We start from the raw sequence: 72089 nt of genomic DNA, 5'->3' as shown, positions 1-72089 counted from the left end.
CCAACGATACTGCACCGGTCCCCCCTAGAGTGCCTCGTTGGCGAGATGCACGATGAGATGTAACATCGGAGTGAAGAAGCCTGGGGGGAATATAATCTCTAACTTGCATAGCATGTCCGGCACTTGCTCCTGCAGCTTCTCAATCACCTCGGTACATATCTGCTTAGCACAGACCGTGCGGAAAAAATGGCTCACCTCCGCAAGCACTCGCCAGACATGATCGGGGAGATACCCTCGAAGCATCACCGGCATCAGCCGCTCAATCCATATATGATAGTCGTGACTCTTGAGCCCGTTTATTTTTCCTGTAGCAAGATTGACTCCCTTACTCATATTCGAACAATAACCATCAGGGAACATCACGTCATATTTGAGCCACTTAAATGCCTCCTTCTTGTCGGCGCTATCAAGGAAGTACTTGGCATGCGGCTTTAACCAACCTTTTCGATTGCCCTCAGGAGGCTGCATGTGTAGAGCCACCCTGTCACATATCTCCTCAATATCGACTCTAGCTGAAACATTATCCCTTGACTTGCCTGGTATGTTGCAGCAGGTGTTAAGGAATGCCTCCCCGCAATTCTTTTCGGTGTGCATCATATCGATATTATGGGGAAGTTCAAGGTCCTTGTAATACTCGAGCTCTGTTATGCCTGCTTTGTGAGTCCAGTTGTGCGTTATACCATATCCCTCAAATTGGTGGCCGGGTTCCTTACTAGGCTGGAGAGCACGTAGCTCAGCATCAACAGTTGCACCATCGAACTCTGGTATTTGTTTATGTTCAAGCACAACTACGCCTTTCGTGAAGTTCTTCTTGTCAGATCTGAACCGATTCCCTGGTCTGAGGAACTTGCGGTGTTTGTCAAAGGCAACATATTTGTGTCCAGCTTTTAGGTGCCTGAATTCTAGTTCGTGCCTGCACACTGGGCATGGAAACTTACCAGCTGTACTATGCCCACAAAATAGGGCGTACCCGGGTAGGTCATGCATCGAATAGTGGAACCAAACTTTCATGATGAAGTTTCTATTTGATGCTCGGTCGTATGTCAATGTACCGTGATGCCACGAGTGGTGCAAATCATCCACAAGTGGTTGCATTAAGACACTCAATTTCTTCCATGGATATTCAGGCCCTGGAAGGATCATCGACAAGAATATGTTCTTCCTTTGCATTACGACTCCAGGAGGGAGATTGAGCGGAATAAGAAACACGGGCCAGCAGCTGTACGAGGCAGTCGACATACCATATGGGTTGAATCCATCGGTTGCTATCGCAATTCTAACATTCCGAGCCTCACTTGCCTCATTTGGGTGCTTTTCATCGAAGTGCTTCCATGATTGACCATCAGATGGATGTACCATGGGTACCCGTTTGAACTCGTCCTCCAATCTTTTCTCGGTCTTATGCCATGTCATCTGTTTGGCAGTCTCCTCGAACATGTAAAGCCGCTGGATTCTTTTGATGAATGGGAGATAATGAAGAATCTTTATGGCTACTTTTGTCTGCCTCTTCTGACCATTGCCTACATCTACCTCATGATACCTAGAGTGACCACACTTGGCATAGTACTTCTCATCCGCATAGTCTTTCCAAAACAAGAGGCAAAGTTTTGGACAGACATCATATGTTACATAATCCATTTTCAATGCTTTCAAGATTTTCTTCGTTTCGTACATGGTCTTGGGCAAGCAATGATCTTCAGGCAACATGTTACCTACTCGTGTTCGGAGTCTTTTCAAAGGATGCTCGAGTACTCTCAAACATGCACTTGTCGGCTAGCAACTGCGTGATGCCATCAAGTTGAGACATTTTTGCACCCGGGTATAGAGGCCTCCTAGCTGAGGCCATCATATCAATGAAGGCCCTCGTGGTTGGCTCAGGTTCCTCCTCTGGAAGTTCCTCCGGTTGTGGCGGTCCCTCCAGTTCAGGCGGTTCCTCCTGTTCAGGCGATTCCTCCGGTTCAGACTGTTCGTCCCATGGTAAATCTGGCATGTCAGCATCCCGAAGATCATCTAGCAAGTTCAAGATGCCATCGTTCTCATTGTGATCGATCCGCTGGCGCATCACCTCACCTCTATCACATTCGTGCCGAGAAAAGTCGACCGGCGGGTCGTAGTCACGCATATACCCATTCCACCAAAGGTGTTTAGTCATCTCTAGAATATCCTTAGGATGACGCCTCCTGCAGACACTGCAAGGGCAACGGGGACGAACGACCCCCTTCGAACCACGAGCTAACTCCTTCACTAACAAATCGGTCTTCCATTTCCATTCATCTGTCACTTGAGTCGAACTAACACGGCCACTGTACATCCACTCATTATCAGCCATCCTGCTTTATTGCGTGACAAACAACAAATAGTAGCATGAAATTGAATGCATCATATTTTTATTTTTCTACCGGCGAAAACGCGTGCATCAACCTACATCTCTACTAGGTGGGCTCCTAGCAGCCCCCGGACCCGTAGTTGGGTACGTTCTCCATGTTCGCTCGGGTGCGAGACAGAGTTCGGCAGCACCTCCCCGCTGCTCTCCCGATACACGTCTCGGCAAAAGCCGAGAGGATGTGCATCCGGAGAACAACAGGGAGGCGCTGACGAAATCATGTCTCGCACCCGAGCAGAACATGGAAAACGTACCCAACTACGGGTCCGGTGACTGTCCCGTAAATGCCACAAGCGTTACGGTTCAAAATATGCTGACCACTAATGCATATTTATCCGCGTAACGCTTGCGGACGGGAATTGACACCTAGGTTACGCGACTTGATGGAGAAATTAAATCTAGTGACATAAAAAATGCGGAGGGGGAGTCGGCAATACAGCTCACCCTCGGCTGTAGAGGAAGTAGTCGAACAACCGGCGATGTCGACAGCCGTAGAGATGCGCCGCAAGATCCGGGATCGTCACGCGGGATGTTCACTAAGGGACCTAGTTAAAATAATAATAAATTGTCAATGCAAATTCATCAATTGATAAAACAAATGCATTTGTAATTCAGTTTTCATTTCAATTTCATTAACATTTCAATTTTCATTTCAATTTCCATTTCAACTTCAATTAGCATTTCAATTTCACTTTCAATTTCACTTTACCCTAATTAGCTAACTAACTACTAACTACTTAATAACTATCTAACTAACTAACTAAATAGATACAAAAATAAAAAAGAAAAAAACTTACCGGCATATTGCAGGTCGGGCGGCGCGGTGGGCTGCGGCTGTCGGGGCTGCTGCGGGCAGGTGCGGCGGAGGAGAGGGGGGCCGGGGCAAGGCGGTTGCTGGCGCGGCAGAGAGGAGGGGGCCGGGGCGGGCCGGGTGCAGGCGCGGCGATGGGAGGGGCTACGGCGGCCGGGGCTGCTGCAGGCAGCGGCGGTGAAGGCGAGGGAGGCCGGGGCGAGGCGGCTGCCTGCGCGGCGGAGGCGAGGGGGGCCGGGGCGAGGCGGCTGCCGGCGTGGCGGAGGCGAGGGGGGCCGAGGCGGGGCGGGTGGCGGCGGGATCTGGCGCGGGTGCTGGCGGAGGAAGAGGATGGCGCGGCGGCGGGATTTGGCACGGGGCGGGTGCTGGCGGGCGCGGGGAGGGTGCGGCGGCGGGTGGCGGCCGGGAGGGATGGCGGCGGCGCGGGAGTGGGCGCGGGTGGGGTTGGGCGTGAGTGGATGGAGAGGCCGCGCGTGTGGGTGGGTCTGACCGTTATGGTCGACCCACCTGTGCCGACAGCTGCGGTTGTGCCGACGGTGACCGTCGGCACAAGTTTTTTTAATTTTTATTTTTTACTGCGAATAATAAGAATAGATTATCACACATGGCAATATTTTTTAAAGTTTCATATTCCCCCCCTTTCCCACTGACCCTTTCCCGCTACTTCACCTCCGAGGGAGTTCCCCCCTAAACATCTAGAATCTGCCTAAGTGTAGAACCCCATGTCCGAGAAGCCGGACACACCGGGGGGGGTAGCATTGGATATAGAACCATCTCAAATCACTTTTGTGCATGCCATGTGGACACACACAAGTTTTGGGGCCATTCCCTAGATCCGATGCTCGATTTCTGACGAAACCCTAGTTCTATTGACCGCGCCGTCTACCCCTTTGACTGCATCCCATCGGGGGTCCCCGGTGGGCATATGCCTCCATTTGAGCTTGGTTAGGTCATAGGTACATGTGGAAACAAGGATCATCCCATATGATCCCAAGGTTCTCTCCGGTTCACCTCCGAGGGAGTTCCCCCCTATACATGCAGAATCTGCCTAAGTGTAGGAACCCCCTGTCTGAAATGACCCAGCGTACCACTGCATGGTGTAGTACACAAGTCATTGACATAATACAAGTGAAACACCGTTCCACTCATATTACATCTCTCAGAGTGGTACAACAGAAACATATGCGAGTCCAAGGTATGTCTATAGAAGTACACACGAACTGTTTACATAAGATCAACACAGCCTCCTACTTTACAGTGAGGTAAAACTTCAAATAAAGCTCCAGAAGAACGACTCGTAGTCTATCTTATTGCTAACTCAAGTTTAAGAGCTACTTGGTTTGCTATAGAAATCTTGCTACTTAGGTGCTAGGATTAGGGAAAGGTTGCCTTCTATTACTAGTCTAGGTTTCCATTATAGCTGATGCAGAAGTTGACTCCATTGACTTCTTTGATTGGATTCTTCATATTGTTGCAGTTGACTCCTTTGTCTTCGAGTTCCACGGTAGTTTCTCCTTCGGTGCCTTGATCTAAGAAGGGGGTTCAAATGGGAGGGAATGAGCGAGCGTACTCAGCAAGTTCATATTAGGAAATAAGTGTATCATGCACTAGCTACAGCCATAGATCAGAAAGTCATAGGCGAATGCAAGTTTTCATAAACATTTCTTCAAAAAGTTTATTTTATTCTGAAAACTATGCCCGTCAGTCTTCACAGGTTGACCAGAACTTCATGAAGTTCCTTTCCTGCCGCGTTCGCAGTTCCCTTCCGGAACAGGGAGTGACAGATCACAATTCGGTATCCTCTCGCAGAGGTGCGTTACTTTTCCCATAAGAGAACTTATCCTTGATACCAACCGGGTGATCGTTCCCGTCCACACTTCCTTGGTGTGGGGCCAGGTGTAAGGTCCAAGCCAATCACTGCCTTCTCCGCGACCCTGCAAACCCACCCTTTTGTCCAACCGCACACCCCCAGTAGACATCTTCCGATAATACGGCTTTACTCACGGTGTACTTTGGACAATCCATCATAGACCGTAGAGCCCGACATCACACACGGATGGGGATTTAAAAGGCTATCCCAACCTACGGCAGTGCCTCCAACACCCCGCAGCTCTACCAGTCCGTTGGCGTGGAGAAGGGAAAAGATACAGCTGACTTCCCCAGAGCCATTATAGATCTTATGGTCAACGCGATATGTACGGTGCTAGAATCACTGGACGGCATTGGTACTTTGTCCTAGATGAGTAGTACCCATGCAATGGAACCTCCACCATATCAACACATACCATGGTTCCATTTCCCACCACATAGTCATATTCATAATTGTAAAATAATACTTTGCTTTTCAGTGCATGAGTGATAAGTATAGTACTTTGCATATAGTTTGATACAAATAATCAAATGACATGAGCAAGCGATGAACTTGCCTTTCTTGACTGCAAGAATATGCAGGCAAAAGCTTCGATACGTGGGAAGTCCAAATGCTGAAATACCATCATCGTCCAGTAAGGACAATGTTTAAAGAACTGGCAATAATGCTATAATGCATAGTATGAGATGCAATCGTCCCGAGCGTAACCTAACCTCAATGATTTAGGATGTATGAGTTGTAAAGATTTCTTTAGGATTGGTTGCACTTTTAGAATGGTTCCCAAACAAGGTTCTTATTAGGGTTTGGTTATATTAGCATCACAACCAAGTGATATAAGACATCATAACAATCATACTCATAAAGAATAGTGATGGAATAATATGTAAAGAACAATTGCCAATTTTAAGTTCTACAGAACATGGTTGATGATTACTTATACTATACTTCAAAAGAATAACTTTTGAAGAACATGTTGTTTATGAAATAATGAGTATTTCAAGGAAGGATTAGGCTTCTAAGGTTTGATTGACATTTGTACTTCAAAAGAATAACTTTTGAAGAACAAGTTAAATAGGAATATGAGCTACTATACATAGGAGCTAGGTAACTCTAGGGTTTACTATTGAATTCATCTAGTTCTCTAATAGGAACTAGTTGGGTTCTTTAAGTAGAATGGGTTTATATGTAGCAAGTATTGATAGGGTTATTACCATGGTTTCCTATATACATCATATTAAGGGATGGTTATTAAGATGGTTCCATAGGTTTGCTATTGGGTTTACTATGGCTTCATATTTGCTTTACCAAATAATCTCTAATGGCTTCTAAGCTAAGTGGCTTATCATTTCCTAAGTAGGGTTTAGTGGAATAGGAGCATATGATATGAATTGTTACACAAGGTTGGTACTAGGGTTTATCTTATGGTTCTACTAGGGTTTGATGGTTGAGGTTGATCCTAATGGTATGGTATATAGGAATAGTGATCAATGGTACTAGTTCAATTAACAAATTAGGGTTTTCTCCTAAGTGATACTAGTGAATCATATAGGTTTTAAATTAGAAATAGAGACATGAAATGATAATCTCATGTGACTTGGTTTATGCTAGTGGATCCTGAGCATGCATTCAATTGTTGCTTATTAGGGTTCTATATGTTAAGTAAATCTCACATGATTACATGTGACACAAAACTAGGGTTTTAGAGTTGCTTCTAAAGTGGAATGATCACATGGGTTAAATCTTTAGGGTTTTAGAATTGAAACAATTTGAGATGATCACATGAAATAATGGAATCAAGGTCTTACTCAATTGAAACTAGGGTTTCTAAATTATGGTACAACTCCTAAAATGATGATTGGTAATAGAGTTGTGGTTACTAATTACTTTGAATCAAAATTAGTAATGGTTTGCCATTTTATTAATTTTCACAAGATTTAATAATTAGAGTAACTCTTATTTAGGTTTAATTAAGAATCAGGGTTTAATAATTGTTATTAGGTTTAAAGTATTTAACTTGTTAACTGAAGAATGTTTAAGTAACTAATTGTTGAGCTACCAAAATGATATTGGCTTTTAATATTTTCTTGCTTTATTGTTATTTAAAGAAAATAGAAAATGGTAATTTGCAAATTAGGGTTTATGAATTATCACTAATATTTAAGGAAATGAAACATGATAATGAAACTAATCTTAATATTTTATTTAGTTACTGAATAGTTCAATTTTGGAACTTAATTATTTATTGAATTCAATTTGCATTTTAACAATTAGAAAGACATAATTAATAAAGATAAAAATAAGTGAATTTTTATTTTGACACAAATTTTTGTTTTATATTTTATTTGAATAGAGTTTATTTTTGTGAGCATTTTGATATATTATTCATAGTTTTCTGAGTTGAAATGAATTTTATATGGTTTTGCAAAGTTTCAGCTATTTTCTGGTTTTAAATTAAATCTAAAATACTAGATGTACGGGTTCACACCCTAGCCACCGCGACTGACGAGTGGGGCCGTTGACTAGGTCAGTTGCCACGATGGCAATGACCAGTCAACATGCACGTGTGACCCCACTGCCACGTTGGCAACGTCGACGGCAAGACGCCGGCGACCAGTAGACGACGGCGCCGCCGCTACAGGGCCTCCCCAAACCTCCCGTGAGTTGCGTTCGAACGAGAAGAGGATGAGGAACAATATGGTGGTGGCGGAATCAACTATTGGTGACCGGAACTTCATCGGAAATGATGTCCCGCGGCGGTGCTCTCCGGCGAACCCCCAATCGTGAGCTATAGATGATTCCAGGAAGCAAGAGCAGGCTCTAAATATGCGCAAGCTCACCGTGAATACTATGGTGTGGTCGGCGACGTCGATGGCCGCCGGAGTTGAGCTCGATTTCGCCATTGCCGATGATGTACTGAGAAAGGGAACCTTCGAATTCGCGATGCCTCGACCTCCCCTTGATGCTGGGCTCCTCCCAGATGGTCTACATGCCAAGGCGCACCTCCTCGACCATGCGCCGGAGGCTGAGGTGGCCTGTACCTCCGGATTCATCATCGACCCCGGCGATAGGTAGCGGATGATTGGGAACAACTGGGCAAGCTAGAGAGGGAATGGAGGCTTGGAGAAGATCAAGGAGAGAACAGAGGTTCTCCCCCTCTATTTATAGGCCCTGGCTAGGTCAGCATCGTCGGCATGTCGCCGGAGACGGTGCGGATATGGCGACGAGGATGAACTCGATCCGGGCGCGAATCTTGGCACGTTTGGGATAGGCTCGGACGCGAGAAGAGTTGGGGAAGGTTCTGGAATTTCTGACGACGTCGCGGCGTCCCTATCCATCCACGGTGAGGTGGCCGGCTCTTCCTCTGCGCCGTCGACGCCGGAGAAGAAGGAGAAGAGAGCTTCTCTCCTTTGCATTATTTTTAAAGCCCCCGAATCGGTATCTGGCTTGGGCTTAGTTGCTCTTGGTCCTTTGCTGGGCCTCGACGTGGGCTGGTCTGCTGGGCTGCTGTGGTCCACCAGGTAAGTCTCTCTCTTTTTCTTATTTCTGTTTTCTATTTATGTTTTTAATTTGTTATTTGAATCTGATTTAAATTCTGTTTTGTTTTGCAGGTTATAAAATATTTGAATATCCATATCACTTGATAATAGTGCTTACTGCATTGTTTTTGTTTTTAAAAAAACATTTAATATTTGATTAAATTTGTGTTTTAATGAGGTGCATTTTTAAAATAGATATGGCTTAAGGGTTTGTCTTAATTCCTTTTTATTTAGAAACCAAATCTATTTTAGATGATTTGAAATTTATATCCAGTGCATGGGGAACATATTATATTTTGCTAATGCTAAACAATAGTGATTATGCACATATAGTTTAATTATGGATAGGGTTTAACAAATGGTAAAGGTATGTGATTGGTTCAAGATTTTATGTGTATGATTGTTTCCAAGGTTTGAGAAAATGGTTGATTAAACTCTATAAGTACTAACCTTGCTTAGCAACTTCTATCTTGGATTATGCTTGTGATCCATGATACATAAGTTAGGACAATATTTTATGTGGAGTGGATCCTATGTGGAAGGATTTAGGGTTTTGGTGATGCTTCATTATTTGAAGTAACAATGGCATGAGGCATGGCAGGGTTCTACTTATAATCCCCAATGTGGTACTTGGATTGAAATTCAAATGTGGTCTAGGGTGTTAGTGGTGATCACCCATGTGATACACAACTAGCATTAGGATAGGAGCATAAGCTAGGGTTATGTTTAAATGGCTAGAGTTACTCCTCTACACAAGGCATGAGGATTGGCCTAAGTTTAATTGTTAGGGATCTATCATTTTATGTGGTGGATGATCTCTGATTATCACATAGGTTTAGCTTAACATATATATCTTCAAGGTATAATCATGCATTAGACAAGATCAACTTATTCTCACTAATTTTCTCTTTATTGTTCCTCTCATCACACTCATCCTAGATTCTTAGGGTTTATAATTAATACCAAGTTGTGATGATTTATGGAATTGGTTTCCTAAGGTATTGCTATTGGAATAAGGTTCTCACCTCCAAGATCAAATGTTGTCTTGAACAACTAGAATTAGTACTACTCTAGTATTCTTGTATGGGCATGATTATGATTAGTATTATAACTTCTCTCACTTCTCAAGGTATTGGAATATCCTAAAATCCTACTTAAGAGATGATGATATGATCCTCTAAATATATGGTTTTCCTATGAATTCTACCTTGGTATCTTCTGTAGCTTGTTCTTCATGAAATCTGATAAACCTGCATCTTGTGGTATGCCTCCACCTCCTAGCTTCTTCATCTTGATCCTAGCTAATGTATGGAGTGGCTCTATGTGTGTTTTTCCTTGTATCATGCTACAAGATGAGCAAATGGATGGAGGGTGTGGCTCTATTTATAGGCTTGGGCAAGCTCTAGTATCATGACACATAGGTGGTGACTCTTGTGTTGGTTTGATGAGTAAGGTGCTTGGGTGTCATGCCCTCATCCATAGCAATCCTTTGAGCATGAGGTGTCATAGCTTGGAAAGCAAGTCATGTAGATATTTTCATCCTATGTGGCAAGATCATTATCCTCTCATATAATTTATTTTTGGATAGCCAAGTGGCATTTGTTACTAAATATCTTGTGGATGGTTTTATTATTGTGGATGAGTCACTATATCATATTGGATTGGATTTATATTATAATATTGATCAAAAGATCAAGGTTGAAGGTTATTCCTCAAATTTGGATAGTTGGTGTTTGATTTCACCAAGGCATGATCATATGAGTTTCAAAATAATCATTGTCAGTTTGATTCAAATAGTTTGAACTATAAATCGTAATGTAAATAGATTTAGTTTTATGATATTCCATATACTTAATAAGTTATGATTTAAATAAGAATGTGTGGCTTTTATGCACTTTAGACCCTGTGGTTTACCTTATTTGGTAATAAGTTTAGAAGTGAATTATATTACACACAAAGGTAGTTGCTAACTTTTAAGTGTTAATAAGTTTGGGTTTGATTATTAAAGAATGTGTTGTTGTAAATATAATTCCATTTGATCTAATCAATAGATCAAATCATCTCTACCCAAAATAAGGTTTTAGCAAGATCAAAGTGAAGTTTATAGCGCTTGACTTGATGATCTACTTCAATTCCAGCAAGTCAAGTGAAACTTCAGTTACTGTGGTAAGTTTTATTTGAAAGCGCGAAAATTCCCCGGATTTTCTATGCATGAATGCAATGCACACTTTGGTGTTCTCTCATTTTGTATCCTCTAAACCTGGGATATTACACTGTCCGAGAAGCCGGACACACCTGGGGGTAGCATTGGATATAGAACCATCTCAAATCACTTTTGTGCATTCCATGTGGACACACACAAGTTTTGGGGCCATTCCCTAGATCCGATGCTCGATTTCTGACGAAACCCTAGTTCTGTTGACCGCGCCGTCTACCCCTTTGACTGCATCCCATCGGGGTCCCCGGTGGGCGTATGCCTCCATTTGAGCTTGGTTAGGTCATAGGTACATGTGGAAACAAGGATCATCCCATATGATCCCAAGGTTCTCTCCGGTTCACCTCCGAGGGAGTTCCCCCCTATACATGCAGAATCTGCCTAAGTGTAGAACCCCCTGTCCGAGAAGCCGGACACACCCGGGGGGGTAGCATTGGATATAGAACCATCTCAAATCACTTTTGTGCATGCCATGTGGACACACACAAGTTTTGGGGCCATTCCCTAGATCTGATGCTCGATTTCTGACGAAACCCTAGTTCTGTTGACCGCGCCGTCTACCCCTTTGACTGCATCCCATCGGGGGTCCCCCGGTGGGCATATGCCTCCATTTGAGCTTGGTTAGGTCATAGGTACATGTGGAAACAAGGATCATCCCATATGATCCCAAGGTTCTCTCCGGTTCACCTCCGAGGGAGTTCCCCCCTACATGCGAGATCCGCCTAAGTGTAGGAACCCCCGTCCGAGAAGCCGGACACACCCGGGGGGTACCATTGGATATAGAACCATCTCAAATCACTTTTGTGCATGCCATGTGGACACACACAAGTTTTGGGGCTATTCCCTAGATCCGATGCTCGATTTCTGACGAAACCCTAGTTCTGTTGACCGCGCTCGTCTACCCCTTTGACCGCATCCCATCGGGGTCCCCGGTGGGCGTATGCCTCCATTTGAGCTTGGTTAGGTCATAGGTACATGTGGAAACAAGGATCATCCAATATGATCCCAAGGTTCTCTCCGGTTCACCTCCGAGGGAGTTCCCCCTATACATGCGAATCTGCCTTAGTGTAGGAACCCCTGTCCGAGAAGCCGGACACACCCGGGGGGGTAGCATTGGATATAGAACCATCTCAAATCACTTTTGTGCATGCCATGTGGACACACACAAGTTTTGGGGCCATTCCCTAGATTCGATGCTCGATTTCTGACGAAACCCTAGTTCTGTTGACCGCGCCGTCTACCCCTTTGATTGCATCCCATCGGGGGTCCCCCGGTGGGCGTATGCCTCCATTTGAGCTTGGTTAGGTCATAGGTACATGTGGAAACAAGGATCATCCCATATGATCCCAAGGTTCTCTCCGGTTCACCTCCGAGGGAGTTCCCCCCTATACATGCAGAATCTGCCTAAGTGTAGAACCCCCTGTCCGAGAAGCCGGACACACCCGGGGGGTAGCATTGGATATAGAACCATCTCAAATCACTTTTGTGCATGCCATGTGGACACACACAAGTTTTGGGGCCATTCCCTAGATCCGATGCTCGATTTCTGACGAAACCCTAGTTCTGTTGACCGCGCGGTCTACACCTTTGTCTGCATCCCATCGGGGGTCCCCCGATGGGCATATGCCTCCATTTGAGCTTGGTTAGGTCATAGGTACATGTGGAAACAAGGATCATCCCATATGACCCCAAGGTTCTCTCCGGCTCACCTCCGAGGGAGCTTCCCTGAGACTGCATCCCTTTCGTGCTACTTCTCTCCTGCCCTTTTTTCCCGCCCACCCTTTCCCGCTGCTTCTCTCCCGCCCTTTTTTCCCGCCCACCCTTTCCCGCTCCTTCTCTCCCGCCTTTTTTCCCGCCATGATTTCCCGCTAAGTTTTCCCGCCCATTCTCTCCCGCCAAGTTTTCCCGCCGTTTCAGCCCCTCGTCGGCCTATATATAGCCATGTCTTCTCCACTAACAGCACCAGCAACATTTCTCCCTTCATCACTTCTCTCATCCAACAGAACCACAAAATCCTCTGAGCTGAGCTGCCGCTGAGATGGCTCCTCGTCGCCGTAGCAACACGGGCTTCATCGGCGTTCGCCTGCGGCCTGCGGGACATTTCGCGGCTGAAATCACCGCCGGTGGTACGCGTGTGTGGCTCGGCACCTTCTACACGAAGGAGGCTGCTGCCCGCGCATACGACGTTGCGGCTTGGAGGTTTGGCCGGCAGCGTCACGAAATAACTTCCCGGAGGTCAGGTCTCCGACGGAAGCTCAGAGTCTCTCTACTGAGCCGCTACTTCGCTCACAGGGTGAAGGGCGGCGGTATAGGTCTGGCCAGCGGCGGATTGATACCACCGAGGCGGACGAGCAGTTCATGGCACAGTGGCGCAGAGACCATCCCGGAGACGTCGAGGCGATACGCGCATTCTGGAAGGACAAGCAGGCGTACAGGAGAGAGAGAGAGGAGGGCGGGAAAGCGACAGAGGAAGGCCGAGGTTGAAGCAGAGTAAACCAAAGGAGAGGCGTCGACATGGGGGGAGAATGATGAACGGTGGTCGTGGAACCTCACAACCACCGCTTCAGAGGACACCCCCAGCGAGGACGAAGATTTCGACTTCTGATTAATATGTGTGTGTGTCGAGTCTGTGTGTCTAGCGGGTCATGCGTCGACCGAGTGTTAAGTGCTTTGTTCGTGTGTGGGTGTAGTTCTTTAAATGTTTTGATTTGTGTGTGGGTCTAGTTCTTTAAGTGTTTCGGTTCCTGTGTGGGTGTAGTTCTTTAAGTGTTTTGGTTCCTGTGTGTGGGTGTAGTTCTTTAAGTGTTTCGGTTAGTGTGTGGGTCTAGTTCTTTAAGCGCTTTGGTATGTGTGTGGGTCTAGTTATTTAAGTGTTTTGTATCGTGTCTGGGTCTTAAGTTCTTAAATGTATCACTTTTGTGCATGCCATGTGTACACACACAAGTTTTGGGGCCATTCACCCCCTCCGAGGCTCGATTTCTGGCGAAACCCTAGTTCTGTTGACCGCGCGGTCTACCCTTTGACTGCATCCCATCGGGGGTCCCCCGGTGGGCATATGCCTCCATTTGAGTTTGGTTAGGTCATAGGTACATGTGGTAACAAGGATCGTCCCATATGATCTCAAGGTTCTCTCCGGTTCACCTCTGAGGGAGTTCCCCCAATACATCCAAAATCTGCCTAAGTGTAGAACCCCATGTCCGAGAAGCCGGACACACCTGGGGGGGTAGCATTGGATATAAAACCATCTCAAATCACTCTCCGATCCTTGATTTCTGGAAAACCCTAGACCGGGGTCCCGGCGGGGGATCTATACCGCCCTTATACATATATATATATGTTTCCCGCAAAGGGGTTCGCCAAAATTGCAGTGAGAAAGAAATAAACAAAAAAATGATTGGGATTAATAATTATATGGGTAATAATTATCTCATGCAAAAAAATGAAAAAACAAAAAATGTGCATAATTGGCTGTGCCGACGGCCTTGGTTGTGCCGTGGGTCACCGTCGGCACAGCAGAAGGGGGACCCAGCAGTCAGTCCCTGTGCCGACGGCCGCCGTTGCGCTGTGGGCTACCGTCGGCACAGTGCAGACGACGCCGTGACAGTTTAACGGCTGGGCCCGCCTGTCAGCACGTGTACCGACGGTCGTGGTTGTGCCGACGGTGACCTTCGGGCGCCAACTTCCTGTGCCGACGGTCCGGTTTGCGCCGACGGTGGCCGTCGGTGTAGACAGCAGTGTGCCGACGGTGACCGTGCGCCGACGGTCAGCTCCGTCGCCGGTCGACGAGGGCCTCTGTGCCGACGGCTCCGACATTTGGCCGTCGGCACATGGGCTGGCCGTCGGCACATGCCGGCTCTCCCGTAGTGGTGCAAATTACTAGGTCTGCCCATGTACCACTGGGTAGATATCATACATATGATGGAGAGGGATAGGGAACAACCTTTGAAATTGAGGGGTACACGCCACCCAGAAGTACCGTTGCTCACATAGTCGACGCCCATGATGAATTTGATGATGCTGCTGAGATGGATATCATAATAAGGAAATGAAAAAAGCTAAAGTGAGAAGCTTAATCCAAAGGAGGTGCTTCCGAGAAAATATTCGGGAAATAAGTGCCAAGTAAATGTAGGGAAGAAGGTTTCTACATTTCAAGTGGGCTACATGCTTCTAGCTATGCATACGCCCTCTGTCGAGGATAGGCTTAGAGAAGAAATCATGGGGTGAGAGGTCCGAGGAGGCCAATGAGGGCATGCCCTCGCTGTTGGCAAAATCTGTGCCCACATGTGTGTTCTCTGACTTGATCACCACGGCAGATTTCTGCCTCGCGACCTTAAAACAAGAGGTTTCTTCTGCCACGGCAGAGCTTTCATAGCTTTTCTCTGCGGCGACAGAGAATGCTGCCGCCGCCTCTTTTCCACGTACGTCGACATGTTCACGGTCTAAGGATCACGAACGTGTTTTTCTGTAGTCAGTAAAGGAGAAGTTTCCGGGGGATAATGTTATGTGATCACTCCTCCCAAAGGATAAATAAAGTCAGTGTCATTTTCACCTCTTATGACCGTCTTGCCAGAAATAACTTCAAACCGTGTGCAAAGGGCCAATGGCACGCTTGCTTGATCTCTCGTCACCATTGATGCATGCTAACCATGGAAAAATATAGCGCGCTATTTCGGCGCTAATAGCACACTATAGCGTTTCTAGATAGCCCACGCTATATCATTCCGGCGCTATAGCGTGCTATAGGCGCTATTAGCGTGCTATAATAGCGTATTTTTTGGTCGACGCTATTTTATTATAGCGCGCTATTTTTTTCCTTGATGCTAACCTTACGCAATATAACCAACGGGGTTGTCCTCACCTTCTACACCTTTGTCCTCGGCAAGGTCGAACTATGTTAGACGGTAGGAGGCCGATGATGTACACAAGTTTTCGCCGAGGAGGGAGTGCATTTCGTAGCACATTCTCACCGTGCTTGCCAAAACGAAGGGCGCTTTCTTGGGTGGGTGTTACTTACATACGGACATCATTGCCTTTGGCGGTATTCCTGTGAGTGGAACTCGATCAAGTGAGACGATCAAAGGCCAACCGCATGCAGCGGCGCCTCATTTCGAGCAGGCTCATAAGACTGCACAAGACAGGGATCGGTCAACAATTGCAGGTACCAATTTATCTTCATAGTTTTCTATTGCCTCTATATCGAATGAAGTGGTAGTGGCTAGGGGAGCTATTCTAGGAGTTTCACCAGGTGCTTCACCGAGTCAAATAGAAGATTCAGTAAACAAAATTAAGGATGTCGATCTTCAGAGGACTTTAAATATGTTGCAGTATAATGAAAATAAGATTAAAAAAGGGACTCCAGTTCTAGTAACTTAGTCATGTATAGATCTAACGAGCTAAGAGTAACTCTAACAGTTACGAAAAACGAGCCGGAACCAAAAAAATTCAGCGAGTTTACGTGTTCATGCCGAAATAGGTCCAGAACGGAGCCTAAACTCGCGGCCTGTCCCGTAAACAGAGTTCGGGGGCCCGAGAAACTCGGCGACCGCCCCGTATTAAAACGGGCCACGGAGGGGAGTTCGGTTTCCAAACCCTACTCCCCTCCGCCGCTACCACTCGCTTCGCCGCCACTAGCCACCTCTCCGGCGAGCAATCCAGCGCGCAGAAGCGATGCTTCGCCCCAGCTCCGTGACGCCATGGCTTCGCGTGGTAGCTCTGCAGGGGGTGGAGCGGGATTGGGCGGCGAGGACTCGTCGCCGCCCCCCTTATGGTGCTTATTGGAACGCCGACTTCACACTGTTGGGGAACCCCAAGAGGAAGGTATGATGAGCATAGTAGCAAGTTTTTCCTCAGTAACAAACCAAGGTTTAATCGACCAGTAGGAGAAAGAAGTGACTTCTGAAGGTGTTGCTGGCTGACTAGTGGCAGGACGCACTACCAGCGTTAGCAACAACGTGGAACCTGCACACAACACAACCAAAGTAATTTGCCCCAACTTACAGTGAGGTTGTCAATCTCACCGGTTTGCTGAACACAAAGAATTAGACGTATCGAATGGAAGAAGATGTTTGCAGAAAGTAAAATAACAGGATGCAGATGAATTTATCAGTAAAGGAAATATGACCGGGGTCCACAGTTCACTAGAGGTATCTCTCCATAAAGAAATAGCATGTTGGGTGAACAAATTACAGCTGGGCAATTGATAGAATATCGACCAATACATGACAAGATGATTACTTTGAGATTTGATATGAGCATTACAACATAATACATAGACTGTAGTCCAACTGCATCGATGACTAATAAACCACCTTCAGGTTATCGTCCGAACCCCTTTCAGTATTAAGTTGCAAGCAACAGACTATCGCATTAAGCGATGTGTGTAAAGTAAACAATAGAATTACCCTTGGATAAAACATTGTTGTTTTCTCCCTAGTAGCAACAACACTCTACAATCTTAGAAGTTATAAAGTCACTCTTCAAGAAACTAGAGGCATGAACCTACTGCCGAGCATAAATACTCCCTCTTGGAGTCACAAGTGTCCACTTGGCCAGAGTTTCTACTAGCAACGGAGAGCATGCAAGATCATAAATAACATATGCCATGAATATATAATCAATCTCAACATAGTATACAATATTCATCGGATCCCAGCAAACTAAACATATATGATTACATAAAGATGATCTTGATCATGTAGGGTAGCTCACAAGATCGATACATGAAGCACACAGTGGAGAAGATAACCATCTAGCTACTGCTATGGATCCATAGTCTAGGAATGAACTACTCACGCATCACTTCGGAGGCGGGCATGGCGATGTAGATGCCTCCGGCGATGATTTCCCCCTCCGGCAGGGTGCCGGGAAGAGCTTCAGAATCCCCCGAGATGGGTTCTGCGATGGCGGCCGCGACAGAACTTTTCGTGGATGTAGGCTCGGGTATCTAGGGTTTTCCCGAGAAGATGTATAAATAGGCGGAGGATTTAGGTCGGTGGGGCGCCTGGTGGGCCCAGACCTACCCTAGTCGCGAGCCAGGTCCAGGCCGCGCCTAGGGGTGGTCTGGCTGCCCTGCTGCTCCTCTTCGACCCCCTCTGGTCTTCGTCTTTGTTTCGGTAAAATATTGACTTCGGCTTCTGTTTCGTCCAATTCCGAGAATATTTCATGTACAACTTCTCTGAAATTCAAAAAACAGCAGAAAATAGGAACTGACACTGTGGCATCTTGTTAATAGGTTAGTGCCGGAAATCATGTAAAAGTGCAACGAAGTGTAAACAAAACATATATGAATTGTTGTAAAACAAGCGTGGAGCATCAAAAATTATAGATACGTTTGAGATGTATCACCCCCCCGTGTTCCGCACGGAGGCGGAACGACGCAAGTTCAACCTGTCGGAGGGCGCGCGCAAGCGCAGCGCCTGCCGGTGGACGAACTAGGGGCTCACGCCCCTCGGGAAGCTCGCCAAGTACGGAAACAACTACGGCAAGGGCTCCTCCTCTGGCGGTTCGAGACGCCCACCGCGCCCGCCCGTCTACGACAGCTCCGAGGAGGAGGAGCTCGTCGCCGCGCGGGAGCCGACGTTCTCCGCGGGAGACTACGTCCACTGCTCCGACGAGGAGGACGCTTGATCGCGCAGGTGGCGGAGATCACGGAGGCGCAGGCCCGCACTCGCTTCCGCCAGGAAGAGGCCGACGCCGTCCGCCAAGTGCGGGAGTACGAGGCGGTGCCCCGGGAGTAGCGCGTCTGCCGCGTCAAGCTCGAGATAGTCGAGCTTGACTCCGAGTAGGAGCTCTTCACCGTCCTCCGCGTCGACGCCGTCCTCCGCCTCGACGCTCAAGCTCCGCCACCACCGGCACCGCCGCGCGCAGAGGTCATTCGGGCCTCATTTTGCTCAGAATCATCTCGTGCGGTTAGGGCTAGTATCTAATTTAGGTTTGTAGTTTATATTTTGTTAATTTTTATGCTCAATCAGAGCATCAAACTACCATCTATATATGATCATCGACGAATTCTCCCGCGACAATTCAATTGTGTTTTTTCAGTTCGTGTTTTACGGGTTCTGTTTTGCACCAGCTTCAAAGTCATCCTAAGCCACGTTTTCGGAAGACTGGATACAGCTTTTTCGGTTCCGAATTTTTCGGTTAATGTTAGAGATGCTCTAAGTGTTGATTTAGAGGAAGAGGACAAACAAGGCGGTCATAAGGATCTTACTTTTCCTGTTCCTAGGGTTAACCGTGTTTATAAGAGAAAGATCAAATACGTTTCAGTTGTTAGAAGAACTAGAAATCCTCTTAGGTCAAAAGAGGTTCTCAGCGAAAGAGAGTGTTTAGAACAGTGACGGGTTCAAGGATCCGGAAAAACATTCAGTTGTGCATGAAATAATTAGAGAGAATAGACTAGAATTCTTCGCTGTAATAGAAACATGGAGGGGTAGTTTTTCGGCACCTTTAAAAAAAATTGGTGGCCTAGACTATATATGTTACCAGTTTACCACCTCTAAGTAGATCTGGGGCCATTCTGATAGGTTTCAATTCACAAACCCTTTTAGTAAATAGTTTTGTTGTTGGAGATAGATGTGTAAGGTTTCATCTGTCTTCTAAATCTGACAGTTTCGAACGATCTTTAGTTGTGGTTGATAGTGCAGCTCAGGATGCCTAGAAAGGAGAGTTCTTAGCAAAGGTTGTGCATATTTGTGATGATGATTCTTCGCATATGGTTTTTGGGGTGATTTTAATATCATTCGACACCAAAGAGGTGAAAACTAATGTTAACTTCAATACCAAATGGACTAGTTGAATGCTCGTGCGTTGCCACGGTCCTTACATTTTATTTTCTCACATCATATGTCAATACAATATAAAAATTCACGTGTATAAAAAATGTCACATGGTATTTTCATCAGAACATGAGGATTCAACTTCACATTAAGTGATACCCAATAAAAGTTGTGACTAAACATTCATAGCTAATGGATAGTTCTAACACACTATGCCTGCTCCGGTGACATTTCTATTGATCAGTTTTTTAAAAAAAAATTAAGATGTTCAATTGGAATACGATGTTGTAACCTCAAATTACCCAACATCTTTTATAAGGAGTCCATAAAATTTGCGTTGGAGTTTGAAACAAAAAAAAATACATGACAAAATCTGATGGCACATATACCTATTGCAAAGGAAAAAATTATTTGTGTAACTGAATTGCACACATCAAACTACTAAAATTATAAAATATTTAGCAACTATACTTTAACCCGGTGAAAGAAGATCAGCAAAAAGTTAGAGACAATGGAAACTAAAATCATGAATACACATGTGCGCCCAAGAATCAGCAGAAAGCAACTTGTCAATTCTCCGCAGCAGTGAAATAAAGACACTCTCCCTGCTAAATAGCACTTGTTATTTTTTTTTGTGTTAAATACCATACTTTGTCGCACCTTCAAAATCTAACCAATATCGTTGCAGTGTGGTCCCTTGTTCAAATATTCTACTGTCTCTCCACAACGATCTTTCCTGACAATAGAGCAATATGTTGTTAAGGGAATATGTGCAGTTTCATTTTCACATCTCATCCTCACAACATACAATATATCAATAAATGATACATATTTTCTTATACAACAAACTTTTTTTTCCAAATAATCATCGACTCATGAAAGTTTACTTGAGGGTTGTGGCTAAACTGAGTTGTACCCACAGTCCATAAAGAGTGCAAGAAATTGGGCATGTAGCCAATAAAGTGAAAAACAGTCAAATCCCATAAGTCACGTTCCTTGCACAACTCCCAATTAAAAAGCAACACCAATAACACACAATTTATTAAACATTTAGACCTTACTTACTCATAACAAAGTTGAGAGATATTCTTTTCACAATGCTCTAACATGCAAACAAAAGGTAGTTGATCCCCGTTACACCAAAGTTTCAATCAAATAGTTCGTGTTTTGTCTAGAAAAATAGGCAAATTTGAAATACACATGATAGATGATATATAATGGGATCAACACTGGGATGGTACGAAAGATTAAATTTATGACCCTGCGAACTCGAAAAAGGGAAAACACAAAAATAATTACTAAGCTAATGGCACAGAGGAGTTAAGTAGCCTCTAAATTTTTTTGGGTCTGAACTAATGACACAAGGAAGTAAAGTAGCTCACATATGTATGTTTTTTTTTTTATTAGAATACCAAAATTGGCAAAAGGAGGGAAAGCATAAAATGGTTGTTTGAAGGAGCGGGAGTTATAGAGAGGTTAACCCATGTTAGGAGAAAGAAAAATGGAGAGTTTTACCTGTGTATTGACAGCAGAATGAAGAAACTCGGAGGGAGGGGCACCTCTCTCTTTGTCAATAGAAGCTCCTCCTAATTACAAACAACCAAGAAATCAATCTCCAGAAATAACAAGCTGGAAGAATAGAATGCTTCGAGAAGACTTGCGGTGCAACAAGAACCCGAACATCTCAGGCCTATGATTTGCACCGCAAGCTCACGAAAATCCCCTCGCGAAAAAGCTTTGACTTCACAATCATGTGAAGTGGGCAAGCAAAAAAACTATTTCCTATATCCCCTTTATGGACGTCAAGTTCTTGTAAGTTTGCCAAACTAATTTTTTCAAATTTAGAATATGCAAGTAAATTTATAACTTCCTCTGCGCATGAAGTAGCTCTTAAAAAATACACCAGGATTGTAATAAAACAATTTATGATGTACATAAGAGAGTTGTCTAGTGATCAAAATGAGTCGCGCTTGTAGGGATTACTATTGTAAGCATTGAATCAAGGATTCATATTGTTAAGAGAATATTACCTTCTCAATGTTCTCTATGACTGCATATTTCCGAGCACATTTGAATATTTCCTTGATATCTACACCATTGAATCCTTCCGTGAATTTGGCATTCATGCCATCCATCTTTGTCCGTACTTAGCCGATTCAACAATCTATCATCAGCACCACCAGCATCACCCTGGCTGCCTCCGCTCTGTAATAGGAGAAAAATTTGAAGACATGGAAAATGTGGAACCAAAGTGAGTCGCATCTCAAGCCTTCCGATTTAACGCGTACCTAATCGGTACCTGATACCCAACAGAGGTCATGGAAGACACATCTGAATCCTTCCGATTGAGATCGTACCTAATCCGTACCTGATACCCAGCCAAGGTCGTGGGCACCTCGCTCGATCGGGCAAGCTTATGTCAAGCTCGGGCAGAACACAGCCTCACTTATTAATTTTCAAAGCCTACAAAACTCTTCCCTTGTCATCATTGCATCTGTATATGATTTCCTACTTTTATATGTGTGTGTTCATGCAACACCGGCAGGCACCGTATAATACTGCTTTAGTAAAGAATCGTTCATAAAATATTGTGGAATCTCCACGTCTTGCATCCATTTTACTAAAGCGATAAAAAAAGGAGAATTGCAATATTAGAGGAAAAGGACAAAGAAGTGTGCATGGATATAAGCCATGACCATAACTCATATACAAACCAGAAACAAACCAGAAACGATTTTCTCAAACATAATTTCTAGGGCGAAAGAAAAAATCAAGAAAATCACAAGTGCATTGTATATTTAAATCAGTTTGATGCCACTACGCTCTTACCTGATTATATTGTCGATGCGGACCTGAAGCTAATCAAAAATTTCTAGTTAACCCACTTGTACAAGTTGTAGAAGTGACCCTTTTCTATATACATGGATATGTTATTTTATAGCAGAGTATTTTACATTATACTAATCACGTAGAAGTGGCTCTTCGTAGATGCAAGCCATAGTCACTCACTTCCATGAAAGATGTAAATTTCAAGGAAAAATATGGAGAATTGCAATATGTGCATATAAAAGATATTGTAAAATTCTGGTAACAAACATGCTGATGAACTTGAATTCCATTGGAAGTCTTCCTAATTCTTACCTGCTTGGTTCTCGTACAAATGGAATAAGGGCCTTGAAACCGTTTCCATACACAATTTCCATCTGAAAAAGTTTGAGGTAAAGGATAGGAGTATTGGCATTTAATTTAGTGGCAAAGGAGTTACATGAATAAGTGGTAATAGTATACCGTTTTAAATAGTTAACCTCTCTTGGTATATCCATAATGATCACAAGTTCACAACTACTCTATCTTGAACATGCATACTATGTCTAGATAGATAGACAAAGGAGAAATAAAATGCTAGCCTAGATTAGTGCCATGTAAGAAAGTAGAGTACCACTGAAGTCAGATTGGGTTCTATTGATAGTTAATGTCACCTCATAAATTCTCATATCTACTATCGATGCAGTCATTTTGTAATAATGTGAAAAGGCACTATTGTGTGATATCTCCTAAGAAATCTTACTGTGCCTGAGTTGTAGATGAACATGAGAATATATATATGGAACACATGAATGGATTAGTTCAGATACATGTACTCTGGCGCAATATTATGTTTAGGTAGACGTCTAGCATTATCAGACATACAGAATGAGCCACTATTAAAAGCGTCAAAATAAAGGTTATCTCTAAGCCAATTGGTGGGCCCATTACAACCACCGCAACAAAGATGGATTTCTATATCCGTTCAAACATCTTTAGCTTTTCATAATTGTATGATACATTCCATTAAGAAGGTTTTTCCATGAGCGCAAAATAGATTATATCTCCTTCCTCGCTCTTGCAAGCAGACAATCTCATGCAATTCTAAGTCAATCCAGAATACTATATGATGACTTATTTATTGGTAACTTCAATTGCACCTAGCATAATAAATATCAACTGAAGTTCTACTAAGAAAAACAAATTTTGCAGTTGCATTGGCCGGCAACTACACCATCACACCAATTCTGGCGGACCTTGTCACTGTACTGATGCTTGCATTCATTCTTGCACGAAAGTTTGTTGCAAAATACAAGACGAAAACGAACCACCTTACAGTTCTCTGTGTACAACAAACAAAATAAAAGTCACACCGTAATAGTGATAAATTGATCTTGATGTCATGGCTTGTTATACCATTGCATAAAAGTTTCAAACTGTCGAAGACCTCAGTGACATGAATGTGCATCAACATCATATTTATAAAATCTGAAGTGAGTATTATCTTGAAATGTTATGAGATATGTCTAGGTTTCCTTTGAAACAAGGTATAGCCAAGAAAATCTACTACAAGAAATAAAATAGAGAACAAACCTGCAGACGTAGTGCTTCCAAACAACACAAGCACCACCAGAATGCAAGCGAGGGTAGATAATCTTCCATCCATTCTTGAATTCCACATCATAAGGTTGCCAAAGGGACTATTTATAATGTGAAGGTGATATGGAGTGACGTGACATCCCAATCTTGTAGAGAAAGACACAAAACAATACATCCAAAAGATATAATCAGTAAGTACAAAGGGATGGTCATAGAGAGGGGCATACCGACACTATATTACTACCAAAGGATATGGAATGACGTTCAATCTCTAGACTTGTAGAGGTAGAAATAAAATAGTGTATCCAAAAGATACTATGACCAGCTACCAAGAGGAACGTAATCCCCAAAGAAGAATCATAGGAACAATATATAAATAAAAATATCGTAATATTAAACACATCTACTTCTCTATAGAAGGAAATATAAATGTGCATCCATAAGATATCATTATCACATGCCAACAAGTGGTCCCTACACAGAGCCAAAAGGGAATTATCGAGGGAACACCAAACGGGTATGTCCATGTCATTAACAGTGTCTAGATAAAATAAAATTTAGATATATTTTTTACATTCTTTTATGGACAGAGGTAGTAGATTATTTTAGATCATGTTTTTTTTGCAAAGCGATGGCCATAAGAAAAAGTATAAACTTACTCGATGGAACATCATTTGTATACCTAAAGATCAAGGCGGACTTGAAGTCTTAGAAATCAAGAAAAAGTGTTTACTCAGCAAGTGGCTTTTAAAAGTCTTAACTGAACAAGGTGTATGGCAAAGAGCTAATATAAAATAAATATCTACATTCCAACTCCTTATCTCAAGCTAAGGTAAAAGCTATGGATGCACATTTTTTTGAAGGGACTGCTGAAATAAAACTTGAGTTTTTCGAAAGGGATTCTTCAGCTGTAGGTAAATGTTGAGGGAACTTAGTTTTGGGAAGATACGTGGCTAGGGAACACTCTTTATTCCAACAGGATCCATCTTCATATAATGTAGTGAAATGAAAACATGTTTCGGTTGCTATGTTATGTCACATCTACCTCTAAACATAGTTTTAGGCAGGCCCTTGCATGTATGAGGGAAGAAAGATGGATCCATCTTTGCATTAGGTTAATCAGTTAATGGATGTTCAACTCATTACACAACGGGATGCTTTTGCTTAGAAGTTAACAACATCCTATATTTTCACGGTCAAATCTGTGTACTTAGATTATATTAATGACCACATTAATTTCATGCACAAATATATTTATAAAATGAAAGTACCACTAAAGATTAGAATATTCATGCGATTTTTGGACTGCAAAATTTTGCTCACAAAAGATAATTTGGCAAAAGGAATTGGCAACAGAGTAAAAGATGTTTTTGTGATCAAGATAAATCAATATAAAATTTATTTATTTAATGTCCACATGCAAAAAATGTGTGCTGCATTTTTCATATGCCTTTTAATATTATCCCTCCCACTAATATAACTAATTTATTCTAAAATTGGTTAGTGGGGTTGTGAAGAAAAATAAAGTGCAAATCCGAGTTGGCGTATGCACTTGACTTTGGCCATATGGAACCCTCGGGATGATTATATTTTTAACAATCCAAAATCTACTTCTTTTATGAAGGTTATCTCTTTGGCCTCTCATTGAATCCATATGTGGTCCTTTCTACAACCAATAGAGAAGCACGAGGATGCCATTTCTGGGTGCAACCAGCTAGACAAGGTTGCACGAGATATATACACCCAGTGAAGCTGGTGTTTTCATCATAGGTTAACATGTTAGTCTAGAGCATGTCCTCTCTCCTCTTTAGATGGTCATGTATCGACCTTGTGCATCCCGTGATACAATCTTTTTTTGTAAGACTTGAACTACAATAAACTGATAAAAAAAATTGCATGCATAAATTGAAGCAGAGGCTAGGGCATGTGCCCCATTTCAAAAAAGTAGAAAACCACAAAAAAAAAACAGACAATGACAACACCACAGGGTCATGCCTACTATATAGACGGAAGGCTCGAATGGAACCCGACTTCAACTTAATGAAGCCAACACCGGCCAAACAAAGTGACAGGTTCAATAACAAGTTCAAACATGCAAAACAAACTGGCAATGTGGGAAATTGTCCCTCGATAGAGAAATTATTCCTAAAATTCCACAATGTCCAACAAAGAGCTTCACAACAAACCCAAAGGATCCTCTAGCTTTCCCAAGCAATTTGGTGATCAAACGGTACATGTTTGCAAAGCAAGAGGGATTCCAATATTGAGAGAGAAGCTCCCTACCTACACTCCACAAGAATTTTGGTAAATGAGCAATAAAAGAAGACGTGGTTACTATCTTCCAGATCATCTCTTAAGGCATATCTGCCATTAGAAGGGCCACGATGTCGCTTAATGTTGTCATTGGACGGTAGCCGCCTCCAGATCAGTTGCCACAAGAAGATTCGGATCTTCAAGGGGACCGAGATCCACCAAATATCCTGGAGGTGTGTCTCTGGGCTTCCTTGAGAGAGATTTCGGTATAGAAATTTAACTATGAGCCTCCCGAAGGTTCAAGAGCCTAATTGAAGGAGTCGGGTTTGGTAGAAAGCTGCAACGCACCAAGCTCGTAGTGCAAGTTGAGCTCCTCGTTTCGAGTGGCTCCCCTAGAGCTCGCCGAAAAGGATTTTGCCACTCCAGCATCGCCCTAGCCACCGAGATGTCGGGTTGCTCAGCGATGGCAAACAACGAGGGAAACCTATTACCTATCCCTTAGTGGCCTAGACCCATGCCACCAATCAAGCCAAAGTGGAGGTCCCATTCCCCACTTTATATTTCGCTCCCACGCAAAATACCGATTTTAGTTTTTGTATGGCGTTCCAAAACTGGGAACCAGGGCGGTGCGAGTCCACTAGAAGGACTTTTTTTCTGAGGTATTTATTGTTGATGATATCAAACCGCAATCCTTCTCCTGTGACATGAGATGCCAAATTCATAGGACCATAGCACCCAATGGTATTTACGCTTTGGGCCATTGGCCTCCCAGAAGAATCTCAAGCGGTGTTTATCGAATCTACAATGAACCCAGTGGTACTTAGGTTTTGGTCAAGCCCACTCAAGACCCGGGAAAAACCAAGCGCAAACTCAAAACATCAATTGTTAGCCACGCCATCCCTGTCGCTTTGTTCGGTGCAAGGAAGAAGGAACGGGAGTGCAGGGTAAAAATAAAGGTAAGGCCCGTTACCATTAGCACGAATCCATGCACAAGAGGGGATAGGTCGACACAGCCCTAATCAAGCTCTCAATCATCCGAAAACTAGTAGGAAAAATGTTTCGTTCATTCTTACTTTGCGATTCCAGTCATTCAGATCAGGTACGATGTGGAACTGCGTCCAGAAGTGTAGGATCAAAACCGAAGTACAAGGATAGATCATTTTATTGTAGTTTCCATTGCAATATTAAAAGGGTCCCATATTAAAATGATTGGTCGAATTACGCAACAACAGGAATTCAAAGAGAAAAGTGAAACACAACTTATACGAGATTATTCAGAACGACGGAAGAAATCAAGAAGATGAATTGCTTGGAATGAACCACACCGCAGCTGACGAACGCCTCGTATGTATGTAGTTTGATGGAGCAGTGACAATAGTTAACCCCCGATCGGCACCGTACGTTCGGTGCGAGGAGACGGCCGGCGTGGATGGTGATCAGAAGGGCGCTTCCGATGCCGGCGGGCGCTGCAGGCTCTTGACGTACACCCAGGACTCGCGGCCGGAGATGTCGGCCCACCAGCGGCTGACGTTCCTGCGGGACTGGATGAGGCGGGCGGAGCGCGGGTCGGAGGCGAGGCGGTCGGCGTTGGGCATGTGGGAGAGGTCGGCGAGGGTGAACTTGTCGCCGGCCAGGTACTCGGCCTCCTCCAGGCGCTGGTCGTAGATGTCCAGCACCTTGCCCAGATCCTTGCTGCTCTTCTCGAACAGCTGCTTCATCTCCTCCAGTTTCTGCACGTGGGTCGGGTTCATCATCATGCCCTGCTGCTTCTGCTGCCTGGCGTCGCGGCCACCGGCGCCATTGCCAGCGCCGTCCTTCTTGCCGTCGAGCGGCATGGTGGGAGGCAGGAACCCGAGGCTGTAGATCATGTCGGCGCTGGGCACGTCGAAGCTCTGCGCCTCCGTCTGCAGCCACTGCTCGATGGAGGAGCGCTCCAGGGCCCCCATCCCGATCAGGTCCGGGTTCCCCTGCGCCTTGTACTTGTCCGCGATGTGCCTCAGGATCTTCCTAGACTCTGCACCCAAAACATTGTCCACATTTCAACATAGTGCTCAAGAAAAACATGAACGTGCATTGCCGCGCGCGTGGCTTACCGACGAGGGTGACGTTGCCGTCCTCGAAGGTGAGCGCCTCGCCGTGCGGCTGGAGCTTGAGGTACTGGGGCATGCGGTTGGGGCCGCGGAAGGAGTCGACGCGGATGAGCTGGAACTCCACATCCTTCTCGAAGAGGCACGCCAGCACGCGGGCCACCTCCGACGATGTCGGCGACCCGAACACCTTCACGGCTCCCGGCATCCTCGACGTGCTCTGCTTCTCGGCTGATCGTTGAAGGATGGATGGATGCCGTGTGACGCAGATCTCGTTGGTGTTGACGACGGGTCCATCGTGACCTATATATGCTTACGGCGAGAGGAACTGTTGCAGGAATACCTTGCTTCGCGACAGGGTTCATGCAAAAGCGAAAGCAAAAACTAAAGAGCCAAAGCGTTCAAAGCAGTGAGTATATATCATATCGTCCTCAAGGAATCCAGGGACAAGAAACTGAACTGGAGTAGCTGCTAAAGCACCCACCTACATTTGTAAAAAGTGCATTGACGATTTGTAGCTGCTACACGGACTGTAGCGCTACTCGAGCCAACGAAGGTATGAGAATGAAAACAAGTCTTCCAGTGTCATATCTTTTTCTTTACCCTTTGATTACACTTTTCTTACATTCAATATAATCTAAAGATATATACATGAATGCGCACAAAATGGAACATAATAAAACGAGAAATTGAGAGATTTCGTTGAAGTAGTTTTTTTATAGGGGGAACAAAGTCCCAGATTTGCATCAAATCGATGCATACTGTCTTTATTTCGGGATTCTTTGATTAATAGAATTCGTATAGAAATTATGTAGGATTTATAGGATTTGAAAATTTCCCGAAAAGCTAAATATAGGTTCAATGGCAACCAATCTTTGCTGGATTGTTATATCACGGATTAAACAACTGGACAAATTCACCATCGTGCTGCATTGATTAAGACGATCGTTTGGGAAAGTGAGTATATAGACGACAACAATTATGAAACTGAAGTACTTAGCTAGTTCGATATTGACGTTTGTGTAGTAATCGTATTAGAAATTCTGAATATATTCCTTTCCTCGACGTGCTACCGCTGGCATACAGATTTGCAGTATCAGGTGCAGTCGCGTTCATCAAGGTAAAGTATCGTGTACTGATCGACTCATGTAGTCATGTTCGTTTACTCTTTAATTTCGAGCATCTGCTGTCCAACGAGCAAGCCTGGACCAAATCGTTGCCACAAGATTTTCTTGCCCGCGTCACTGCACTACAACCAGCTTTGCTTGTATGATTGTATCGAACCGGCCACAAGATACATCCATATTATCAATAAATAATATGAACATGAGGGAGTAATGGCTTTTATCGCAATCGAACCGGCTAGCCAGCCGTCTGACTAGCGAACCAGCAAAGTTGTTGCCTGACTGGTTCACTCACCGGTCTAACTTTTTAAACTATGTCGCTGCTTGGTCCGCGTGTGCCCATTCCCAGTGCGTCACTTAGTTGACAGGAGCCGGGTTTAGAGTAGTAAGGTGTGATAGGATCCGACCAGAATTTCACATATAGAATATTTTACCTTTTCTCATTTAAATTTTAGTGTCAAAATTTATAATAGAAAAAGCAAAATAGACCCCAAATAGAACTTAGATGGCAGGTTAAGCTGGACCTGATTATATATTGATGTTCTTAGGAAGTAGGTCTAGCTCAACTGGTTGGGAGAGTGGATGTACAAACGTAGCACCTAAATTCAAATCCTCATGGACTCGAATTTAAGTACCTATTTATATTAGAGGCCCTTGCTGGTCCTGTACTCATGCTATTTATTTTGAGCACTATGATTTAATCTTAACAAGATTAGAAATCTTAGTATTCATGTTTAATGGTTGTGTGCATCTCTAGTTGGTGCACAGGCCATGAACTAAAATTTTCCCCAATTTTAAGGGAGAGTGAGCCTCTAGGGCAACTGGTTGGGGGAGTGAATCTACAAACCTAGAAGCTGAGTTCAAATCATCATGGACAAGAATTTAGGTTCCTGTTTATACTTGAGGTCTAGGTTAGAATTGGTACTCATGAAATTTATCTTGAGGACTATACTTTAGTTTTCATCAAGATTAAAAATCTTAGTAATCATTCTTAATGGTTATGTGCATCCCTAGTTGGTGGAGAGGGCGGGAACTGCAAAACCCTTGAAGCCAAGATCAGCAAGACCATATATATCAAATATTTGATGAAAGGCCGAAATTTGTGCGTTGCATCTCTCGTTCACTGCAACATTGTGTCCTCCTTGTGGAGTACCTCATCGAAATCAGTAATGCATAACCAAGGTAGATCACATGATGATTTGATGAATTACAACATATCCCAAGTTTTATAACGTTCGCGGACTTGAGCTTCCCTGTACACACATGTCAACCACCATGGTTCATACTAGAAAAAGAAACAACAACATGAAGGTGGTACGAGGAATAAGGCAAATGTCAATATTTACTTCATCATTCCAAAAAAATTGCGATGCCGCGACTGTAGCTAGAACTGCTATAGCAAAGGATCGTTCATAACCTAGCGACGATGCTAGTCTTTCCCCTCTCAACTTATGTAATTGATTCTCAACTACACATGGTACCGAGGGGGCATATTTCTGTGCAAAGGCACGCAACTTACGAATTGTCGCAGCCATTTCAATTGCACGACAATTCCAACCGTAGATATTCATTGATCATGGCGTCTCTCACCATCGGAGGCCACCGGTTCAGTAGTTTTTTTTGTAACTCCATGCTTGGGATTTGCATCCACGCCTGGACCTTGCTTGGGGTTAACGTGGGCACCATCGTTGCGCCATTAAAAGGTTCCACCATGAGGGCGCATGCTCGGAAAATCCACGGCCCCTCCTCCCGATCCGCTTCCAATCACCCAGGCAAGATGCATGTAAAACAACAAATTCGTTCTCACGTCATGAAAACATCACGAACCTGAGTCCATGTCGAGTATATTATATTCTTCAGTGATTCCATGCTAAAACCCTTCTCCGTCAAAACCCGTGCCGTGGCCAGCCACTTGACCTCCGGCCAACTCCTGGCCTTCTCTTTTCCCAAAGCAACATCCTTCAGTTCAGCTTTGTGCAGATTGAGATTCTTGAGCAACCCCTGGATGTCATATTCCTTCGCCCCATCTTTGGCCGTCTTGGAACTTTCCCCTTCCGTCGCGATCATGAGATCCGACGACCCCTCTCCCAAACCCTCACCACCAAACCAATCTCCCAAGGCCGGTAGCCGGACGGAGCCAGCCCCTTGTTCAGCCCGAGTCGACGGAGGCGAGAGGAAGCGTGGGAAAGGAGGGCAAATGGTTTGGAAAAACCTCTATGGTGAAGATCGCTGTCCGAATAGCCTTACCCTAGAGGAATCCCTAGATCTACGTATGTAATCACATACCTAATTACTAATAGCTAGCTAAACCTGATCTGTTACCCCGGTGCATGGTTTGAAGTCCGAGACATATCAAAAGGCCACAGTTCAAAGAACAATGGCCTACACAAACCCAACCGGCCAACCCCACCCAGGAAAACAAACAAAGGAAAAATGACTGGTTAGAGAGAGGCCCACAGTTCAAACAAACAAAGGAAACAACAATGGCAATGAATTTCTCCAAGTTGTGCAAGAGAGCCTTGAGCATCAGACGGCATAGATGGGAAAAACAACCAGAAGGGTGGATAAAACTAAATGTTGATGCGGCTTTCTAAGCGGATTATTTTACAGGCGCAACAGGGGTTGTACTCCGAGATGACCAAGGTATGTTTATAGCTAGATCATGCTGCGGGATTTCGAGTATTGCTGATGCAGCCACTGCAGAATTAAGAGCCCTTCGCGATGGTTTGTTACTCGCATGGCAGGTGGGGTGCAACATTTTAATCGTCAATAGTGATTGTATGGACGTAATTGAAACAATGCGGAATGGAGGCAATTCACTGGGAGGTGTTGCAGCTATCTACGAGTAATTCTCCTTCTTAGCTCGTAATTTTACTACTCCAGTGTTAAGGCTTGTACACAGGAGGTGACCAGCTGTTGGATGGACTCGATTCCCAGTTTCCTCACTACGTGATGTCAGGCCGATAGTGCAGGTGCTGTTTATTATGAATAAAGTCCAGGAACTTACACGCAAAAAAAAACTAGGGAAAGCAATATTGTGGCCCATATGTTGGCTTGTAAAGCGGAGGGACCAGAGTCAATTGTTTGACATGAAGATCCACCTGAATTTATTATTGCCTCTTTAGCAAACGATGTAACCTTATTTGCTAATCAATAAAGTTGCCATGGTGGTTTTTCCTCGAAAAAAAAAGAGAGAGGCCCGGGTAGACACTACACAAACGAGTGGATTGGGAAAATGTATCGAGCTAGGCGTTCGAAAACAAAAGTACAACTCATATCTCTTGTCTTTTTTTCTTTTTCTTTTCAAGGCAGATAGACCCGTATTGATACGCTTCCATTGTTGAATGCAGCTATATATAAACCATCCCATAAATCATACATATGGCGACGTAGCCAACCCAAACATCATACATACGCCCGTTTCGTGTAATGCAATTGCCGTTCAACTTCTTCACAGAGACAATGGCATCAAAACCAATCTTCGCTTCGGTCGTTCTCCTCATCTTCATCACCGCCGTGGCAGTTACACCGGCGTCCGCGGCTGGCAGCGACTCCGACGAGCCCACGACGTGCGTGCCAACGCTGCAGCGCCTGCTGTCGTGCCTGGACTTCATCGAGCACCGTAGCGACGCGATCCCGCCGGCGTGCTGCGTCCAGGTGAAGGCCACGGTGGCCCAGCAGCCGTGCTGCCTCATGCACGTCCTGCGCGGCGACGTCGCCAAGCTCCTCGGGCCGGACTTCGACGACACCCGCGCCATGGTCAACGTCACCACGAAGTGCCTCTCCGACGCCTCCATCCTCATGTCCATCACGCGTTCTTGCGCTGGTTCGTACAGTCGTAGTCTACGTACCAAGTTTTTTAATTACCTACGGCCGGCCGATCTACGATCAGGATCGATCTGGGATCGCTGCTGATTTTATATCTCTGTTCGATCTTCAGGCAAGCCGCTCCCGCCGTTGACGCCGGAATATCCGTTCACTGCCGCATTGCCGCCACCGTCGTCGTCGTCGGGTGAGCAGTTCAATTTCTCAAATCACGCTGCATTTGCCTAGCTATCTACTCATGTGGGTTGATTTTGCACCTGGCGTATAACTTCGGTTGTCATTAATTTGTGTCTCTGCATGCAGGAGCTGCACGGCTACAAGGCTTGTCTTACAACGTATTGCTACTTGCGCTTCTTGCATGTTTCCTCTGAGATCAGCTGACTGAATGCGGAGCTGATCTGAACATATTTATTGTTGAACAAAACATAATTAAGTTCGTATTTTTTCTCTGTATATTGAATTGTCCTTTTTTTTTCTTTCTTGTGGGCACCGATGGTTGAATTGTTTCATCAGGTACGTTCTTCCTGTTTAATATGCAGGTGTATTACGTACCACTCAAAGTTAAAGAACCTGGTTGTGCAGTCTACATTTTCCTTGCATGGCCGTGGCTAGGGTTAGGTCGAGATTGAGATATGGCGGCAGGAAAGAGAGAGACCTGATCAATTTTCCATCTTAGCTGCTCATTAATTACAACGTCCCTCTGATTTGTCACACGACGCACAGGCCGGGCCATACCTCCATCGGGCAGGGCCAACGGGGCGACGCATTTCGGACATCTAAATTGTCTGTGGGCGTCCGTTTGTGTCGTCTGGCGGATGCGAAAATGACCGCGAGACGCGAAAAGTCCGTTTGCGTCAGGGGTCGCCCCAGCGGTGCGACGCAACTTTGACATGCAACTGTTTTGTTTTCTTGCTCCTTCTTTTCATTTTTTGTTGAAGGACTACCCAATTTGTATGAATGAGCGCGAAAACAACTAATACTGAATGATGTTCTATTGCTGCCATAAACAGTTCACCGGATAGATTACTCGAATCGAAGAAGTTCAAACATATTTAACATACAAACAAGAACAAATTTAAAAACAAATAAACTATAAACTAATTCTTGGCCTTCTTGTTAGAAGGCCCTGCCTCGTCGTCCTCACTCCTGCGCCTCTTGCTTGTCACCTTCTCGTCGGAAAAGGAACTGGCGGACGACACGTCCGTGGAGTTGGAGTCGGACGAAGTGTCGTCTTCGTCGTCGGTGAATGGACGACGACGCGCCGCCCACGCCTGCGCCCTTGCCTGGGCCCTGGCCTCCTTCCTTGTCGCCGCCTCCTGCGCCTCCAGTCGGGCGAACCTGGCGTCGGAGTCCTCTTCCTCCTCGTCCTCTCCGTCGCTGCCAGCGGCGCCTCCGTCTTCCTCCTGGCCGTCGCTGGCATCGGTGCCTCCGTCCTCCTCCTCCTCACTCGGCGTGGAGGCAAGGTCGCTGGGCGTGGAGCCCGGATCGCTTGGCATCGCAGGGTTTTCCACCAATGCAGCCATCCCGGCGGCTTGCCCTCGCTCTCCGAGTCTGACGGCAGGGTGTAGTCGCTCATGGCGTCTGGCTAGCCGGTGTTGGACGTGAAATACAGTACACGCAGAGCTTATATTCTGCGGGGATTAATGGCGGCGCGTATAACGAAGAGGCCTACGGTTGCTCTTCCGCGGCGGTTCGGCGTTCCATTCCGGCGGTTGGCGGGTTGATCGGCGCGGTTGCCACTCCAGCGGTTGACATTGGCGCGCTTGATGTGCTTTAATTCGAGGCTGATCGAACCAGGGTCGCTGCTAGGCGGGCCCGTGAGGGAAGCGAGCGGACGCTAGGCGCGACCGTGCAGCGTCCGCAGAGACGCAAACGTGCCGCATATTTGCGCCGCGTTTGCGTCGCGGCGAAGCCCCGGACATGATACGTCGCTCCGCTGGAGCAGGGTGCAGACGCATTTCCGATCCGCGCGGACGCAAACAATCGCACAACATCCATTTGTGTCACCCCGTTAAAGATGCCCTAAAACGCCCGTAAGTTCGAAACAAACCCGACAACAACAAACACTATAGTTAACTCAAGCTGTAACTCGTTACACTTCGCCACGCATACGAACACTAGCACTGGTGGAAAAAGGGGCTTTGGTCGCGGTTGGCAACTGCCATTAGTCGCGGTGGCGCAACCGCGACCAAAGTAGCGCGACTAAAGGCCCCCCCCCTTTAGTCGCGGTTCCTTACGAACCGCGACTAAAGGCCCGTCCACGTGGGCCGCGAGCGAGCGCCGGGCGGAGGACCTTTAGTCGCGGTTCTTCGGCCAACCGCGACTAATGGCCTCCGCAGGGTTTAGGGTTTAGCCCCCCTCCCCCTAAATCTGGTTTCTTTTTAATTTGTATTATTTTATTTCTTTTGGGTTTTAATTTTGAAGGAGTTTCACATATTCTACGGTACTTGTATACATACATGCATATGAATGTACAATTTCAAACAAATTTGAAATTAGAACCAAAAAGAATTCAAGAGGAATATACAATATATATTCAATATCGGATGACCATATACAATATATATTCAATATCGGATGACCATATACAATTTTGAACAAGTTAGTTACAAATTCTGGTGCATATAAAGTTCTACGTCATGGTAATATTGTTCTCCTCTAGGATCGATGACTTCCCTCGCCAACCATCCAGCTAGTTCCTCTTGAAGTGGTCGGAAGCGAGCTTCTGGACTAAGCGTCTTCCGGAGGTTATTCCTCATGATGTTGTTCTCACACTTCGGTCCCGCTCATTGCAGTATCTCCGGATCCTCTCACAAACATAGTATCCACATAGATTGGTCCCCGGTGGCTGAATATCCCCGGTCGTCCGCACTTGCCATTTTAAAATGTAGCTCTTTTTTGAATTCACCGACCTTGGTATCTACGAACCGTCTCCAAACCCTACGAGGCAAAGAAAATTAAATAAACAAGAGAGTTATTAATTAGTTACTTGATATTAGGAAATGATGAACGAAATAGGCCGATCGATATAGAGCGCAAATGAATGAAAATAATTACTTTTGCATCATTTTTCTCATGTCGCCCCAAAGCGCCGGATCCATATTCGGAGAGTCGTGGACGAGAGCCGAGGAGGTCCGAACTTTAATTACCATAAGAATCCGGTGGAACCTGCGGACACGATACATGCACGATCATGCATAACTCATCGATTAGCCACATACCATGCATGGAGTAAACAAAAGAGAATGTGCTCAAGACAGAAACACTCACCCAAAATGGTAAGGAAATAGAATATCACTTTTCCATTGTCTGTTTTCTAATAAACCGCCACAGGTCATCCTCCACGTCGGCGGGGTGGTGTTCTAACACATATGAATTAACGATGTGTGGGTCAATGAACCCAACATCATGGATGTTCCTTATTCGCATTTCCCGCTTCTTCATTCCGCATAATAGCGTACACAACAAGATAGTTAGGACAATATATATATATATATATATATAGTGCGAGGCAATGAACGAGATGGGGTAGAAATTAATAAATCACTTACGAACGTAGCAACGATGATAGATTTGTCGAGGTCGTGCAGATTGAACAGCTGGAACAATTCACTCAGATGAATTTGTACCCAGTAACGTTTGAAGTGATGCTCATATCTAACTTCCGCATAGATATAGTCTTTGGCGTTTTTATGTTTTATGTAACCCTTGTACCAATTTAGCAGACCTTTCATTTGTCGAGGTAGATCCTCTTCTGCGCGAGGCTCGATGAGAGGGCCATTCTTCACATATGTAAATACTACGTCCTTCATTGGCGCCTCATCAAGGCCTAACGAGTGCACGAAGAGTGATACCTAAGTCGGCCGCTTGTTCTCCGGCACTCGTTACGGTCAATCCATGTGCTTCCGCAGCTGCTATGATATCGGGGGCATCCGGACCGGCGGCTTGCACTATGAGCGGGGCGATCGATTGTTTACTTTGTTCCCCGAGCTGGGCAACTTCTTTCCCCTTTCTAATTTTGTCTCGGTCTCGTCCTCCAAGGCTTTCTTCTCCGCCAACTCTTGGTTCCTCTTGAACGCGAGTGCTTGCCTACGAAGTTCACGTAAATAGTCGTCGAGCAGATTCTTCGCGGCTTGGGACGGTGTGTTCAAAAATGACTTAGCCCACTGCTTTTGCTTGTCAGAATATACTGGCTTGGGCTCGCCCTCTCTTTTCTTCTTGCACTCCTCCTTCCATTTCTCATGCTGAGCAGCCACGGCCGCTGCATTTTCCTCGACACTAAGTTCCCAAGGCCTCGGGATGAGAGGCTTCAGTGATGGCTCTGGTATCTTTGTGGTTCTAGGTACATAAGGGTCCGGGTTAATAACCCAGGACTGCTCTGCTTCTTCGCCGGAGGTGGATTGGGGGCGGTACCGGTGTCCGATCACCCGCCGGACGAGGAGCGAGGGCGGCGTCGGGCGACGTGAATGAGGTGTATTAGGTGAAGCACCACCACCACCACCGCCACCGCCACCGTCACCGCCACCGCCACCGCCACCGTCACCGCCACCGCCACCACCACCACCGTACGGGGGTGGACTTGTTGGCGCCTCGCCCGGAAACTTGATAAATTTCTTCCGCCATAGAATGAACCGGCGCTTGACATCTCCAAGTCTTTTCACCCCTTCGGGTGTAGCAATGTCAATGTCCGGGTCCTCAAACCCTTGGACTATCTCCTCCACCGTGACACGAGCATAGCCATCTTGAATGGGGTTGTTGTGGTGGAGTGCTCCAGTGGTAAAGCACTGCCGATGGCTACCTTCATGGACATGTTCCCGATAGGATAATACGAGATGACATGCTTTCATCTCCTTTATATCGTCCACGGGGTAGCGAGGAGGCTCCGGTGCAGTAATTTCGACCACCGGAGGCTCCGGTGCGGTAATTTCTATCGTCGGTGCACCAGCCGGTGAGGCCTCCATGGAAGCCACGCTCGCTTCTTCTCCGCTGCCGGCTTCCGAGATCCATTGGATGATCTTCATGCTTGCGCCCGAGCTGCCTCTCTTTCGGCTACTAGTACACTCACGGTTTTCTTCATCACATCCATTTCCGTTACCAAGCTGCGCCACAACATCTTTTTCCCGATCCATCTTTCTCTTACGGCTTACGTAACCGTACGGGTCATCGTTCGGGGGAACCCTATTTTCCACGGAATGTGCCCCATGCCTCGTACACGTCCTCCGTGTTCGGGATTCCCGAGGGCTTTTGTCGGGCGTCGTTCTCTCTCGTTGAACTTGATCCTCCCTCTTGAGCATCCCTCATTGCCTCAATAAGCTTTTGGGTGGGTGTAATTATTTTGCCCTGGTAAACACACTCCCCTGTCTCCGGGTTCGGCGATCCCCCATGCCCGTACCACCAGCTTTTGGCCCTTGGGTCCCATTCCTCCGTACACTGGACCGGATTCCTCGCGCCCTCGGCTCGTTCTCCATCTTCTCCCACCTAGGCTGCCAAAAGCGATACCCTCCTGGCCCCATTTTATGATTGTACTCCTTCTTGGCCGCATTTTCCTTATTTTTTTCGATAGTTCAAGGAACTGCTCCGATTTCTTTTGCTTCACAAATTCTGGCCAATCATGTTGCAGTTTCTCATATTGTCCTTTGAAATCCGGAGTCTTGCCCTGGTTGACAAAGTCATGGGCTAGATTTTGCTTGTATTTCCGGAATGCGTTGGCCATCCTAGAAAGAGCGAATCTGTTTGACTAGCTTGCGCCTCTTCTTGTTTTCCGCAATCTTGTTACCCTCCTCATCGTATTTGCGGTATTCCGGAGGTAGAACGAAATGTTCCATAAGCTTTTGAAGCAATCTTTTTTTGTTCTCTTATCGACAAAAGTGAAACCAACACGTGCCTTCTTTGGCTCATTCCACTCCTGGAGGGTGATCGAGACGTTGTCTCTAACAACGGCTCCGCATTGGCCGACAAACTTGGTGGCGTTCTTGCTGGGCTCCAGCGACCTGCCGGTTGCTTCGTCGACAACATCGATGGTGCATGTTTCTCCTGCTTTCATCGTCTTGGTTGCGCCACGCTTTGACGACGACGTACTCGATTTTTCGACGATCCGGCCGAGGGCTAAAATAAGAAAGAGAGTCGCGCGCGTTAGTACACACACATTTATTCAAATCAGTTAGTTGTATCACCAGACGCTCAATATGTATATATATATACCTCGGCGCCGGAGGTGGTTGCTACTTCCAATTGAAGATCGTCGTTTATCGACGTTTCTTCGACATCATCTTGCTCGACGGCGCCCTTCATCTTCACCCTCAAGGTTCGAGATAAGAAGAGATATCATCTTCTTCTTCTCCGGTCGGCACATATGGAATATCGCCTTTTATGATGCCGAACATATGGTCTTCGGCGTCCGGATCATAGTTGTCCGAGAATCGGGTCAGCTCTATCGTCCGCCATATGTCGGTCCTGAAAACATGTAGTCAAAACAAATTAATTGTGTATATGCATTATCACATCTCTTCTACATATAAACAGAGAGGGCGACGAGCGGGAGGCGAGAGGGGGGACGCAGTGACCGCGTGACCGAGAGACCGGTGGCGGTGGCGAAAGGGCGGTGGCGAAAGGGCGGTGGCGGTGACGCGTATTAGATGTGTATATGCGGACGATCGACCTCGCCTCGCAGTGACCGCGTGACCGAGAGACCGGTGGCGGTGGCGAAAGGGCGGTGGCAGTGGAGGTGGCGGTGCCGATCCTCTCTCTCGTAAAAAAACAAAAAAAAACCCCGCGCGTATACGGAGGGGGCGGCGAGGGCCTCGCCGCCCCCTCCATATACACGCGGGGTCAGTGGCGAAAGGCGCGGCGAAAGGGGGGTGGCGAAAGGGCGGTGGCGGTGCCGAGGACACATAACCCTCGCCGAGGACACATAACCCTCGCCACGGTGGCAGTGGTGGTGGCGGTGTTAAGTAAATTTTTTGTTAAGTTAAATTTTTGTTATGTCAAAATTTTGTTAAGTCAAGATTTTGTTAAGTTTACGGAGGGGGCGACGAGGGGCTCGCTGCCCCCTCCATATACGCGCGGTGGTCAAATTTTAGTTTTTTTTACACAAACTTGAGTTTTTAGTTTTTCTAAGTCAAATTTTAGTTTTCCTAAGTCAAATTTTAGTTTTTTTTCACACTCTTTTTTAAGTCAAATTTTAGTTTACAATTTTGAGTTAATTACTAAAAACAAATTGTGAGTTAATTAACAAATTGTGAGTTAATTACTAAAAATAAATTGTGAGTTAATATTAACAACAACAACTTGGTAACCCGATTAGGCCATGGTCCTAACGGTATCTGTGGGTCACGCATGCTTGCTAGCATAAGACTATGTCGCTGGTGTACTCATTTAGTATATCCTAACAACAATCTTGTTAAAAGATGGGTGAACTAAATGTGTGTTTTGTGACTCACAAGAAAGATCTGACCATCTTTTTATTTCTTGAACTTTCTCCCGTCTAGCTTGGAGAGTAGTAAACTTCACACATAACATTCCTTCTCCGGCTAATGTTACTAATTTGTTTGCGAACTGGCTAAATGAGATTGATAAAAGGAAACTAAAGCTAGAATCCAAGTACGAGTGTGTGCTTTGATTTTAGCAATATGGAATTGCCAAATGATGTAATTTTTAACATGGCTGCAAATTCAAATTTTCTTGAGGTTATAGTGTTAAACACGGAGTTGCCTCATCGATTTACATGTGGTCCTACCTCCTTCCCGCGGAACAATGGGGACCTATGGACCCTTGGTGCAATCAGCTGATGGCGGTTGTACAGGTTATATATTGAGATATAAATATATTGCCTAGTTCATTTTCATCAGTTAAGACTTTTAAAATAGTTGGCTAGTGGATCAATACTATATGGTATTAGAGTCAAGAGTCCTCAAGTTCAATACCATGCTCATGCAATATTAAAATAAAGAAAAAAAATATCCTGCAGCCAGGGTTGGGCTCCCATTTCGCAAAAAAAACAATTGAAACTGCATAAATATAAAATGCATGCCCAAGTCCTGATAGTGCATGTGCCACTTCGTTGTCTTCTCTAGTCCCTTTCCCTCGGAGGATCGCGTGCTTGCGTCCTCCGGTTCTTCGCACGCACACGTGTCCCCAGGGGCCACTAGGCCCCACCACTTTATTATCCGGCCGATAGCATTCCCCACCACTCATTCCCTCCTTCCGCGATGAGAGCTTGTGCCTCTGTCGCTTTTTTGCACCGTTGTTGCATCTTAGCTGCCCACCACGAGCAGTGTCCAACTTCCAATCCCACATCAAGAGGTATCGTCCTTGCACCACCCTTCGCATGGTCTCCCAACCCCATAACTGCCCTGCTCCCAGTGCCAGCTCCATCCCTCGGTGTGGTGAATCTAAAGATGCCACCACAATGCCACCCCTCTAGCTTTGGCCAAACCCGGCACAACGGCCACCATCCTCACTCGATGTCGCCCTGCATCTTCCTCTCTAATACAATAAAATGTTGTGGCATGCAGTTCCTGGGCCTATACATACTAGATAACACCCCACGCGTTGTTGTGGGACCATGTAGAAAAAAAATCTAAGAATACAACACATAAGATCAAGAAAACCCCCAAGATGGAGAATTTTTCGGTGGCCGTTTTAGTTCTAATAATAGAATTTTAGGTTTCTAGTTCGACTACATGGTTCGAGAGAAACTAGGTTATAATATAAAATCAACATTATGTGAATCATTCTCAATTTTTTGCATTGGTATTGTAGGTATTGATAATTTTCATTATAACAGCAGGTCAAATTTAATAAAATTTTGCTTTAATTAAACTTGGAATATCCAGTAAACGAAGCACACAATACTATATTATTTTTCGAAATGGGGAAACGAGCCTGATGCATACGATCTTTATTAATATACAATACTATATGCAAAGCCATGACAACAAATACAACCAGGCACGTTGGGTGCAATTAATACTTCCTCTGATACATAATATTTGTCATGATTTTAGCTCAAATTTAAACTAGAATCACCACGAGTATTATGAATCAGAGTACATGCATGCTGCGTGATTCCATTTTCAGTTCGGGCCACTACCATTTCCATTACTTTTCATAACCAAAATATACATTGTGTAAAATTAAACCATGCAAAAAGTAAACAATCGAAACGAGAAAGAAAGAGCGCCCTAGCATCGATAGGAAATCCGCTGATAGATAACCCGGCATCAAATCATCTCCTACGGGGCAAAAACCTATCAACGCTGAAAAAAGGAATTCAAGGCATACCAGCTACAGATTATAGACCATGCTGCATGCGTGATTTTTATTCTAGACGAGACCACGAGTCTTCCTTTAACTGCAACACGACTCAACACAGTCGTCAACAGGTTCGGCGCAACGGCAACTGCTGACGCGCGCCGTCGATCGTCCACGCGCAGACAGGTGAGGGGGGCCGGCCGCTCTGTGTCGCGATGACCCGCTGCCACGCCGGCCGTGCCGCGATGGCCTCGTAGTTTCGTACCACCGCGCCACGTTCTTCACCGACCTCAGCGGCGTCCTCCCCATCTCGGAGCCAGCGAGGCGGTGCTCGTTCGGGAGGTGGGACAGGTCCGCTAGGGTGAACTCGTCACCGGTGAGGTACCTGGTCCTTGTGAGCGCGTCGTCGTACACGCTCAACACACGCCGCAGCTGCTCGCTTTCCGTCTCCCCAACGCCAACCCCGTCGCCATGCTCGGCGCGAGCGCGAGGTGATAGTAGCGGGACGCCGTCGTCGCGCTCGGGACGTCGAAGCTCTGCGCCTCCGTGCGGAGCCACCTCTCGATGGACGTGCGCTCCAACGATCCCGCGCCGTACAGGCTGCTGCTGCTGTTAGGACTCCAGAGAACTAATTTGTGGTTGGATGGTTAGGAGCGCAGTGGCACCCCGGCCCGCCAAAGTTGAAATCCTAGATTTGATACTTTGGTGTCTCATTAAAAAGATAGAATATTTTTCAGGAAGAGGCGATGTTCCCATCTACAGCGAGACGTTCATGGTGACTTCGTCATCCCAGGGCCCACTAGATTAGTTTCTTAGACACAATGATGCTCACAAGGTAGGGTGTGCGTGCGTTCATAGAAGTAAGTGTATGCACATATGTTTGAGCGTTGCATGTGTATTGTGTTTCGCAAAATAAATTAGAACTCCGGAGACAAAACGTATTATCCCCTCCGTTCACAATTACTTCGTGTTCTAAATTTAATCAAAGTTAAACTTTATTAACTTTGAATAAATATTCACGAAAAGATATCAGCTTCTGCAACATAAAATCAATAATATTAGAATCTTCATAAAGTATATTTTCAAATATCATATATTTGGTATAATGGATATCAACATTTTTTCTTATTTTATTCGTTAAATTTTGTAAAGTTTGACTTTAAATATAAACGGGAACGCAATCTAAATAAAAACGGAGGGAGCAGGGTTGGAAACAATTTCATGTATGAGAACTGACTGCAAAGAAATCCGGCACTTAATGTGGAACTTCAGAAACAAATCACATACAAATTATTACGTAGGAAACAATTTTCTTGTATGGAAACAGATTGCAAACAAATCACAATTTGGCTCGTCCATTTAACTCGGTATAATTTGGAAGCGGGAAGGCTAAAAGAGGAAGGATAACGGAGAAATGTTTTTTTTTCCAGCGAGAATAGCTGAAGGTGAACAACAATGTCCGTGGTTTTCGTCTTCTTCCGTTTTTGCAGGTTCCTTCCTCTGCATACTTCATCTCTCCATAAATAATCCTCCCTTGCAGCTGAAACCAGCAGCCCCCTCCTGTGCACGGCCGCCGCCACCGTTCGCCAGCCATGGCCCCGCCGCGGAAGAAGAGCTCCCGACAGTCCGCTCCTACCACCATACTCGCCCTCAGCGACGACCTCCTGCGCGAGGTGTTCCTCCGCCTGCCCTCCCTCCCGAGCCTCGTCCGCGCCGCTTTCGCCTGCCCCGCTTTCCTCCGCGCCGTCCGTTCGTCCCCCGCATTCCGCCGCCGCTTCAGCGACCTCCACTCGCCCACCATCCTCGGCGCATTCCTCGTCGACGACGACACCCCCATGTCCACCTTCGCGCCCGTCCTTCTCCGCGACCGGCGCTCCGACCTGGACCACGCCGCCGCCCTCCGCGGCCTCGATGTCTTCCTTACCCGTCTTCCCGATGCCATCGACGTCAAAAAGGACGGCGGCGAGGACACTGAAGACGAAGAAGGTGTCGAAGACGAGGACGGCCCCGTGGCCGAATGGTCAATGTCTGCGTGCTGCGATGGGTACGTCCTTCTCATCACGCCGCAATGGAACACCAAGAAGGTGGCCGTCTACGATCCCCTCGCAGGAGCCCTGCATCTCTTCCCCGGCCCGCCCGATGAGGTGTTCAGCGGGGACCCCGAATACACTGAAGCTGAGTTCCACGTGATCCCCTCCGAAGCGGACGACCGGTCGTTTCGCGTGCTCTGCGTCCCCAAACACGGGGGAAAGCAGATCGCCGTCTTGTCACCGGACACCAGGAAGTGGCAGATTTCCCCAACACCGTGGAGCCTCCAGCATGCAGACAATGTTAAGCTAGTCAGGAACGGGCTTGTTTACTGGGCATCTTCAGGCCGCCAAGACTATATACCTGTGCTGGACACTGCAACAATGCAATTCTCTCAAACTCGCAAGCCGCCGACTCGGCTTTCCGGTGTCTTAGGTGAGACCAACCATGGGAAGCTCTGCTTGGTTCACGCGTCTGACCTTATGATTGATGTTTGGGTCCAAAAAGCTGGTGACCACGGCATCGATAAATGGATGCGGAACAGGACATTTCGTATGGTGGATGCGATTGGTCATCTTGCTCTAAACATTATGGATGAATGCCCTTCGCTCAAGGTCGTGGCGATTGTCGGTGGCTTTGTGTATTTGACTATTTGTCAGATGGAGCCTCCTAACTGGCTCCTATCCTTCTGCATTGAAACAAGGGAGCTGCAGAAGCTCTGCCGGATCACTAGATCCGAGTTCTACTATCCCTACATCATGGCGTGGCCTCCCTCTTTGCTACGCAACAAGGTGAGCGCTCGACTTAAACTACTCTGGATAATTTTATTTGTACTCTGCATAATACTTTTTATTAACTGCTGATGCTGATGATATCTTGCCATGGCTATATATAGATTTTGTCACTACTGGTATAAGTCATTGCAAGTTTCTCTAGCATGTTATAGCATTGAATATTTGAATGACGTTAACGGTGCAATCACTTGCAGGCGGGATCAGCTTAGTCCATCACCTCTCAAAATAAATAAATGACAGGCAACTAAGTTTGGCAGGAGCTACCAGATGCGGTAATGTACTATGACTCTCAACATGTATTCTGCCAACATGGATTAGCTGAGGCTCCTTCCTTATGCGTTTGTACTCTGTATATTACTTTTTGTTAATTGGTGATGACATCTTGCCATGGCTATATAGATTTCGTCTTGGTTAGATTTATTCACTATTTTAGACTACCCTTGATATTATAGTTTATGATGGATCCATAGATTTTTTTTTATGAAATTGGATTCTGTATAATCCCAGATTTATACTAAGTTAAGTTCTCATGCTATAATAATGAGTTCAGAAAAATATAGGTTAGAAATTTTGTTAATACTTAAGCGAGACTGATATGTTGCTAGGTTTAACCATACTATTGGTGAGATCACGCTGGCTGGGGAGCAGTGTATATCGAACCATAGTTTTGGTGATAACCATATATGTGTGAACTACTGATTGTTAAGGCTTGCATGCATTTCATAACTGCAAAAGAAATTTGAGCTCAAGTAATTCAGAAAAATACAATAAGAAACAAATAAATAGGGTACCTGAGTAATAAGAAAATGCCACTAGTTAATTAAAGTTGTCTGATACATGTGTGTGTCGCAATGTTTGAGTCATTCGAGCGGAGAAGATGTGACTTTGACCATGATAGGGAGTGTGCATTCAAGGCCATCAGGTTCCCCAAAATATTATCTTCTATTCTCTATATTATTAATTATGTTGATATAATTTCGCCCTAACTCGCAAAAACAGTCGCGAGGGCAATCGGATGCCGAATATGGAGCCGAACAAATTTAATTTTCATATGTAAACAATAAATTATCTAAGACGTTAGGCACCTCAGTGCTTATGAGATTTAGTGTTTGAGATGCTGCGGGGATATATCAGGGTTGTGTGATGTACATCTCTGGAAAATATGATAGAGACTTACCGTTTGGAGTTCAGAACTGTTGTGGTGCTGTCCTACAAATGATGTCAGACTTTCTTGTTAATCTTATTAATTTGGTGTGTTCGTAAGAGCTAAACTGAATTGTAGTAACCGATCTGGAGTGTTTTGTCGCAGCAGACTGTCCTGAGTCACATCTCTGAATTTGCAAACTGCAGTGTATAAATGCCAACTATGATTTGTGTGTTACTACTCTGAATATGGGTGTCTTGTTGCTCACTTGACTGAGATGAAGGTTACTTGAAGAACACTGTTCCAAAATCAGAAAACAAGTAAACTTCAGTTATAGTTCCAGTCAGCAGTAGTTGTACCTCGGTACCACATCTCAGTTTACACTTGACAACTAATTCTCAGAGAGTCCTGTAGCATATGTTCAGGTTTGAGATATAAGAAGTGTGTCCAGGACACGTGCATGCAATTTTTAGGAAACGGCAACCGTCTCCAGTACTAGAACTACATTGCAATTGTTTCAGAGAAAGGAAACTGTCGCTTAGATGCAATGACCTTGTTAGTTTGGGCTTTGTTCAGTGTATGACACTAGTACTGTAACATATATTCAATTTTCGACAATGAAACTTGGATCCACGACACCTTCAGGCCACCCAGGTTCAGAGTAGTTCGTCTATCAGTGAACATGTAGTCGCGGGTGTTGTGAGCGTTTAGTATGGCATCAGAACTATACTAGGCATGTCCTGTACTTGTACTCGTAGCTCCAGGTTCACAACCTAGCACCACTTTGCTGTAACCTGTAGTTCTGGAGAGGCAAATTAATACTTCACCACGATCAATATAACATGTACTGCTCGGTTCACTCACATGAGTTACCTAGCAGGTAATTTCCTCTACTTTACGGTAGCATCTAGCTGGACCTACTTAACTATTTTCTTCCATATTCGCACTAGAAATCCGCATGACCATTGTCAAATATATACTACTGTCACGGTAGCATATCTTCAGGTTCCAGTAGATGAACTAGCCCATTAAACCATCAGGTTACACCTAAGATAGATAAGCTAGCTTCGCTGATGTTTGAAATTTAATTATTACATTCCTGTTATAATGTTCTAGTAGTGTTGCCTAAAGACTTGAAACTATTTTTACCAGTGAGATATTAGATGAGACTATTCCGGTATTTAAAATGATCAACTCAGTGGCTTCACTATGTTGGTTCAGATTTAGAATCATGCAGGATCAAAGAATCACAGTTTAGAACCAAGAAAAACGGATTGTTTAGTTTTAATCCAATGTTTTGGAACAACAGAAGCACTCATACACTAGAGTAAAGCACAAATAGTTCCAGGGACTTGTTCGAGGTTTCTTAATCATTCTTGTCAACAAATAAATAACTTAAAGACAGCTTAAACACTATTTGTACTAATAAATCTGAAACATAAGCATCATATGTCAATCAAACCTTGTGTGTACAAATTTACTTAGGGAGTTTACATGAAAGAATTAGGGTATGTTTGGTTTACAGCCAATACCAACCATACCAAAAAATTAGTGAGCCAACAAGATTTGGCTGTTGTTTGGGTGGGCACCAAATATTTGGCTTGCCTGGCCCGCAAAATCGCTGGCGACTTGAGGGTGGCGAAAACCTTTGCCAACATATTGGCAGCCAACATGTTTCCTTCAACGTGGCTCCCAGTCCGATGCTCCCCTTTTTCTATTGCAAAAAAAAAAAAACAGTCCGTTGCTTTGATGCATTAGTAGAGAAAAATCTGCAACTCTGTTCTTACCAAATTTTTTTTTTGCAAAAGAGCACACTGTCCATCCGGCCTTTTGCCTACTACCTATGGTTTTCAGTTTGCTAGAAATCCAATTCACGTCCAATGGGAAAGCTAATTCAAGTTGCTAAAAATCAGTTCGGCCGTAAACCCAATGAAGGCCACAAGATGCCAAAATATTGGCAATCTACAATGGTTGTAATCCAAACTATAAGAGTGTACCAAAATTTTGGTCATGCCCTTGCTTTGGTCATGCCAAAATTTTGGTAGGGATACTTGGGGCTAAAACCAAACACACCCTTACTCTTGTTTGATGTAATGTCATATGCAAGATACAACGAACCATCAAGACTGATATGAGTTCACCATCCAGACTTGAGTATCTGATGTAAAATACATTTACATCATACCCTGTGATTATGAACCCAAGCTCTTATGAGATTTAGTGTTCATAATCAAGACATTAGGCACCTCAGTTCTTATGAGATTTAGTGTTCATAATAAAGACGTTAGGCACCTCAGTTCTTATGAAATGTATTTATGAAGCAGTTACAGCGTGAAACTGAGAACCAATGCTCTTGTATGGATGCCTCAAGAAACTTGATGGCCATGTTAATATTTTCTTTCTTGCACAGGCAGCTTATTTAGGGTGACTGATTTCTCAACATTTGTTTTGCAGACAACCGACTTATCCAGTTAATGTCCGACTGAGCTGCCCGAAACTATTAAGGCCAGAATGAGAAGCATATGTTCCATTCAATACATGCTGCAGAAGTTCTTTCAAGCTCCGTAGCTTGGCTGGTTAGAAACCGGAATTGCAAGTTTACTGTAGGTGCTACAGCATGCTGGTCTTTGTTGATCCACAAGGAGAATCTGAGCTATCTTCAGCTATAACTTGTATCTGTTTGTGAAACTTCTTTAGAACTGTCAAGCGGCAAGAAACTATATAATGATACCATGATGTAATGAAACAATGGATGATGATGCTGAAGCTCTTTACTTCCGTCTATAACCCTGGCTTAAGTGGTACCTTATTTTTGAGCTAACAAATTATGTCCATCAGACATTACACTAGGGCTTCTACTTTGTTTGGGATGGGCGGTTTTTGACAGGACAAGATGAGTTATCTTTTTTTTTTTTTTGAAGAACCGAATACCTCTAACAAAAATTGCGCAAGTATTCTGGGATATCTATCAAGATTCTAGTAGCCTGGATAGAAATTTGGCATGGTTTTCGAACTGAATGGAAGAGTTTAAGTTTAAGTTTAAAATGCCACTGCAAAATACGAAATGCATTGTTCTGTCACAAGTCACAAGTAATGACCAATATGTGGCATGATGACAACTTTCACCGCTCTGAAATCCCTTCTATCATAGATGAAACCAATGAGATTAGTAGGAGTTTTACTAGCTTTTCTTTTCATTTTCTTCGCAGATTTGCTAATATTGCAGCTCAATTTGTGTGCATAAAATGCTTCTAATAGTAGGCAAGGGAACTCGTGGATGAGTATCACTCCTGACTTTATCTGTAACTGCATGCATGTATCAGTAATTCAGAATTGTAACCGCTAAAACAGCAATAGTACTCCTGTTGGTCGATTACGCGCTTTTGGACGGCCTCACTAGGAGTCCATTGTTGTTTTTTTTTTGACAGGACTAGGAGTCCATTGTTGCATACTGGGCCGGTTGCTTGCTTTCTTATGGGCTGCCTTGAAACAATGACGCCGCCTTCCTTTCCTCATTTCCAGTGTCGCGACATGGCCTCTCAGCAACCGCGGCTGCCGCCGCCGCCGCCGCCGCCGCTGAAGAAGAAATCCCCGCCAGCCACTCCCACCACCATAAGCGACCTCGGCGACGACCTCCTGCGCGAGGTATTTCTCCACCTCCCCTCCTCCCGAGCCTCGTCCGCGCGGCACTCACCAGCCCCGCCTTCCTCCGCGCCGTCCGCTCGTCACCCGCCTTCCGCCGCCGTTTCCGCGAGCTACACCCTCCACCGCTCCTCGGCGTATTCCTCGACATACACGATCCATCCATACCCGTCTTCGCCCCCATCCGCCGCCACTCCGACCGGGACCACGCCGCCGCCATCCGCGGCGCGGACGTCTTCTTTACCCTGCTCCCCGAAGACGATAATGGCCCCGATCCCCAATGGTCAATGGAATACTGCCGCGACGGATTTGTTGTCCTCGTCAACTGGGAAATCAAGAAAATGGCCGTCTACGATCCCCTCACACGGTCCCTGGATCTCTTCCCGGTGCCGCCGGACGAGATCTGCTGCGACATGTACGTTGAGTTCCACATGCTCGCCTCCGAAGAAAACAACAACGGGCCTTTCCATGTTGTCTCTGTCTCTCACGAAAAATGGGGGGCGCAAGCCACCGTCTTCTCATCAGACACCAGAGAGTGGAAGGTTTTCCCATTTTCGAAGGATGGATATAGCTCTCTGAATGGTACGCTGGTGAACGGCTCTGTTTATTGGACATTCACCAGCGAGACCAACATCCGCGTGCTGAACACAGCCACGCTGCAATTCTCTCAGATCGAGCCACCACTGCATACCGAAGGGCAAGAGGAATTTAAGCCCGGCGAGACCAAAGATGGGAAGCTCTGTCTGGTTTGCGCAGTTCAACTCATGCTTGTTGTCTGGGTCCAGAGACCCGACAACAACAACGGTGAGGACAGATGGGCGCTGGATAAGACATTTTCGCTGCAGGATGATACGCATAACATCTCTCGGTATTGTCTGGATGATGATGTTTCGCTCCATATTGTGGCAATTGTTGGTGGATTTGTTTATTTCTCCACCTTCTGTGAGAGGCGTCCAAATTCGTGTCACTTCATGTGCTTCTGCCTTGAAACAGAGGAGCTGAGTAAGCTCTGCACTGTAACCCACTCCAATATTTCCTATCCCTATATCATGGCATTCCCTCCTTCATTGGTATGCAACAAGGTGAACCCTCAACTCGAAGGGGCTTGACTAGGCAGAAGAAGAAATCTTGAACCAGAGAATGTTATTTCTACTATGTATGTTGTCTTCTCACTGTAGAATTAATAAACCAAGATGTCCCATTGATGTTGGAAATGTTTAGTCTTTTTTGTAACCTCGTCATCTATCATTAATAGCTGACATGATAGTGCTTTTGTAGCTAGAAAATGGCTGAAGTTTTCTTCTATGCTTGAAAAAAGTGTTCTCTGATTGAAAATATTTCCTGAATGCCAAACAGAACGGTCCCCATTTACTCTTTTAGCAAGATTTCTTGATTCTCTTGACTCCTTGTACAAATCTGTTTGGTTCAGCTCTCAGTCCTTAATGTTAAGCAACGTGTTGACCCAACTATGTATTTGTAACCCTTAACTTGTGAATGAAGTTAGGCAAATATACACTTTGCAAGGTCAGTTTAGAATTGACATAAATGAAATTAACTAGATATCATTTTGCATTACTTTTCTCAAGTATACATACTTGGTATTGCTCTATGAGGAATGCTATCGCAGCTTGAAACACACATTCTGAATGCTTCCCCCATCAGGTTATCAGACTGAAGGGCTCCACTGCTGCCCTTGAATCGCTTGGTATATGATTGTGTTATGTTGTGTAGATTGAATTCATGTAGAATGTTATTACCATGGGATTTCTAATTGCAGCACTAATGCCCCATTCTTTTTCAATTGCATTTTTGCAATGGTTTTCTCACCAAGCGCACTGCCTGCTCTACTAAGGGGAATTGTGTTGTACTATACCAGTTTTATCTTGGCCTAATTTCGAGAACTTGCAAAACTCATCAAATGGTCGACCATAGCGAAATGTTCTTTCAGGTCAATAGTACACATCTTACAGAAATATTTTCCCAGTGATGTAGATTATTAATAGATGGGAGTGACTATGGCTCTGCAATATGTCTGTGCTGAACACCACGACACTGCAGTTCTCTGAAATCGAGCCGTGCCTCGAAGGGCAAAGGGGAATTTATTGTTGGTGAGAGAAAGAATGGGAAGCTCTGTATTTTTTGTGTTGTTCAACCCATGCTTGTTGCCTGGGTTTGGAGAGCTCACGATGACAAGATTAATTATGTGATTATTCAGTGTTCAGTAGTGGTAGTGGATCGTTTTGCACTGAAGATTGTGGCAATTTATTGATGGATTTGTGTACTTGTCTACTTACTGTGAGATGGATCATAGTTTACCTTGCTGGTTCCTATCTTTGTGCCTAGAATCAGCGGAGCTGAATCAACTGTCCTATCCTTCATGCTGACGGTGGCACTTCATATCCCTACTTGATGCCATGGCCTCCTTTGTTGCTATGCAACCAGGTGAACCCTGGGCTTTTCTAAGGTACATTACTAGGACGAAGAAACTAGAACTGCATTTCTTTAACATTATCCTTATGTTTGTACTGATGTGTTGCTATGATTTTGTCGATGCATTCCTAGTTAGTAAATCCAAATATCCTGTTTCAACCTTCTTGCTTCTCTTGATCGTGTTGCTGCATAAACAATATAAAAGATAGTCTGTTCTTTCTTTAGACTAAAAAACTTAAAAGGACTTGGGAATTGCATGCTATTTGTGTACTTTGTGAATACTAATGACCAGACTTCTAGTGTAGTGGAAGTATGATATTTGTAACCTCTGATTAGAAATTAAAAGGAGCAACTGAATTTTTTTTCAGACCAAACATCACTATTGACTAGGCCCCTGATTCATATTGCAATGGAAGAAAATGAATATTAACAGGCAAGATTCCCAGATCATGTAATACTTAGAACAGTTTCATCTTGCCTGCAGGTTTATTTGATCATTGACAAAAGTAGTCTCTGTGATTGACAATGTTTCCTGAATGCCAGCCAGGACGGGCCCCATTTACTCTATTACCAAGATTTCTTAAGTTCTCTTGAGTCAATGTAGTTGGAAATAAAATCAATCCTGTGGTCACCATATTCTAGCACTTCGCGTAAATCTACCATGTAGTTGCAAATCCAAATATCATGTTTCAACCTTCTTGCTTCTCTCGATCGTGTTCTGCATAAACAATGTAAAAGATAGTCGGTTGTTTCTTTAGCACTAAAAAAATTGCAATGTTCCTCTATTGGACATTTTCTTCTTTTCGCAGTAAATACAGATAAAGCAAACCTTAGTTGTGTGAGCTAATTAAGTACATTCACTTCCACATACCCTATATTTGGTGATAGTGGTAACAGATTATACATATACTTTTTAGCTACATTCCCTAGATTTTTCTCTGTGCCTCACATGGATCCAAAATTCCGCCAAACTCAAGATGCACCTGCTCTCCTGCACAAGTATGCTGATTTATATTGCTCATGACAGTGTATATGAAAACTCGAGAAAAGCTACTTTGCTTCCATGCCCCTAAAGAAATATTCCTGACGAGATTTCTAAATTGTCGAGTGAGAACTCTCCTTTTCTCATTTGCTTTTATTAGCAACGTCTTGTAAGTTATCCTGTTTTTCATGCATAAATATAAAGCAATTTATAATTGAATAGCTTTCTGTTATCTGCACAAAATGGTTGTGCTGTAAATGTAAAGAAACATGTTGATACTAGTAATATATCTGTACTATCCACTGTATTAGTAAATTAGGAAAAATGTACAAATCACATGATTACTAGACAATTGAGGTAGCTATTAATATATATGTGATTGTAGTTTACATTGTAATATGTTGGCCAACAATTTGGACCGGTTTCAGATTTGGATGTTAGGCACTTGTGAAGTCGAGAACTAATGCTCCTATATGCATGTATGCGAGAAGAAGAAAGATAGATCCCATGCTACGATTATTTTTTCCTAAAATCTAGATTCAGCTTATTCATGTTTTCTGATTGCATTAGTATATTGTTTGCAGCCTACCAACCAGCTTCTGCAGTTAAAGTTCTTGTGAGCTGCCCGGAACTGTTGAGGTGATGTGTGCTCAGTACAGTAAACTATATCGTAGGTCTCCTGATGCCCTGTAAGAAAATCATCCGTTCCATTAAATACAAGTCGAAAACATTCTTTCAAATTATGAAGCTGCACCAGCTAGAAACCGGAGTCGCAAAATCTGCAGGCTGGTGCAGCATACTAACCAGCTTATTCAGTTAAAAGTTCTCGTGAGCTGCCCAAAACTGTTGAGGTGATATATATGTGCTCAGTGAACTATATCATATCATAGGCCTCCTGATGCCCTGAAGGAAAAAACGTGTATTCCATTCAATACAAGTAGCAAACGTTCTTTCAAACTTTGATGCTACACAGGGTAGAAAACAGAGTTGCAAGTTTGCAGGCTGTATCCTGTATAGTTGATCCATAGGTAGAATCTCTGTCAGTGGAACTTCCTTATGACTTGTCAGGTGGCAAGCAAATATATATAGTTGAGGGAAGGAAATGATGGACGATCTCACTGAAGCTCCGTGCTTGCATCTATGAACGTGATATCGTCGTCCAACATGTTGTATAGCTGTCTAAGAAGTGTGAGAACCATTGCTCGATGTTCAACTAATGGTAGGTTGTACTGGAAGTCCATGGAAAACAACAGGGGTGATATATTTGTTTGAAGAAGGAAGAACTTGTTGACGAAATACCCCTCTTCCTGGGCATTTCTCGGGCCGGGCCGGGCTTCGGGCTGGCCCGAAAAAAGCCCGACGGGAAATCCTTGGCCCGAGCCCGGCCCGGCCCGACCAACTTTCAGCAAATTTCGGCCCGAGCCCGGCCCGCGGCCCGAAAAAGCCCGGTTTTTTTCGGGCTGGCCCGACGGCCCGGCCCGATCTAGTGGTAATTTGCTTTTTTCAGTGGCCCGAGCCCGGCCCGATTTAGTTACGGGCTGAAGAATGTTGGCCCGAGCCCGGCCCGATAGAGAGAAAAAGCCCGGCCCGGCCCGGGATTTTCGGGCCGGGTCGGGTCGGGCCGTTCGGGCCGGGCTTCCCATGCCCAGGTATAACCCCCAAGCTATATCTTTGTATCTGTTGCATATTTTGCTAAGCGAAAGATTCTACCGATTAGTTGTACAGTATTAAATTTAACACCGGCTTTCAAAGTGCAACGGAAGTTTATGGTATTTGCTTGGTTTGCATGTACCTAAAGTTGGCTATCAAATGTTTCATCAAACCAATATTTTGACATCCGAAAATTTGGCAGCAATTTTGGATGTTGTGAAACAATTTGGTAGCCTATTTTTGAGTCAAACCAAGTAGCCTTGTTTGACTCGGAAATGTCACCGCAAAACGATTTTGTTAATAAAGTAAAGACACTATACATATAGAAGAAACCTAAATAAAAGAGACTGACAGATGACACTGACAAACTCTTGGCATTGCATCAAAACATTCCGAAGTCGCCATCACTAGCTCCGTCAATATCATCTCAATGTTCTTCACATGTATCTCACCATTTTTTTATGACGGAAGTCACGTTTAGCAATTAGCATTACTGGGCGCCGGCCCATATTGGCCCGTGAGATTTTTTGGGCTTCTTTCTTCTAGTTGTACTCCTAGAAGAAATTAACCAGACATCCTTCACTCATTCCCTGACTCCCTGTGTGTCGCCATGGCATATGAGCCGCCGCCGCCGCTGGCGAAATCCCCAGCAGCAGCTCCGACCACCATATGTGCCCTTGGCGACGACCTCCTTCGGGAGATATTCCTCCGCCTCCCCTCCCTCCCAACCCTCGTCTGCACCGCCCTCACCTGCTGCTCCTCCCTCCGCGCTGTCCGCTCATCCTCGGCCTTCCGCCTCCGCTTCCGCGAGCTCCACTCGACCCCACTCCTCGGCCTATTCCTCGACATCTTCGACTCTGACACCCCTGCCTTCCGCCATGTCCGCCTGCGCTCCGACCCGGACCTCACCGCGGCCGTCCGTGGCGCCGATTTCCTCCTCACGCGCCTTCCCGACGACGAAGGCCCCGCCCCCGAGTGGGGAATCAAGGACTGCCGCGATAGGTACGCCATTCTCATCAGCTATAACAGAACCGACGGCTTGGCCATCTACAACCCCCTGACGCGTGCCCTACATCTCTTCCCCACGCCGCCCGACGAGATCTGCGAAGACATGTGCATCGAGTACCATGTCCTCTCCCCGGAAGAAGACCAAGGCCCGTTCCGCCTTAGAGCATCCCCACTCGTCTCCCCGACGAGGCCCCCGAGCGACGATTTTCCCATCCGGACGGCGGAATTCGGCCAAGTCGCGCCCCCGGTTTCTCGATTTCGTCCGGATTTGGCCCTTCATCCATCCGGTGAGCCCACGCCATCCCCGGTCCCCGAGGCGCGCTCGGGGACTCCGGACGAAAGAATTTGGCGCGAAAGAGGCGTGTGGACCCTCGTAGTCGGCGACTGGACCGCCAAATCCTGTTAATTTCCCTCCAATTAGCTTGCATATCCCCATTCTCTCCCGCCGAATTTGTGTAGCCACCTCCATTCTCCTCCGCCTCTTTCTCGTCCACCACCATGCCGCCGAAGCCGAGGAAGTGGCGGCCGAAGAAGGAGCGGCCGCCGGGTGTGTCCAACGCACAGTGGGCGGCGGACGAGCTCCGGCGCCAGGTCGAAACAAGCGCCAGGGCGGAGAGGGAGAAGAATCAACGCGAAGAGGGCGGCGTTGGCGGCGGAGGACGAACAAGCGAGGAAGGTCTCCATGGCCATGAGCATGGGCCATGCTCGCGGCGGCGCCGCGATGTTCCTCGGCCAGTGGCCGATCCAAGGTACAAGCAGTTCCCCGTCGGCTTTCTCCCCTTCGAGCTTCTCGCCGTCGTCGCCTGCCATGTTCCAAGAGGCGACCTACGGCCAAACGCCCAGGTTCACGCCGTCGCCGCCCGATCTCGCCGGCGGCAACCTGAACGAGGGCTTCACGTGCGGTGACCCAGCATACCACTGCATGTTGTAGTATACAAGTCGTTGATATGATCTTTGTGAAGGGACTTCTTCACAAATTGCCATATCCCTCAGAGTGGTACAACAGAAACATTGCAGGTCATAACACTCCATACTTTATTACAAACATTGTCTTAACAAGTTGGTATTCTCACAGGTCCTATGAGAACACCCTAAGATACTACTTAAGTACGATTACAACTCATAACAATATAAAAGAGAGCTCAACAACTTATTTAGGTAAGTTCTACGTTGCTCGGCTCTATGATGCTAGGGTATGTCACTACTCCTCCACCTCCGTGTCATCTGGTCCGTAGACTATTCCATAGTCTACGCCTTCCACTCCGCCGGTAAGATCAGGTTCTTCGTAGACCAGCTCGTAACTTCCTTCTGGTGCTCCATCGTTGATGGCCTCCACTTCCGGATCACAGTCTAGCAAGGGTGTCGAAAGAAAGTGAGTACAGAGGTACTCAACAAGTTCTAAAAGAATAAAAAGGTGTTTGATGCACTAGCTACGACCATTGATCAGGAAATCGCCGGTCAATGCATGTTTTGCAATCATTTCTTCAAAAGGTTGCTTTTATTATGAAAACTATGCCCGCCAGTCTTCACAGGTTGACCAGAACTTCACGGAGTTCCTTTCCTGCCGCGTTCGCAGTTCCCTTCCCGGAACAGGGAGTGACAGCCACAATTTGATACACTCTGCAGAGGTGCGTTACTTTTCCCACAAGAGGTCTCACCCTTTTTGCCATCCGCAGGGACTTGCCCCCGTTCACACTTCCTTTGGTGTGAGGCCGAGTATAAAGATCCAAGCCCACACCGCCTTCTCCGCGACCGCAAACCCACCCTTTTGTCCAACCGTACACCTCCAGTAGACTTCCCGATAATACGGCTTTACTCATGGTGTACTCCGGACAATCCTTCATAGATGGTAGAGATTAACATCACTAATGGATGGGGATTTAAAAGGATTTCCCAACCTATTGCGGCAGTGCCTCCAAGACCCCACCGTCTCTACCAATCCGTTGGCGTGCAGAAGGGAAAAGATACGACTGGCTTCCCGTGAGCCATTATAGATCTCATGGTCAACGCGGTTTGTACGGCGCTAGAATCACCGGGATGGCATTGGTAATTTAATCCTAGGGTGATATAACCCATTGCAATGGAACCTCCACCATATCAACACATACCATGGTTCCATTGCCAGCCACATAGTCATATTCATAGTTGGAAAATAACATTTCATTTGCGATGCAGGAATGATAAGTATATAGCTTTGCATCAAAGTAGTAGAAAATAATCAAGTTGACATGAGCAAGGGTGAACTTGCCTGTGGACTGCGAGATAGTGCAGCTTCAATGCAATTGATGGAACCTGGACCTCGGGTTCTGCAAGAAGCATCATTGTCCGGTAAGGACAATGTTATAAAATCCAAATAATGCAATCATGGATGTATTATTTTATGTTGAATCCCTTTTCCCCGTGGAGTTATTACAATTTAGGGTTGTATTAAAATTTATGTCTTTGACGGTAATTTACGATTGATTTAAAAGTATAAACCATTTTAATTCACACAAAGTATAACAATTCAAAGTAAAACTATTTACTTGGTGATTCCTTTAATTATTCCAAAAATAGTTGAAAATTATAGAGTTACCTCTATAGTCTTTAGAATAAAAGGAATATAGTATTTTTCTGGAAAATACCCTTTTACAAAAGAAATGACTTGGAATAATAGAATTTCATTTTGAAAGGTTTGAAAATAAGTATTTGAACTTATTTGAGATTTTTCCTTGAATTTTAAATACAAGGAAATAATAATTTTAAATTCCAAGTTATTATTTAAATTCTTAAAATTCATAATTTTGAATTTGTTTCATAAATTCCATTTCATATTTTATTCTTGTTAAGATTTATTTTTCATTCATAAATCCAATTTTTATTGGATTTTTAGAGTTGTTTATGATTTATTAAAATTTGCTAAAGTTTTGGTCTATTATTAAATGTAAAAAGACCAAAATACCCCCCTGGACCCATATTGGGCCCAGCCCAATAACTTAACCCAGGGACGGCCCAATAAGGCTGGCCCCCTTTTGGGTTCGGTGGCGCCGAAGCGGCCCACCTCACTCACTCTCACTCGGCCCTCTCACTCACTCGACCTAACCCTAACCTCTGGCGACTCCCGTGGCGATGGCGTCGCCGCCATGGCCGCCGCCCTGCTCCGGCCATCGCCGTGCTCCCCGCCGTAGCCACCTACCGATATCGAACCGCCGCGAGCGGATCTATCGATCTGTCCGCGCAGCTTTTTCCCTTCTCGTCCTCTCCTGGCGAATCACCTCCGATCTGGATCTCGTGGAGAATCGCCTCGACGAACTCCGGCGAGATCTCGTCCTCGCCGACGATGGTACGCGCCTGGGGTTGACCTGGCGCGGGTGCTGCTTGCAGTACTCGTGCCGTCGCCTCAGGTGCTTGCTACGGTGGTGCTGGTTCGTGTCTGGGTTCACCGGCGTAACGTCGGCGCCTACCCTGGACTTGCAGCTGTTAGGGCCGCGCGAGCACTGCCTCGCCATGCCCTAGCCTCTGCTTCCAGGCGCAAGTAAGTGTTACATCTCCACCTTCTCCTCTGTGCGCCTCCCCTTGTTACTGTGCTTCTTCCTCCTCATGCTATTTGTTCTCTGGTGGTCTTGTGATCATCTAGAGCCATGCTATTCCTATGCAACTTGCTTGTGCTTCGGTTAATTGCAAGTTCATGGCCCAATTACCATTTACTGGTACTGGCACATGCTGCTTTGCTTGCTGTTCATGCTGTGCTTGCTTCTCTGCTGCTCCTAGCATGCTCTACACTTGCCATGCCTGTAGTACTTGCTCAAGAGCTAACCATGCTATGCTATGCTTGATTATGACTTGCTGGTGCTTACTGGGCTATCATACTTGCTTGTCTAGGTGTACTTGTGATGCATCTGTGACACTTGTGTGTGTGCCAGTGGTGTCTGTGATATGCTTCAGTGCTTCCTATGCAAGCCAATGATCCATTGGATCATTTCTTGCTTGTTGGCTAACTTCCCTGTGTAACTTGGCTTGCTATGATTGATCCATTTGATCAATTCAATTATCAGTGATAGCTTACAGGTTAATACTGTGGCTAAATGATTCAATTTTTCTTGTGATGCTGATGCCTACTTGTGCTGTTGCTCATCTTAGCTATCTAGACTTGTTCTAGTGGTTATGGATTAAACTGTGTTGCTTAACAAGTATGTCGTCGTCAATGCTTAGCATGGATCCGTGATAAATTCATGCTTGGATTACTTAAATTATGATGAACTCGCTTATGCAGTGATGATTTAAATGACTTGCTTGTATATGAATTTGCTGTTCATGATTCTTTTACAAGCAATTAAAGTCCGAATCCATTTCGGATAGTGATGTGATCTATTTGGCTTTCTTTTAATTGGTGCTAAGTGTGATGTGACCTCGTAGCCTTGCTACCGACCGGTTGCTCACATGGTTGGTTGGATCTTGTTGGCTACTCATCTTTGCTTGCATATTTGGGAATCATATTAAGTATGAATGCCAATATGCTTGCCTCGTGAAGAAATCTAGGGTTTCGATGGTTGCATGCTTAGGATTTTCTCGTGTAGTCTTGGTCGCTAATCTTTGCTATCTACTGGTGCTATCTCGTGCATGTGATCTTACTAGTGTGCACATGATCTCGTATCCGGATGGTTTCTATCTTAGTAGCTTTTGATCGGCATGAATCCTTGGTGAAAACCAAGTGATGATCTACCCATATGAGCATCTCGCTCATCCCATGCTTAGTTCATGCATATGATGGATTAGATCCATTGGATCTCTTCCAGAACTAGGTATACCTTGTTCCAGCCTCCTAGAAAGAAATGCTTTGTTGATGCAGTACTTGGGTTTGTGTCATAGCCTCTTCACCTCCGGATCTTGGATGATCTTCTCGAGTCACCATGATCTCTCGGTGGTTTGAGTGGTTGTGTGTGTTGGTTCTGTTCTTGCTCAAGAACTGGATGAACTGAGCTTGTTCTTACTTCACCCTTACCTGGTGAATCTTATCTGGTCGACTGGTGATGATTTCTAGGGTTTGTGTCCCTTTTATATGAACCCTGCTTCTCTCCTTGCATTGACACACAAGCCTGGCTGCTTTAGTGACTAAGCTGATGCATGGCCTTGCTGTTGCTGCCCAGCACACTTGAGTTGTGTGCTCTCATATGCTGAAACTTGAGCCCCTGGTGTGTGCTCAGGTTTGGTCTCGTCGCTGCCCTTATCTTGTGTCGTCCTTGGTTTTGGACAAGCACAAGTGTGCTCGTGATAGCTTGCAATCGTCCAAACCGAATCTTGTGTTATTTGCTAACTCGTCCAAACCGAACCTTTGGCTAACACTAACATTCTGGCTAGTGTGGATTCTTTGTTTTGCAGGTTTTGAAGATAAACATGACCAGAAGATATTCTCCAAGTCATTTAGTCTAGGTTTTAGTTTAGGAGCAAAATTGTAATCTTTATTTTCATTTCTGTTTATTATTCATCCATTCTTGTATCAAGAATATTGTAAAGACTTTGTAATCTGGTGTTGTGATATCAATAAAGCCCAAGTTTTTGTTTATGAACTTTTGCTTTATGTAATATTTATATTCTGGAATAAATATTGTATTTATTATTCACTTTGAATTTCAAAGTTGTTTGAATTCATAAGTTGTGTTTTAAATTATGAATTCTATTTTTATATTGTTCAATGCTTATTGTTAAATGTATTAACACTTGTCAAATGAAATCAATTCCCCAAATCAACAAGATACAAAAGAGATCATGTCGAAATTTCCCTAACTCACATTGCCTAACCCTAAGTGCAAAATGAGAGAGAACCTCGATCCCTCTTAGATTTAGTTGCAATAAAGCGCGAAAATTTCCCCCGTTTTGCGATGAAATGCACATCCCATTTCTAAATCTACCCTTCGTTGTTCCTATGTTCGGGTTATTACAGACCTCTCCCCTTATAGCAAACTTCGTCCCGAAGTTAAGATTGGTACTCGAACATCTCGGGGTAAGATTTCCCGAGTTCTTCTTCTCGTCTCCCAAGTAGCTTCTCGCTCGAGATGATGTTGCCATTGCACTTTACAATATTTGATTGCCCTGTTTCTTAACTTCTTCCATTGTACTTCTAAGATCTTTTCAGGACTTTCCACATAAGTTAAATCAGATTGCAATTCTATTTCCTCATATGTAATAGGATCATCCGGTGCTTTCAAACACTTTCTGTGTTGTGATACATGAAATACATTATGAACTTGACTTAGTTGTGCCGGTAACTCCAACTCAAAAGCTGTTCCTCGATTCTGACTGAGTATCTTAAATGGTCCTATATATCGAGGACTTAACTTTCCCTTCACTCCAAACCTCTTAAGTCCTTTCATTGGGCTAACCTTTAAATATACTATGTCTCCCACTTTCGGTTCCCAATCTCTTCTCTTTAAGTCGGCGTAACTCTTCTGACGACTCTGAGCTATTTTGAGTCTATCCCGGATCACCTCGATGACTTCTTGTCTCTCCTTGATGTAGTCTGGTGTAAATTCCTTGTTTTCTCCGGTTTCAAACCAACAAATTGGTGATCTACACTTTCTTCCGTACAATGCTTCGTATGGTGCCATCTGAATGCTACTCTGATAACTATTGTTGTATGAGAACTCGCTAAAGGTAAATGGTCCTCCCATGAGCCTCCAAAGTTCGAGCACAAGCTCTAAGCATGTCTTCTAGTATCCGATTGGTTCTTTCGGTTTGTCCTCCGGTTTGTGGATGATATGCCGTACCGAAATCCAACTTGGATCCCAAAGATTCTTGAAGTTGTTTCCTAATGCTGATGTGAAAATTGAACCTCTATCTGAGACTATCTTCTTTGGTACTCCATGCTTACTCACAATTTCCTTCACATATATATCCACAAGTTTTTCTGCAGTATCTTTTGTGTTTACGGCGATGAAATGAGCACTCTTGGTAAGTCTGTCCACTATTACCCATATCATATCCTTCCTCTTACTAGTCATTGGTAAAACCAAGAACAAAATCCATTCCTACTTCATCCCATTTCCATTCCGGTATTTCTAGTGGTTTGAGTAATCCCTGCAGACTCGATGCTCGCTTTCACTCGTTGACATGTATGACATTCTGAGACATATTGTGCTATTTCTCTTTTCATGTTGTTCCACCAGAACATCTCCTTCAAATCCATATACATCTTAGTACCTCCCGGATGTATTGAATAAGGGGTTTCATGTGCTTCCTTTAATATGATTGACTTCACTTCTGGATCATCTGGTACACAGATCCTTTTCTGGAAGTATAATGAATCAAAATCCCCTAGATGGAATTCCGATGGTCTTCCTTCTCCAATCCTCTTGATTTCCTCTTGGATGAACAAATCATCCGCTTGCTTCCGGATAATCTCATATTTCAAATCTGAGTACATCTCATCCATAATCCTCATGGTTGCTATACTTCCTTTGGCATCACCTTGAATAAACAGAATCTGGGCATCTTCTAACTCTTTCCGAAGTTCCTTTGGAATTTCCCATTCCGTAGGTTGATTCTCCGTACTCTTCCTACTTAGGGCATCTGCTACAACATTAGCTTTGCCTGGTGTATAGTTGATCTTAAGATCGTAATCCTTAATCAACTCTAACCATCTTTTCTGTCTCATGTTTAATTCCTTCTGAATGAAGAAATATTTCAAACTCTTGTGATCGGTGTATAACTCACACTTGGATCCGTATAAAAATTGTCTCCAACTCTTCAAAGCATACACAACTGCCGCTAACTCTAGATCATGTATTGGGTAGTTGTGTTCATGTGGTTTTAACTGCCTTGATCCATAAGCTATTACCTTCCGATCTTGCATAAGAACACATCCCAGTCCATTCTTGGAAGCATCACAATACACCGTGTAATCCTTTCCAGGTTCGAGAACCGCTAACACCGTGCCGTGGTTAACTTATCTTTGAGTGTTTGGAAGCTGGCTTCACACTCATCGTCCACACAAATGGAGTATTTTTCTTGAGTAACTTGGTCATTGGTCCCGCAATCTTCGAAAATCCCTCTATGAATCTCCGATAGTAGCCTCGCCATACCAAGAAATCCTCGTATCTCCTTATCATTTTTAGGTGATTTCCATTCCAATACTGGACTCGAACCTTGCTTGGATTCACCGCTATGCCTTCTTTGGTTATGACATGTCCAAGAAATTCAACACTATCTAACCAAAATTTGCACTTGCCGAACTTCGCATATAGCCGATGTTCCCTCAAAGTCTGCAAAACTATCTTCAAATGCTTGGCATGTTCTTCTTTATCTTTGGAATAGATTAGAATATCATCTATGAACACTATCACAAACTTGTCCAAGTACTTCATGAATATCTTGTTCATCAAATTCATGAAAATTGCTGGTGCATTTGTTAATCCAAATGGTACAACCAAGTATTCATGGTGTCCATACCTTGATACGAACGCTGTTTTTGGTACATCTTCCTTCTTGATCTTGATTTGATGGTATCCTCGACCTTAAATCTATCTTCGAGAAGACTCCTGCTCCTTGAACTTGATCAAAAAGGTCTTGAATTCTAGGTAAAGGATACTTGTTCTTGATAGTGACATTGTTCAAATTTCTGTAATCTCCACACATTCTTTTTCCTCCATCTCTTTTATCCACAAAAATAACTGGTGTACCCCATGGTGACACACTTTCTTGAATAAATCCCTTCTGTTCCAGCTCATCTATCTGAGCTTTCAGTTCCACTAACTCCTTTGGTCCCATCTTATATGGTGGTTGTGCTATTGGTGCTGTGCCTGGAATCAGATCAATTGTGAATTCTATCTCTCTATCGGGTGGCATCCCCGGTAGTTCCTTAGGAAATACATCCTTAAACTCATTCACTACAGGAATATCTTCAATTCTCACTTCCTTCAGACTATTTAGTTCCAATCCGATCTCCAACTCACTGTACTTATCTCCTTGGAACACTATTCGACCTCCGATGGAGTTGCGAAGTGATACTGTTTTGTCTCCACAGTTAATCACCGCTCCATTTTCTGTCAACCAATCCATCCCTAGGATGACCGATATGTCCTTCATGGGTATGATGAATAGGTCCGCGAAATACACACAACTACATATGGTTAGGACTTGTGCTTCTTTCACATGGGTTACTAAGATCGTTCCCCCGCGGATAGAACAGCTTATAGGGGTTTCTAACTTAGAACATCTAAGCCCGAATTTTTCCACAAATTCCAATGCAAGAAATGATGTGGTTGCTCCAAGTATCAAATAATACTTTGCCAGGATGAGTAAGAATGCTTAGCGTACCTAAGACTGTTTGATCCGACTCTTCCGCTTGTTCCAAAGATGTGCAATTCAGCTTTCCATAAGGCTTTCCCTTCTTGTTGTTGTAGTTGTAGTTGCGGTTGTTGTTGTTGTTGTTGTTGTTGCGATTGTTGTTGTTGTTGTTTCCACCTCGTCCTCCAGAGCTCTGTCCGCTCCACGACGACTTGTTTGGACAATCCGGCTTGATGTGTCCATCCTTCCCACAACCATAACAGATGATTCTGGGTTTCTGGCAATCCTTCTGCAAATGACCTCTCAGGCCACAATTGTTGCAGATGATCTGGTTAATTGGGTTCTGACTCTGACCTCCCCGGTTGTATTGATTACCAGTAGTAGGTCGGTATCGGGGTTTGAAACTCCGATCTGGAGTCGGTTTACTGACTGGGTACTTCCTTGGCTCTATACGAGCCCTCTTCCTTCTGTCCTCTTGGACTTGCCGGTAATCATCCTCGAACGTGATTGCCGAGTCAATCAGTTCCTGGAATTCAGCAGTCCGTGCCAACCTCAGTTGCATCTTCATGTATGGATTCATGCCTTTCATGAACCGCTTCTTCCGCTTCTCCTCTGTATCTACATCCTCAGGTGCATACCTGGATAACCTATTGAAATCCCGAACATACTGCATGATTGGTGCAGTATTCTGTCTCAGTTCTTCAAACTCCCTCTTCTTCAACTCCACCACGCTGTCCGGAACATGAGCATCCCGAAACTTCTTCTTGAACTCCTCCCAGGTGAATACCTTATCTGGAGGGTGTACTGCTACAAGGTTCTCCCACCATGATGCTGCTGGTCCTGACAACAGATAAGTGGTATATCTAACCTTCTCCTCATCGTTGCAACCAACGGTCCTCAGCTTCCTTTCCGTATCCATAAGCCAATCCTCAGCATCCATTGGTTCTGGAGCTGATGTAAATGGTAGTGGTCTTGCATTTTGGAAGTCCGATAGTGTTACTCCCTTGCCTTCATTACCCCTATCATTGATGACATGGGTAAAGAAATCTTGCATGTTCTTGCTCTGGCTTTCCTGGTAACGCCTCCTATCTTCCTCCATTGACCTCATATACTGTTGAAAATCTGGGTGCATCATTGGGTGTGGTGGTGGTGGTGCGTTCTCTGCTCTAGCCGCCGCATCCGCCTCCTCTTTCTCTCTTGCTTCCCGCTCTCTGCGAGCCTCTTCGGTTTCTACTAATGCCATTTTCCCCTAGTCCTGTAACAAAGAGCGATTACTCATAATTACACCATGCGAATGTTTTCTGAGCTCAACTCATTGCCCAGAACTAGTCACACAATAAAATCAAGAAGCAAATCCAAAACAAACATTTATTATGTATATACACCGTATAATACATAACACACTCACAAACGTATATTACATGTGGTATATATAAACCACTTATTTGGCTCAAAGCCCAAGCCAACGGGAATTTAAAATACGTTCTATTACAATACCACCTAGATTACTTTATTTTTCCTTGGAGCTCTACTCCTCATCGTCTTCATTCGCCTCCGCATACATTCCTGGGGTCCATCCGGTACAGCCGACTTGTCTTTCGGACACCATCCGGAACAAAGGTCCTTCCAAGTAGGTATGTAATCTGAATCGGACGAAGTGCCGAGACGCAGATCAGCCATGCCTAAGTAGCTAGACAATGACTCGTACATATCCCTAGTAGGATACATACCTCCTTCTTCACTCATCCATGAAGGATTTCTATTCACCTCGACCCCTCATCTTCTTCTTCTTCTTTTTCTTGGTTCCGTAACCCTCACCTACTTCGTACCGTGATGGTTTAGATAATCCCATCTCCAAATCTAAAGAAATGGAATCAGTATCTTTCTCTTCCTCGCCCGTAGTGTTGGTTAACCCCACCACTCTCATCTCCTGTATCACATGGAATTGGCTCCTCCTCATCACCGAAAGGTTCCCCGAAACGCCAACCCGTCGAGTTTTCGATCGGCGACTCCGAGCAATTTATGTTCCATGAGTGGTCTCCTCCATATCCAGTATCATACGATGCTGACACGTGTGGATAGTGCGGGACAAAGTTGGGTGTAAGTGGATCTTTCTTGGGTAACTGGTCACTCAAATCTACATAGCTGTTTAGGCTAAAGAACGGTGTAGTATGTTGTGGTTGTGCCCTCAAATCATGCATCCGAGCTTGGACTTTATCAGGGTCCGTGAACTCAGCTAGCATGTGGTCAATCTCACCTCTCATCTTCATGTGTAAAAGGTACATCGTGGTCAATAAATACTTACAGCTATCCATGTACTGTGCTGCAGCTTCAGGACTTCTGTGTGCTAACACCAAATGATTCAGAGTGGGATCCTCATCTTCCTCGGCATGAGGTATATGAGAAAACTCTGAACATAGGAGTTCTACTGACTTGTGCTGCCTTATCTCAAGGATCGCCTTGAATAGGCCCATATGGTAGGCCGTGGTGATAGTTTTGGCTTCTCCGTATGGCATTATACGACTCATCAGCAGCTTTTCGGTAGTTGGACCGATACTCTGCACTTGGCTAGGATTTCCCCATCATAGTAGGTATACTTGATAACAGGTATCCGTGGATCGCAATGAAGTTCCTTCAGCATCCCACACAGGAGAGCTGTTATTGGTCCATCATAATCACCAAGCCAACCCTCAACCTTCCTCAAAGTCCTCTTAGGAAACGTGTACGCCATTATGGCTGTATATAAAAGCAGAATATTAGTAGTGATAATGCATCATAATAGCTATAATAAAGAATTATCGCACTAAAATATATGGTTTTGCTATTATCAAGTGAATAACCACCATACTTCTAGAGAATCCTTTACTATTTCTACTAGACTCCTACAGGTTTCTTCCCTATACTAGGTCTTTCCAACCTAAGGTCGCAACATTTGCTCTGATACCAGCTGCGGTGACCCAGCATACCACTGCATGTTGTAGTATACAAGTCGTTGATATGATCTTTGTGAAGGGACTTCTTCACAAATTGCCATATCCCTCGTAGTGGTACAACAGAAACATTGCAGGTCATAACACTCCATACTTTATTACAAACATTGTCTTAACAAGTTGGTATTCTCACAAGTCCTATGAGAACACCCTAAGATACTACTTAAGTACGATTACAACTCATAACAATATAAAAGAGAGCTCAACAACTTATTTAGGTAAGTTCTACGTTGCTCAGCTCTATGATGCTAGGGTATGTCACTACTCCTCCACCTCCGTGTCATCTGGTCCGTAGACTATCCCATAGTCTACGCCTTCCACTCCGCCGTAAGATCGAGTTCTTCGTAGACCAGCTCGTAACTTCCTTCCGGTGCTCCATCGTTGATGGCCTCCACTTCCGGATCACAGCCTAGCAAGGGTGTCGAAAGAAAGTGAGTACAGAGGTACTCAAGCAAGTTCTAAAAGAATAAAAAGGTGTTTGATGCACTAGCTACGACCATTGATCGAGAAATCGCCGGTCAATGCATGTTTTGCAATCATTTCTTCAAAAGGTTGCTTTTATTATGAAAACTATGCCCGCCGCCTTCACAAAGTTGACCAGAACTTCACGGAGTTCCTTTCCTCGCCGCGTTCGTAGCTCCCTTCCCGAACAAGGAGTGACAACCACAATTTGATACACTCGCAGAGGTGCGTTACTTTTCCCACAAGAGATCTCACCCTTTTTGCCATCCGCAGTGGACTTGCCCCCGTTCACACTTCCTTTGGTGTGAGGCCAGTATAAAGATCCAAGCCCACACCGCCTTCTCCGCGACCGCAAACTCCACCCTTTTGTCCAACCGTACACCTCCAGTAGACTTCCCCGATAATACGGCTTTACTCATGGTGTACTCCGGACAATCCTTCATAGATGGTAGAGATTAACATCACTAATGGATGGGGATTTAAAAGGATTTCCCAACCTATTGCGGCAGTAGCCTCCAACACCCCACCGTCTCTACCAATCCGTTGGCGTGCGTAAGGGAAAAGATACGACCGGCTTCCCTGCAGCCATTATAGATCTCATGGTCAACGCGGTTTGTACGGCGCTAGAATCACCGGACGGCATTGGTAATTTAATCCTAGGGTGATATAACCCATTGCAATGGAACCTCCACCATATCAACACATACCATGGTTCCATTGCCAGCCACATAGTCATATTCATAGTTGGAAAATAACATTTCATTTGCGATGCAGGAATGATAAGTATATAGCTTTGCATCAAAGTAGTAGAAAATAATCAAGTTGACATGAGCAAGGGTGAACTTGCCTGTGGACTGCGAGATAGTGCAGTTCAATGCAGCTTGATGGAACCCGGACCTCGGGTTCTCGTAAGAAGCATCATTGTCCCATAAGGACAATGTTATAAAATCCAAATAATGCAATCATGGATGTATTATTTTATGTTGAATCCCTTTTCCCCGTGGAGTTATTACAATTTAGGGTTGTATTAAAATTTATGTCTTTGACGGTAATTTACGATTGATTTAAAAGTATAAACCATTTTAATTCACACAAAGTATAACAATTCAAAGTAAAACTATTTACTTGGTGATTCCTTTAATTATTCCAAAAATAGTTGAAAATTATAAAGTTACCTCTATAGTCTTTAGAATAAAAAGGAATATAGTATTTTTCTGGGAAAATACCCTTTTACAAAAGAAATGACTTGGAATAATAGAATTTCATTTTGAAAGGTTTGAAAATAAGTATTTGAACTTATTTGAGATTTTTCCTTGAATTTTAAATACAAGGAAATAATAATTTTAAATTCCAAGTTATTATTTAAATTCTTAAAATTCATAATTTTGAATTTGTTTCATAAATTCCATTTCATATTTTATTCTTGTTAAGATTTATTTTTCATTCATAAATCCAATTTTTATTGGATTTTTAGAGTTGTTTATGATTTATTAAAATTTGCTAAAGTTTTGGTCTATTATTAAATGTAAAAAGACCAAAATACCCCCTGGACCCATATTGGGCCCAGCCCAATAACTTAACCCAGGGACGGCCCAATAAGGCTGGCCCCCTTTTGGGTTCGGTGGCGCCGAAGCGTCCCACCTCACTCACTCTCACTCGGCCCTCTCACTCACTCGACCTAACCCTAACCTCTGGCGACTCCCGTGGCGATGGCGTCGCCGCCATGGCCGCCGCCTTGCTCCGGCCATCGCCGTGCTCCCCCGCCGTCGCCACCTACCGATCTCGAACCGCCGCGAGCAGATCCATCGATCCGTCCGCGCAGCTTTTCCCTTCTCGTCCTCTCCCGGCGAATCACCTCCGATCCGGATCTCGTGGAGAATCGCCTCGACGAACTCCGGCGAGATCTCGTCCTCGCCGACGATGGTACGCGCCCGGGGTTGACCCGGCGCGGGTGCCGCTTGCGCACTCGTGCCGTCGCCTCGTGTGCTTGCTACGGTGGTGCTGGTTCGTGTCCGGGTTCGCCGGCGCAACGTCGGCGCCTACCCCGGACTTGCACTCGCTAGGGCCGCGCGAGCACTGCCTCGCCATGCCCTAGCCTCTGCTTCCAGGTGCAAGTAAGTGTTACATCTCCACCTTCTCCTCTGTGCGCCTCCCCTTGTTACTGTGCTTCTTCCTCCTCATGCTATTTGTTCTCTGGTGGTCTTGTGATCATCTAGAGCCATGCTATTCCTATGCAACTTGCTTGTGCTTCGGTTAATTGCAAGTTCATGGCCCAATTACCATTTATCGGTACTCGGCACATGCTGCTTTGCTTGCTGTTCATGCTGTGCTTGCTTCTCTACTGCTCCTAGCATGCTCTACACTTGCCATGCTCTGTAGTACTTGCTCAAGAGCTAACCATGCTATGCTATGCTTGATTATGACTTGCTGGTGCTTACTGGGCTATCATACTTGCTTGTCTAGGTGTACTTGTGATGCATCTGTGACACTTGTGTGTGTGCCAGTGGTGTCTGTGATATGCTTCAGTGCTTCCTATGCAAGCCAATGATCCATTGGATCATTTCTTGCTTGTTGGCTAACTTCCCTGTGTAACTTGGCTTGCTATGATTGATCCATTTGATCAATCCAATTATCAGTGATAGCTTACTGGTTAATACTGTGGCTAAATGATTCAATTTTTCTTGTGATGCTGATGCCTACTTGTGCTGTTGCTCATCTTAGCTATCTAGACTTGTTCTAGTGGTTATGGATTAAACTGTGTTGCTTAACAGTATGCTGCTGTCAATGCTTAGCATGGATCTGTGATAAATTCATGCTTGGATTACTTAAATTATGATGAACTTCTTATGCAATGATGATTTAAATGACTTGCTTGTATATGAATTTGCTGTTCATGATTCTTTTACAAGCAATTAAAGTCTGAATCCATTTCTGGATAGTGATGTGATCTATTTGGCTTTCTCTTAATTGGTGCTAAGTGTGATGTGACCTCGTAGCCTTGCTACCGATCGGTTGCTCACATGGTTGGTTGGATCTTGTTGGCTACTCATCTTTGCTTGCATATTTGGGAATCATATTAAGTATGAATGCCAATATGCTTGCCTCGTGAAGAAATCTAGGGTTTCCGATGGTTGCATGCTTAGGATTTTCTCGTGTAGTCTTGG

The 72089-nt window shown here is 44.8% G+C and overlaps 1 protein-coding gene, 1 long non-coding RNA gene and 1 pseudogene across 2 annotated transcripts; 2 read left to right on the top strand and 1 right to left on the bottom strand.

The window, feature by feature from the left end:
- Positions 1–27577: 27577 nt before the first annotated feature.
- LOC124705623 (glutathione S-transferase F11-like) lies at positions 27578–28586 on the bottom strand. Its single transcript, XM_047237330.1, has 2 exons — positions 28340–28586; positions 27578–28260 (listed from the first exon to the last, which is right to left on the bottom strand). Exons 1-2 carry the CDS (start codon positions 28539–28541, stop codon positions 27683–27685), a joined length of 780 nt encoding a protein of 259 aa, XP_047093286.1. The 5' UTR covers positions 28542–28586; the 3' UTR covers positions 27578–27682.
- Positions 28587–44922: 16336 nt separating this feature from the next.
- LOC124706161 lies at positions 44923–49301 on the top strand. The gene is made up of 3 exons (XR_007004324.1): positions 44923–45353; positions 45551–45628; positions 48955–49301. It is a non-coding gene; the product is annotated as an uncharacterized LOC124706161 (long non-coding RNA).
- Positions 49302–50031: 730 nt separating this feature from the next.
- On the top strand, positions 50032–51296 carry LOC124647710 (annotated as a pseudogene).
- The last annotated feature ends 20793 nt before the right edge of the window (positions 51297–72089 follow it).

This window comes from Lolium rigidum, chromosome 4 (assembly GCF_022539505.1).
Source record: "Lolium rigidum isolate FL_2022 chromosome 4, APGP_CSIRO_Lrig_0.1, whole genome shotgun sequence".
NCBI classification, from domain to species: domain Eukaryota; kingdom Viridiplantae; phylum Streptophyta; class Magnoliopsida; order Poales; family Poaceae; genus Lolium; species Lolium rigidum.
This window is presented reverse-complemented; position numbering and strand designations above follow the sequence as displayed.

Coding starts and splice junctions, on each gene's coding strand:
- LOC124705623 (XM_047237330.1), bottom strand. CDS start 28,541: ATGCCGGGAGCCGTGAAGGTGTTCGGGTCGCCGACATCGTCGGAGGTG. Junction 28,261..28,339: donor CGGCAACGTCACCCTCGTCG/GTAAGCCACGCG, acceptor TTTTGGGTGCAG/AGTCTAGGAAGATCCTGAGG.